General features: G+C 43.0%; 4 protein-coding genes and 1 long non-coding RNA gene across 5 annotated transcripts; 4 read left to right on the forward strand and 1 right to left on the reverse strand.

Moving 5' to 3' along the window:
* The first annotated feature begins 20,553 nt into the window (after positions 1–20,553).
* On the forward strand, positions 20,554–23,655 carry LOC123168562 (uncharacterized). The gene is made up of 13 exons (XM_044586452.1): positions 20,554–20,918; positions 21,036–21,194; positions 21,275–21,388; positions 21,474–21,554; positions 21,679–21,797; positions 22,047–22,148; positions 22,253–22,372; positions 22,478–22,531; positions 22,619–22,685; positions 22,763–22,816; positions 22,939–23,013; positions 23,133–23,165; positions 23,398–23,655. Exons 1-13 carry the CDS (start codon positions 20,823–20,825, stop codon positions 23,494–23,496), a joined length of 1,173 nt encoding a protein of 390 aa, XP_044442387.1. The 5' UTR covers positions 20,554–20,822; the 3' UTR covers positions 23,497–23,655.
* A 2,306-nt stretch (positions 23,656–25,961) lies between these two features.
* LOC123171476 (uncharacterized) lies at positions 25,962–26,623 on the forward strand. The gene is made up of 3 exons (XM_044588963.1): positions 25,962–26,176; positions 26,288–26,389; positions 26,485–26,623. The coding sequence occupies exons 1-3, from the start codon at positions 26,049–26,051 to the stop codon at positions 26,621–26,623; spliced, it is 369 nt and encodes a 122-aa protein (XP_044444898.1). The 5' UTR covers positions 25,962–26,048.
* A 418-nt stretch (positions 26,624–27,041) lies between these two features.
* Positions 27,042–27,811, forward strand: LOC123165876 (uncharacterized). Its single transcript, XR_006483219.1, has 3 exons — positions 27,042–27,276; positions 27,366–27,398; positions 27,641–27,811. It is a non-coding gene; the product is annotated as an uncharacterized lncRNA (long non-coding RNA).
* Positions 27,812–30,583: 2,772 nt separating this feature from the next.
* Positions 30,584–32,894, forward strand: LOC123166661 (transport and Golgi organization 2 homolog). The gene is made up of 5 exons (XM_044584464.1): positions 30,584–30,759; positions 31,001–31,190; positions 31,635–31,841; positions 32,168–32,362; positions 32,542–32,894. Exons 1-5 carry the CDS (start codon positions 30,677–30,679, stop codon positions 32,680–32,682), a joined length of 816 nt encoding a protein of 271 aa, XP_044440399.1. The 5' UTR covers positions 30,584–30,676; the 3' UTR covers positions 32,683–32,894.
* Positions 32,895–33,248: 354 nt separating this feature from the next.
* On the reverse strand, positions 33,249–35,103 carry LOC123166660 (probable tRNA-splicing endonuclease subunit Sen2). The gene is made up of 2 exons (XM_044584463.1): positions 34,768–35,103; positions 33,249–34,146 (listed from the first exon to the last, which is right to left on the reverse strand). The coding sequence occupies exon 2, from the start codon at positions 34,141–34,143 to the stop codon at positions 33,268–33,270; it is 876 nt and encodes a 291-aa protein (XP_044440398.1). The 5' UTR covers positions 34,144–34,146; positions 34,768–35,103; the 3' UTR covers positions 33,249–33,267.
* Positions 35,104–72,089: the final 36,986 nt, after the last annotated feature.

Raw genomic sequence — 72,089 nt, forward strand, 5'->3', positions numbered from 1 at the left:
ACAAAATTGTATAATATGCGTAGGACACTTTTTCAACATTGTCAACATTTTTTAAAATTTACAATGAGCATTTTAGTATTGGATATTTTTGTAAATACACACTGAACAATATCATACAACATATGATGAACAGTTATATATAAATATATACTGAACATTGTTTAACATACAATTGATCTTATTTAAATATACGATGAACTTTTGTATTATAAAAATGTTCACTGAACATTATCGTACAACATATGATGAACAGTTATATATGAATATATATATTGACCATTTTTTAATATACAAGTGATCTTATTTAAATATACGATGAACTTTTTTTGTATTATAAAAACGTTCACTGAAGATTATTGTACAACATATGATGAACAGTTATGTATAAATATATACTTAACATTTTTTAATATACAATTGATCTTATTTAAATATACGATGAACTTTTTTCATATTATAAAAATGGTCATCGTATATATATTGACCATTTTAATTTATACAAAGTGTATTTTTTTGTATTTTTTTTAAATATACGATATGCACACGGTGTGCAGCCCAAGAATACCCAAGGCTGAAAAAAGATAAAAGAAATCGGAAAAGAAACATATATAAACTAGGGGCTGGATGTTTCAACAAAGTGAAGTTGTGGTGCAGTGGTTAGCGCTCGTACAGTGCGAAGACCACGTCTCGGGTTCGAATCCCTGCCGGGCGCGAGCGCGTGTAATCTTTGTTATTTTTTCTTTCTGGCGGGATTTGTTTTCTTGGGCGACAAGGATATTTGTGTGATTAAATAAAACCTGAGGGTCTTTTCGCAAAAGAGGATGCCACGTCAGCACCTGCAGCTGGGGCCGCCGGGTCAGATACAACGTCAATACTGTGGGTCGGGCTCTCGTGCTGGGTTCCCAGCACGCACTATCGTGTAGTGCAGGGTCAACCAGCGTCCAGCACGTGTCCCCGATAGACCCATCAGTTAATTAAACGTTTTCTTTTTCCTAACTGATTGAAAATAGTTATTTTTCTTTGCCTTATCCGAACACACCACTGCTGCCACTCCCCGTTCCACAGCCACTGAATCCACTGCGAGAGAGGATTATGACAAGGTGAAATCCACCGTCCGGGCCGTGGCCGGCGGCAAGGCCGGAGATGTCGCTGCTAGCGCCCCCCGTCTCTGACACGCTTAGTGAACTGGAGCTGTCGCGGCTAGCGCGCTTCGCCGCCTGGAGTCATGGGGTTGGAAGGCGGTGAGGCGGGAGTCGTCGCCACTAGCTAGTGCCGCTCGCCTCCGACACGCTGCGCTGCCTGGGGCCGTGGTCTTGGGTGGAGGCGAGATGGGATCCGTCGTGGCTAGCTCTGCTCGCCTCAGGCGCGCTGCGGCACACCCGTCCGTGTCCTTGGCCGGCGGCAAGATGGGAGTCGTCGAGGCTAGCGCTGACCGTCTCCGGCGCACCAAAGGCCAGGCCAATGTTCTGGCCGGCCTGCTCCCTGGGAGATGGTGCCATGGTGGAACTGCTGCGCGGTCAGCCGGTGGCCGAGATGCGCGCAGTCGTACTAGAGGGTGCGAGCTCGATGCAGACTCAACAGGCAAAGGTGCGTCAAGATTCATTAAGTCATCTAGCTCTGTACTGGAGTAGTAGGTAACTAGCTATCATACTGAACTTGGAAGTATGAGAGCTATCCATTTTTCTCTGCTTCTCTGCTTTTCAATAGCACAGTACAGTGGAAATCACAAATTGGTGAAAGCGCCTTTTGAGTAAATGTAGTGCCCAAGACCACATTTAATTGGAAAACAAAAGCACAATTACACAGCTAACATATCAAAAGGAATAACCAGCAACTAATCCATATTCATGTATATAAATTTATTTGAGCATAAAACCATTGCGCATCTAACATCAAAAGGAATGGTACGATAAATTATTACATTGCAGGGTAACTGTTTTGTAGAGCAATCCTGAGATACACACTTTATATAGAGCTATTTAGAAGTGTTTATCTTGTATGTGACTTGATTGGCTACCCAAGACCTGGAAGAACAAAGAAATGATTTCTTGTTAGATATAAACTTGAATTGGTTGAATATGACATGTGAGTGAACAATACCTTAATTGGCAGCTGGTCATTTTTTAGATGTTGGCCATCCCGAGTCCGAGAACATTTGGGAACTCTAGATACAATGTTGATCCAAAAGTCAATACAAGTGAATGACATGTGCATGTTCATTTTAATTTCTAGCGAGTAACTAATAAAATTATACCTGACTTGGTTGAGTGCTAGTTGGTGGCTGGTGATTTTGAGACGTTGGCCATCCCGAGTATGATGACACCAGAGAAGTCTACATAGTGTTAATCAAAAAGTAAATGACACACGCATGCTCGTCTTAATTTTAACAATTAACTAAACAATTATACCTGGCTCGGTTGAGTGCTATGATAGAAATATGGTTCTTGTGGTCGCAAACCAAGCAACTGTTGAAAACTAGTAGTGTCTGCCTGCGATAGCGGAGGCAAGCCATGCCGTAAAACTTGCAAATTGTAGTTCTCAGGTTGTGGTACCGATGTCACATTACCCGGCAGTACATGCAAATTGTAATTATGTCCACGTGGTAATGGGGAAACAACTTGTGGTAACGGAGGCATAGCACGCGGCAATACTTGTAGATTGTAATTCGCAACATTTGGTACTGGAGGCATAGCATGTTGCAATACTTGCAAATTGTGATTAGCAACATTTGGTAGTGGATGCATAGCATGCTGCATTACTTGCAAATTATAGTTCTCATTTGATATGTTGAAGCTAGGATTTGCTGCAGATGATGCAGAAGCACAATCACCACTCTTATTCTTGCATGTTGCTCCTTGACCTATTCGCAAAAGAATTTGTCAGGTCTATTTAAATAACATGAACAAATATTTATGTTGCTACTTCTTGTGCAATACCATACCTTTCGTATTACGTTTATTCTTATTTGGTACGTTGAAGCTAGGATTTGCTTCAGATGATGCAGAAGCACAATCACCACTCTTGTTCTTGCATGTTGCTCCTTGACCTATTTGCAAAAGATTTTGTTAGATCTATCTCAATAACATGACCAGATATTTATGTAGCTATTTCTTGTGCAATACCATACCTTTCGTATTACGTTTATTCTTATTGTTCAATTCCAGTCCAGATTTAATCCTCTTGTTGCTACTTCCTGGTTCTTTTCTCTTTATTCCCTGTGCTTGGACTACATTCTCAATGTTGCATCCAACTGGTTGCTTCTTTGCTTGTTCATGATTTAGTGATTCATCTTTTGATTGATTTCCATGTAAAATTTGGTCCACCTTTTCCATTAGTTCAATTGACATACTTTGCAATAGTGCATATGCCTCTTTGTTTGCTGCTGCTTTGCTCAAAATGTTATTGTAAGTGCGGCATAGTGATCCATACTGTCTAGCTAGCACAACTCTTGCATCTTCATCATCAGAGCACTTTTGAATTGCTTCTGATGGCCCTGATTTTGCTCGCCTTGTCCATCTTTTCAAGATATATTCTGGTGCCAACTCCTTGATATTGTTGTGGTCCAACACCTTCAATGCATGACGACACAATACCCCAACAAATTCAAACTTTTTGCATGAGCATGAAACTTTTGATCCATTGGGATCAAATTTCACAGTATGACGATTTTGGCTAGCTGAATGGGTAACCTTGAATTCAGAAATAGAGCCAGTACGACCACTCTCGTACACACAATATCCCATTACCATGTCAAATTCTCCTTTAAATATCTCAAACATAGCAGGTGTATATACTTTCAAAGTTTGTATCAGCATCTGCACATATGGCACCTTCGGTGATGTTTGACTCGCATAGAAATCACTTTCCACTTCAGCATACCTTCTATCATCCACGGCCCTCTCATAGGGCTTGAAGAAATCTAATAAATCAAGGCGTACATGCAGGTATCGTTTCAATAGTGCATTCATACTCTCGCTTCTTTGTGTGGATTTCATATCTGCACAGAAGGTTTGTCGACCATAAACCAAAGCCCACTTCTCCTTGTTCTGGAATAATCTATGTAGCCATTCATTATCTTCCAAATTATATTTCACTAGCATATCATTCCAACCTGCTAAGAATTCATCAACTTCTTCAAAATCATAAACACACTTGCCAAAATCTTTCTTAAATGTCTTTGAACCTTGGAAAACATGACTCAAATGTTTTGCAGCATTCTGATACATGTGCCACACACATAGACGATGTATTGAATTAGTAAAAACCTTGCCAATGGCACTAATAATGGCAGCACATTGATCGGTCAATATTGTCTTTGGTTCTTTTCCTGACATGGCCCTTTTGAATGTTTCAAACAACCATTCAAAAGTCTCAGATGTTTCATCATACAATAATGCAGCTCCAAAAACCACTGTTTGTTTATGATGGTTGACACCAACAAAAGGGGCAAATGGTCTGCCATAACTATTTGTCTTAAAGGTTGTGTCAAAGCATACCACATCACCAAAGTAGTGATAATCTAGTATTGATCTTGCATCTGCCCAGAATATATTGGTTATCATCTCATCTTCATCTACTTGTATTGCATAAAAGAAGGAAGGATTTTCCATCTGCTTGTCCTGAAGGTATTGAAGAATGGCACCCGTGTCTCCTTCTTGGATGGATTGCATACGCTTTGATCGGAGATAATTTTTATAATCTTTTTGACCGAAGCTAAGACACTGTCGACCCCCCTGCTTGTCTACTCATCACTTCATGACCAGATTTTGGTCTAATTCCTGAATCATTCAATATGTCAATTTGGGCCTTTTGACCTTCTGTAATTTTTCTCTGGGATCGCAGTAGATGGGCTTTGCTTGGAGTTACGAGTTGATTATGAGCATCCTCAAAGCTGCTTACAACATATTTTCCGTTAGCACTTATTTTGATGGTCATCTCTGCCAGACAACCAACTCTTGTATCTGCTCTCTTTCTCTGACATTGTTCCTTGCTCTTGTCCTTGTAACCTGCCTTTGAGCATACAAATTTCTTTGTTCGAATAACATTAGTCGTCGAGGATTTATCATGCCAAGATTTCCTGACACTGAAACCTACATGTCCTGCATATGTATTGTAAAACTCATATGCTATATCATCATTCTCAAATTCCATTCCTATCTCTGGTTTTAACCTTTTGATGTAGTAATCATTTGTATTTCCACCTGCCTCTCCCACATTTGTGGTCTCATGATCTACACAACATAAAAATTATCATATACTAATTAGTTCATGGATGACACACAGAGTAAAAATCACACGATATTCAGAGCCCTGGTTTTAGTGAAACCTGAAAATCACACGATATTCACACAATGAGCATTAGCAAAATATTGATCCTTTTCTTTGCTAGAACATTCTCTATCATTAGAGTTAGCAAAAAGGAGAATATGTCAAAGGAGAAATCTCATGCAGTAAAGTTTATAATAAACTTAGGTGGTACTCTGATGCATAATGTGCGCAACATCGCAGGAGTGATCAGCACTAACATAATTATAATGCAATTCCGAAGGATTAATTTGCATGTGTTTGAAAGAAACGGGGCTACGGACCATGAAGTACGGGGAGCTATTTCTGAAGGAGTAATTTGCATGTCATAGATCAACTCTTTGTTTGTTTCTTTTAATCTTATCACCTTTGTATGATCAAGAGTGTTGATAATCTGTACATTGCAGGTGCAAGAACATTACCTCCGGACAATGAACTGTGAAGAGCTCCGTCCATGCTGAAGAACACTGTAGATGTTGATCCACGCAGAGGAATAAATTTCTATCAATCTTGATCTATTCTCCTGTGATCCAGGGGCAACAATGAACAATGGAATAGATCGGTAGGAGAAAGGATGAAGCCATGCAAGAGATTTTGGCGGCAATCTGTTGTAACGCGGGAGAGAAACATGTCGTTTTCCTGATTTTCTGGAACCTAACTGATATTAGAGAGATACGCTGGTTTTATTAAGTGGTGGGTCCATCGGGGACACATGCTGGGCACTGGTTGGCCCTGCACGATAGTGCGTGCTGGGAACCCAGCAGGAGAGCCCGACCCCAATACTGTGTTATACAGGGCTTAGACCGTTTTGCAACAATTAGCCACATAGATGGTACTGATACACAAAAAAATGACTAGTGGTACTGATTCGTTACGACGTGCTCAAGTGTGGTATTTCCATGCAATTAACTCCAAATAACAACACCTCGCAACCCGACGTGTTAAAGGGGTTGTCAATCCCTTTCGAGTAACGATGCTAGAAATTTGTAGTAGATCGAAATAATAGATCGTAAATAAAATAAAGTGTAGCAAAGTATTTTTGTATTTTTGGTTTAATAGATTTGAATAAAAATGCAAAGGAAAAGTAGAACGCAAGCAAATATATGAGGAAGAAGACCCGCGGGCCATAGGTTTCACTAGTGGCTTCTCTCGAGAAAGATAGCAAGCGGTGGGTAAACAAACTACTGTTGGGCAATTGATAGAATCTCAAATAATTATGACGGTATCTAGGCAATGATCATTACATAGGCATCACGTCTAAGATTAGTAGACCGACTCCTGCCTGGATCTACAATTATTACTCCACACATCGACCGCTATCCAGCATGCATCTTCTGTATTAAGTTCATGGGAAAACGGAGTAATGCAATAAGAATGATAACATGATGTAGACAAGATCCGTTTATCTATTGCGTAGATATAGATCCCATCTTTTTATCCTTAGTAGCAACGATACATACATGTTGTTTCCTTTTCTGTCACTGGGATCAAGCACCGTAAGATCGAACCCACTACCGGGCACCTCTTCCCATTGCAAGATAAATAGATCAAGTTGGCCAAACAAAACCCAAATACCGGAGAAGAAATACGAGGCTATAAGAGATCATGCATATAAGAGATCCAAGAATCTCAAATAACTTTCATGGATATAAAAAGATATGACTGATCATAAACTCAAAGTTCATCAGATCACAACAAACACACCGCAAAAAGAGTTACATCATATGGATCTCCAAGAGGCCATTGTATTGAGAATTCAGCGAGAGAGAGAAAACCATCTAGCTACTAACTACGGACCCGAAGGTCTACAAAGAACTACTCACGCATCATCGGAGAGGCACCAATGGAGGTGATGAACCCCATCCGAGATGGTGTCTAGATTTGATCTGGTGGTTCTGGACTCTGTGGTGGCTGGATGAATATTTCGTCGACTCGCCTAGGGTTCTGGTATTTTTGGGGTATTTGTAGAGCAAAGAGGCGGTCCGGGGGGCACCCGAGGTGGGCACAACCCACCAGGGCGCGCCTGGGCCTCCTGGCGCGCCTTGGTGGGTTGTCCCCTCCTCGGGACTCCCCTAGGTGCAACCAGGGCCCAACATCTTCCTTCTGGTCCATAAAAAATCTCCGTGAAGTTTCGTGGCATTTGGACTCCGTCCGATATTGATTTTCTGCGATGTAAAAAACATGAAAAAACAGCAACTGGCACTTGGCACTATGTCAATAGGTTATTACCAAAAATGATATAAAATGACTGTAAAATGATTATAAAACATCCAAGATTGATAACAAAATAGCATGGAACAATCAAAAATTATAGATACATTGGAGAGGTATCAACACCCTCCCCGCTCATTGCTATGCTTCTCCTAGATAGATCTTGAGTGATCGTAGGAATTTTTTTTGGAAATACTACGTTCCCAACAGTGGCATCCGAGCCAGGTCTATGCGTAGATGTTATATGCATGAGTAGAACACAAAGAGTTGTGGGCGATAATAGTCATACTGCTTACCAGCAACGTCTTACTTTGATTCGGCGGTATTGTTGGATGAAGCGGCCCGGACCGACATTACATGACCACGTTCATGAGATTGGTTCTACCGACGTGCTTTGCACAAAGGTGGCTGGCGGGTGTCTGTTTCTCCAACTTTAGTTGAATCCAGTTTGACTACGCCCGGTCCTTGTTGAAGGTTAAAACAGCACACTTGACGAAAAATTATTGTGGTTTTGATGCGTAGGTAAGAATGGTTCTTGCTAGAAGCCCGTAGCAGCCACGTAAAACTTGCAACAACAAAGTAGAGGACATCTAACTTGTTTTTGCAGGGCATGTTTTGATGTGATATGGTCAAGACGTGATGAGATATAAATTGTTGTATGAGATCAACATGTTTTGTTAAAGTTATCGGCAACTGGCAGGAGCCTTATGGTTGTCTCTTTATTGCATAAGATGCAAGCACCGTATAATTGCTTTACTTTATCGCTAGGCGATAGCAATAGTTGCAAAAGCAATAGTTGGCGAGACGACCATGACAACACGTTGGTAAGGATCAAGATGATGGAGATCATGGTGTCATGCCGGTGACGATGGAGATCATGACGGTACTTTGGAGATGGAGATCAAAGGCACAAGATGATGATGGCCATATCATATCACATATTTTGATTGCATGTGATGTTTATCTTTTATGCATCTTATTTTGCTTAGTACGACGGTAGCATTATGAGATGATCCCTTACTAAAATTTCAAGGTATAAGTGTTCTCCCTGAGTATGCACCGTTGCGACAGTTCTTCGTGCTGAGACACCACGTGATGATCGGGTGTGAAAAGCTCTATGTTCACATACAACGGATGCAAGCCAGTTTTGCACATGCAGAATACTCGGGTTAAACTTGACGAGCCTAGCATATGCAGATATGGCCTCGGAACACTGAGACCGAAAGGTCGAACGTGAATCATATATTAGAAATGGTCAACATAGTGATGTTCACCATTTAAAGCTACTCCATCTCACGTGATGATCGGACATGGTTTAGTTGATATGGATCACGTTATCATTTAGATGACTAGAGGGATGTCTATCTAAGTGGGAGTTCTTAAGTAATATGATTAATTGAACTTAAATTTATCATGAACTTAGTCCTGATAGTATTTGCATATCTATGTTGTAGATCAATTGCTCGCGTATAGCTTCCTCGTTTTATTTATGATATGTTCCTAGAGAAAACTAAGTTGAAAGTTGATAGTAGCAATGATGCGGACTAGGTCCGTGATCTGAGGATTATCCTCATTGCTGCACAGAAGAATTATGTCCTTGATACACCGCTAGGTGACAGAACTATTGCAGGAGCAAATGCAGACGTTATGAACGTTTGACAAGCTCTTTATGGTGACTACTTGATCGTTTAGTGCACCATGCTTTACGGCTTAGAACCGGGACTTCAAAAATGTTTTGAAACGCCATGGTGCATATGAGATGTTCCAAGAGCTGAAATTGGTATTTCAGACTCATGCCCGAATCGAGAGGTATGAGACCTCTGACAAGTACTTTCCCTACAAGATGGAGGAGAGTAGCTCAACCAGTGAGCATGTGCTCAGAATGTCTGAGTACTACAATCGCTTGAATCAACTGGGAGTTAATCTTCCAGATAAGATAGTGATTGATAGAGCTCTCTAGTCACTATCACCAAGTTACTGGAACTTCGTGATGAACTATAATATGCAAGGGATGATGAAAACGATTCCCGAGCTCTTGGCGATGATAAAATCGGCGAAAGGTAGAAATCAAGAAAGAGCATCAAGTGTTGATGGTTAACAAGACCACTAGTTTCAAGTAAAAGGGCAAGGGAAAGAAAGGGAACTTCAAGAAGAATGGCAAGCAAGTTGCCACTCCCATGAAGAAGCCCAAAGCTAGACCCAAGCCTGAAACTGAGTACTTCTACTGCAAAGGAAATGGTCACTGGAAGCGGAACTGCCCCAAATACTTGGCGGATAAGAAGGATGGCAAAGTGAAAGGTATATTTGATATACATGTTATTGATGTGTACTTTACTAGTGTTCATAGTAACCCCAGGGTATTTGATACCGATTCAGTTTCTATGATTAGTAACTCGAAACAGGAGTTGCAAAATGAACAAAGACTAGTTATGGGTGAAGTGGCGATGTGTGTTGGAAATGATTCCAAGGTTGATAAGATCACCATCGCACACTCCCTCTACCTTCGAGATTAGTGTTGGACCAAAATAAATGTTATTTGGTATTTGCGTTGAGCATGAATATGATTGGATCATGTTTATTGCAATACCGTTATTCATTTAAGTCAAAGAATAATTGTTGTTCTGTTTACATGAATAAAACCTTCTATGGTCATACACTTAACATAAATGGTTTATTGAATCTCGATCGTAATGATACACATATCATAATATTGATGCCAAAAGATACAAAGTTAATAATGATAGTGCAACTTATTTGTGGCACTGCCGTTTAGGTCATATTGGTGTAAAGTGCATGAAGAAACTCCATGCTGATGGGATTTTGGAATCACTTGATTATGAATCACTTGATGCTTGCGAACCATGCCTCATGGGCAAGATGACTAAGACTCCGTTCTCCGTAACAATGGAGCGAGCAACTGACTTGTTGGAAATAATACATACTGATGTATGCGGTCCGATAAGTGTTGAGGCTCGCGGCGGGTATCCTTATCTTCTGACCTTCACAGATGATTTGAGCAGATATGGGTATATCTACTTAATGAAACACAAGTCTAAAACATTTGAAAAGTTTAAAGAATTTCAGAGTGAAGTGGAAAATCACCGTAACAAGAAAATAAAGTTTCTACGATCTGATCGCGGAGCCAAACATTTGAGTTACGAGTTTGGCCTTCATTTAAAACAATGTGGAATAGTTTCACAACTCACGCCACCTGGAACACCACAGTGTAATGGTGTGTCTGAACGTCGTAACCGTGCTTTATTAGATATGGTGCGATCTATGATGTCTCTTACCGATTTACCACTATCGTTTTGGGGTTATGCATTAGAGACAGCTGCATTCACGTTAAATAGGGCACCATCTAAATCCGTTGAGACGACACCATATGAAGTATGGTTTGGCAAGAAACCTAAGTTGTCGTTTCTTAAAGTTTGGGGTTGCGATGCTTATGTGAAAAAGCTTCAACCTGATAAGCTCGAACCCAAATCAGAGAAATGTGTCTTCGTAGGATACCCAAAGGAGACTGTTGGGTACACCTTCTATCACAGATCCGAAGGCAAGATATTCGTTGCTAAGAATGGATTCTTTCTAGAGAAGGAGTTTCTCTCGAAAGAAGTGAGTGGGAGGAAAGTAGAACTTGATGAGGTAGTTGTACCTTCTCTCGAATTGGAAAATGGTTCATCACAGAAATCAGTTCAAGTGATGCCTACACCAATTAGTGAGGAAGTTAATGATGATGATCATAAAACTTCAGATCAAGTTACTACCGAACCTCGTAGGTCAACCAAAGTACGATCCGCACCAGAGTGGTACGGTAATCCTATTCTGGAAGTCATGTTACTAGACCATGATGAACCTACGAACTATGAGGAAGCGATGATGAGCCCAGATTCCGACAGATGGCTTGAGGCCATGAAATCTGAGATAGAATCCATGTATGAGAACAAAGTGTGGACTTTGGTGGACTTGCCTTATGATCGGCAAGCCATTGAGAATAAATAGATCTTCAAGAGGAAGACGGACGCTGATAGTAGTGTTACTATCTACAAAGCTCGACTTGTCGAAAAGGGTTTTTCACAAGTTCAAGGTGTTGACTACGATGAGATTTTCTCACTCTTATCGATGCTTAAAGTCTGTCCAAATCATGTTAGTAATTGCCACATTTTATGAAATCTGACAAATGGATGTCAAAACTGCATTCCTTAATAGATTTATTAAAGAAGAGTTGTATATGATACAACCAGAAGGTTTTGTCAATCCTAAAGGTGCTAACAAAATGTGCAAGCTCCAGCGATCCATCTATGGACTGGTGCAAGCATCTCGGAGTTGGAATATACGCTTTGATGAGTTGATCAAAGCATATAGTTTTATACAGACTTGCGGTGAAGCCTGTATTTACAAGAAAGTGAGTGGGAGCACTACAGCCTTTCTGATAAGTATATGTGAATGACATATTGTTGATCAGAAATGATGTAGAATTTTCTGAAAAGCATAAAGGAGTGTTTGAAAGGAGTTTTTCAAAGAAAGACCTCGGTGAAGCTGCTTACATATAGGGCATCAAGATCTATAGAGATAGATCAAGACGCTTGATAAGATTTTTCAATGACTACATACCTTGACAAGATTTTGAAGTAGTTCAAAATGGAACAGTCAAAGAAGGAGTTCTTGCCTGTATTGCAAGCGTAAAGTTGAGTAAGACTCAAAACACGACCACGGCAGAAAATAGAAAAAGAATGAAAGTCATTCCCTATGCCTCAGCCATAGGTTCTATAAAGTATGCTATGTTGTGTACCAAACCTATTGTGTACCTTGTCATGAATTTGGCAAGGGGGTACGATATTGATCCAGGAATGGATCACTGGACAGCGATCAAAATTATCCTTAGAAGACTAAGGAGATATTTCTCGGTTATGGAGGTGATAAAGAGTTTGTCGTAAAGAGTTGCGTCGATGCAAGCTTTTACACCGATCCGGATGACTCTGAGTCTCAATCTGGATACATATTGAAAGTGGGAGCAATTAGCTAGAGTAGCTCCATGCAGAGCATTGTAGACATAGAAAATTTGCAAAATACATACGGCTCTGAATGTGACAGACCCATTGACTAAGCTTCTCTAACAAGCAAAACATGATCACACCTTAGTACTCTTTGGGTGTTAATCACATAGCAATGTGAACTAGATTATTGACTCTAGTAAAACCCTTTGGGTATTAGTCACATGGCGATGTGAACTAATCACATAAAGATGTGAATTATTGGTATTGAATCACATGACGATGTGAACTAGATTATTGACTCTAGTGCAAGTGGGAGATTGAAGGAAATATGCCCTAGAGGCAATAATAAAGTTGTTATTTATATTTCCTTATATCATGATAAATTTTTATTATTCATGCTAGAATTGTATTAGCCAGAAACTTAGTACATGTGTGAATACATAGATAAACAGAGTGTCCCTAGTATGCCTCTACTAGACTAGCTCGTTAATCAAAGATGGTTAAGTTTCCTGACCATAGACATGTGTTGTCATTTGATCAACGGGATGACATCATTAGAGAATGATGTGATGGACAAGACCCATCTGTTAGCTTAGCATAATGATCGTTTAGTTTTATTGCTATTGCTTTCATCATGACTTATACATGTTCCTCTGACTATGAGATTATGCAACTCCCGAATACCGGAGGAACACCTTGTGTGCTATCAAACGTCACAATGTAACTGGGCGATTATAAAGATGATCTACATGTGCCTCCGATGGTGTTTGTTGAGTTGCCATAGATCGAGATTAGGATTTTTCACTCCATGTATCGGAGAGGTATCTCTGGGCCCTCTCGGTAATGCTCATCACTATAAGCCTTGCAAGCAATGTGACTAATGAGTTAGTTGCGGGATGATGGATTACGGAACGAGTAAAGAGACTTGCCGGTAACGAGATTGAACTAGGTATGATGATACCGACGATCGAATCTCGGGCAAGTAACATACCGATGACAAAGGGAATGACGTATGTTGTTACGTGGTTTGACCGATAAAGATCTTCATCGAATATGTAGGAGCCAATATGAGCATCCAGGTACCGCTATTGGTTATTGACCGCAGATGTGTCTCGGTCATGTCTACATAGTTCTCGAACCCGTGGGGTCCGCACGCTTAACGTTCGATGACGATTTGTATTATGAGTTATGTGATTTGATGACCGAAGTTTGTTCGGAGTCCCGGGTGAGATCACGGATATGACGAGGAGTCTCGAAATGGTCGAGAGGTAAAGATTCATATATAGGACGATGGTATTTGGACACTGGAAGTGTTCCGGGTGATACCGGGTCACCGGAAGGGGTTCCGGGCAACCCCCGGCTGGTGCGCCCCCTATAGGGCCAGCCACGTGAGGAGAAAGGGAAAGGAGAGGAGGAAAAGGAAAGTATGAAGTAGGACTCCTACTTCCTTCCCCTTCCCCCTACTTCCTTTTCCTCTTGTCCAAATATGGTAGGGGGTCGAGTTGGACTAGGGGCCCAAGTAGGATTCCTCCTACTTGAGCGCGCCCTAGGCTGCCTCCCTCCCTCTCCCTCCTTTATATACATGAGGAGGGCACCCCTAGAACACACATCGATTGTTCTTAGCCGTGTTCGGCACCCCCCCCCTCCATAGTTAACACCTCGGTCATATTGTCGTAGTGCTTAGGCGAAGCCCTGCGCTGGTAATTTCATCATCACCATCGCCAGGACATCGTGCTGACGGAACTCTCCCTAGTCCTCAACTGGATCAAGAGCTCGAGGGACGTCATCGTGCTGAACGTGTGCTGAACACGGAGGTGCCGTACGTTTGGTACTTGGATCGGTTGGATCGTGAAGATGTTCGACTACATCAATCGCGTTACCAAACGCTTCCGCTTTCGGTCTATGAGGGTACGTGGACACACTCTCCTCGCTCGTTGCTATGCTTCTCCTAGATAGATCTTGCGTGATCGTAGGATTTTTTTTTTAAATACTATGTTCCCAACAATGGCATCCACAAGTATCTCCCTTACAATGACTCATTTGTAACGTTCAAAGCATTCATCACATTTGAGGTTGTTACGTCAGCCCTTGCTAAAGAAAACAAAGGACTTGGACAAATTAACTCTCTGCCCTGAAGCATTGCAGTAACAATCCAATAATGAGGACAACTCATTTTCTCCATCAACACTGGCTTTAACAAATAGTAGGCTATCATCCGCAAAAAGTTATACTTTCATTTTGCATCATGTTTTCTACAGTTATTTATTATATTTTGGATTGTTATTTCACTTTATGATGCAATTCTTATGCATTTTCTCTCTTATTTTGCAAGTTTCACACGAAGAGGGAGATTGCCGACAGCTGAAATTCCGAACCGGAAAGGGCTACAATAGAGATAGCTATTCTGCACAACTCCAAATGACCTAAAAATTTATGAAGAATTATTTTGGAATATGTAAAAAATATTGGCGAAAGAATTACCAGAGGGGAACCCACCAGGAAGGCACAAGCCTGGGGGTGCACCCTACCCCCCGGACGTGCCCCCCGAGTTTGTGGGGCCCCTGGCAGGCCTCCGGGGCCAATCTTCTCCTAATTATGCCATTTTCCCTAGAAAAAATCAGAAGAAGACTTTCGGGAAGATGGAACATTTTGTACCCTCGTGTCAGTGTGTGGTTACTCCGACGACTGGCTGGTGGGAACTTCCTATTCCTTTCCTTCTGTTCCCTCTCTATTTCTTCGTGGGTCGGCGTGGCATGCATCGGATGGGGCTGAATTCGTCTGTTGTGAACATAGCCCAGCATCTCTGACCCATTCGTTAGTTGGTGAGGTCACCTTCCTCTAAGGCTAGCCATAGTGGGGGTAACATAACCGGTAACATGCACTTGGGACTAGCAAACATGTTTATGTGGCACACAATTAAATAAGAGAGAGAGGGTTATAGTAACATAGGTAGATACCGTATCATGTTAAATGCTATGCTATTTTGTGTCATACATGGCAATAAATATGATAATCTATGATACTACTTTATGATACTATGCACTATGAAGGTAGTATCATATACTAGTATCATATGCATGATACTAGTATATGTTACTCCCACTATGAATAGCCTAAAAAAAAAGTTGGTGTGGTCACCTGACCTGGTGTTCGTGCCTGACCACAGCCCTGACCTTTTTTTTACAAAGGACCCTGAGCTGTTAGGCTCTCATATGGCCACCAGATTAACCAAGTGAATGTTTAATCCCTTCTTCTTCACCGTCGCGGTCGGAGCCAGCGCACCGGCCATCTGCTATCCAATGACCATGTTATGTTGTTTTGCTCAATTTGGTGTGTCGTTTTCTCTTCTTTTGCTCAACTCATTGCATCACTTCTTTGAAAAAAAAACAACTCGATCCATCACTTCACACTCTGGCCTGGGTCCCGGGGCGAGTGGAACGCATTTTTTTCTATAAAAGGCGCTTTTATTGACAAAAAATGTAGCATTAAACGGATGCAAAGCATAATGAGTAACACCTGACCTCTATATAGTTAGGATGCACACAACCAAACATGGACCGTCTGATAAGAGACCAAATAAAATCCAACATGTTGGCACCAGTAAAGTTATAAAGGACCGACATTATGCCTATGTCGTCTAAGGAGATGGTGGACCGATCCGAAGATTATGCTGCCACCCATGTTGGGTGAAAACCTCCCTGGCCACTCCGCCTTGAATAGCGGTCGGCGCTCCGTTCAATGTAGTATAGACCGAGTAGGAATGCAGTGCGTAAAATGAAAAATCACCTGCAAAGGAGTAAAGTTTTTGCCGTTGAAAACCAAATGATTTCATGCCTTGTGTTGGTGCCCGCATGCTACTGCACTTTCGGATGAACTTGGTTCAGTTTACCGCTGCCATGTGTGCGTGAAATTCACGATACTGGAACTGAATGGTTGCTTTGCTACACTTAGTTGCAGACTTTCCAAATAATTTGGGACTGCACCTTCTCATGCTTCTTTGCAGAATTTGGTTTGTGCGCAACGAACTTGTCGACAACAAGCCTGCTCCACCTATAGATGTTTCAAATATTATGTTCAGTACATTCTATCACTCCATGATGATCCGGAAATTGATCCTACCAAAGGCAAATCAATTATTGGTGAATACCATGTGCCCCCTGCAAGTAGGAAGGCTGAATTTCAGGTTTCATCTTGGCAGGTTCCTGAAACCAGATGTGCTAAGTTTAATACAGATGGTTCCTTTGTCCGGGCTACGAGAGTTGCTGGGCGCGGTATTCTTCGGGACCATATGGGGGTGGTAGGGTTTTCTTCGTGCAGGTGCCTTCAACATTGTCTGTCTGCCTTGGATGCCGCTATTCGATCAAACAAGAGGCCTGCCTCTAGCCATGCAGTGGAGCCAATTCCCAATATATATCGAGAATGATTGTCTTGAAGCGGTTAACCTTTTGAGGGAACATGGTATGGATAAATCAAGCTTTAGATTCCTTGTGCATGATATCAAATTGCTCGTGATACAACGAAATACTCGTGCTGCTCAAGTTTGATGGAATTGTAATAATGTTGGTCATATTTTCACTAATCATGGTAGAAGTAGTGGCAGGACAGCTGCGTGGCTTCGTTCTGCACCTGAAAACATTGTCGAATTTTGCATGTTTGAAGTAGCCATGCTACATGAGTAATACAAGTAATTTCCCGCAAAAACAATTAGCCACGACGACCATAATAAGGCAGGTGCTCCCACCCTTGTTAGTGTGCTAAACCTATTTGGAATTCCATCCAACTAGTGACCACAAATATTGGCATGAATACAAATTGGATGCTATTCGGATGACTGGCCACGTAGAGTGTGCAAACTTGCACTAGATAAAGAGGTGCTTGATTGTCTCGTCATGAGTATCACTGTTCAAAAAATCTTCCGATTTAGCGATTTATCATCCAATTTATCGCTACTCTTGGGGTGTCAACATATGTGGCGGACTGGACCGACCCGGTGAATCTTCGGTCCAAGGACCCAGCTTGGCTTTCTAAGTGGTTGAACCAGTTGGTGCGACGCATAAGTTTTGCGAGGTGAAATGATACTCTGCTCCACAACGCAACTCAGAGACGGTTTGGCGTTGGGTTTGGGGACAATATCACTATAGGATACAACAACTCATTGTAGCTGATGCAGTGTACAAACGGAAAAAAAAATAGGATACAACAAGCACCGGACATGCACTGATTCTTTCTAAGAAATATTCTACATACATTGTTACGTTAGGAACTATAGGACAATGTCCCTTTCTTGTACAAAAGGTCGCTTTATTTTCGACATATATAGTATATTCTGATGATGGACATGTGCTTGCTTGACATGGTCTGGGCAATTGCATGTACTTTTTTGTCCAGCAGATTACTTGCGTGGGCAGTTTAACAGCTAATGGTCATAGGTTGCTTCACCAAGCAACTGTGCTGGCAGTATATCTTTTTCTTCACAGTAATATACCAACTGTGCCATGGTTGTCATTGCATCTTAGCACTTCTTACTCCTCCGTTCCAAAATAATTGAAGTTCTAGTTTTTCATATGTCAAACTTGCTTTAGTTTGACCAACTCAGCGAAAAACATGCTAAGATCTACAAAACCAAATACATATAGTACAAAAAATATATATATTCCATAAAGAATCTAATGAGACTAGTTTGGCATTCTAAATGTTAATATATTTTTATATAGTCTTGATCAAATTTAGACAAGTTTGACTTGAGGCAAATCCAGAACTTCAATTATTTTGAAACAGAGGTAGAAGTTGTGTGTGAGAAATTTAAGTGGTTAGATACATCCTTAATTTTCCTCTAAAGGACAACTCTTCAAAAATTCAAAATTCTTGTAAGATACCCCCCCCCCCTCCCCCCGCCACTCATCTCTCTTCAAGCTTGTTTTCTATTCAGTAGAATGCTACTGCTTCCCATTATTCCAAAAAAACATGATGCTTTCAACTAACCAATACACCCAAAAATATCCATAAAAAATCAATACGCCAAAAAACGCCTGAATTAAAGAAAAAAACTTATTTTAAGATGGCGATTCAAATGAGAGCCTTAAAGAGATCGACTGTCCCAAATTGTGCATATTGGTGTTTAACTAGAATTCAGAAAAAGAAGAAAATAGTTGTGATTTGGGCCCATTTGTAGCTTAAAAGGGCCGTCAAGGTGCGTTGGGGGAGCAAAAGAAAGTAGAAATTCCTATTCTTCGCCAATCGATGCGACAAATTGTTGTTGCAACGCATCAACACCTGCATAGCGGACGAGCCCATCTAGCCTAGTTGTTCGCCGTGCGAGCATAAGTTTCTACCACATTTTGTTTCCATTATTTTTATTTTATTTTATTTCTCTATGGTTTTCGATGGTTTACTTTTTTTATTTTTTCTGTATTTTATTTTTAATTTATTTTATTTTTAATTTATTTACTCCTTTAAATTTTACTTTTTCATGTATTTTCTATTAATGCATGGACATTTTTCTAATTAATGAAAATATTTTTTAAATCATGATTAATATTTTAAAATGAAATTTTACTTTTTAGAATCTTGAATATTTTTTGAACTTTTTAAATTGAACTAATTTATAATTTAGATCATGTTTTAATAAATTGTTCAATATTTTTTAAAAATTGTTAAAATTTTAAAACATATATTTTAAAAATGAACAATTTGAAAATTCGTTAACTCTTTTACAATAATACTTCTATCTATAAAAATGTTTATTTTGGAGCCAGGAACTATAGATTTTTCCCATGGGCAATGGCATTTTTGGCTTTGGACGACGTTAGGTTGGACGGTCCTGCCCTCTCCAGATATTACTCTAGCAGCGTATTGTTTTGGTTTCGGAGGTTGCATACAACCTTGGATGAAAGTGAGCCAAAAAAAACAAAGTTGCTCGTTTTGACGGTATGGAGAATCTTCATATTGAACACTTCTTGTATTTGAAGTCATTTTAGTTACGACGTTTTGTTTTTGGAGGATGTTAGGTGGGACAGTCCGGCCATCTCCAGAGTTTACTCCAACAACATATTATTTTGGTTCCAAGATTGCATATGACCTCAGATAAAAATGATCCAAAAACCAAAGTTGCATGGTACGGAGAACTTTCATTATTGAACGCTTCTTTTTGTTTGAGCTCATTTTAATTGTTTTTGTCATGCCAACAGAAGGGGGGGGGGGGTACTATGTTAGGGTCCCGTTGAAGATGCCCTAATCACCCCCATCTTTGACTAGAGAAAAAAAAGAATTGGTCGTTTAACCCATGCAACTAAACAAACATATTTGATGTCCTACCAAATGTTTGCAGACTCCAAATGATAAGTGCCACATGTCAGGCGCGTGGCACTCCGGCCCTGACGTTTTTCGATAGCAATTCCAGTCCTGCAAGGATGGCAATTTTCGGTGACACTCGACAAGTTTTTGTCAAAAGATAAACTGAAGAACGAAGTTGTCATGCTTGCTAACTAAAGTTGCCATCCTAGCGTAACTAAACTTGCCATAAAAAACGTCTCGAGTTGTGAAGTGCTCGTGCCTGACGTTCGGCACTTATCAGGGTCCTTGCAGATAACCTTTTCTTTATAAAGGGTGGTTTTACTTACTCAAAATATAGCATCGAGGGATACAATTATAATTAGCTACACCTGGCGATGCGCACAGCCAACACACAAAGAAACACGGTAGCAAATAGCCAAGTCATACAAGACCGAAGCCATGCCTAGCGAAGAATAGGAAAAGTTCTCAAGAGATAGAAAGAACGATTGATAATGTATAGCGACAATCATGGGCACCGTTCGCTTGCATCAATACTATATATGTTGCAGTCAAACCAAATGCATCATGCTTCGTTGATCGATCTCCGCCGGCAGACTCCTCGATTTGCTTCCATTCCATCCAATATAAAAGGTGTCGTCTAGACTGGGTGGGGAAGTTTTTGAGAGCCATGGGAGAGCGCGCCCACGTTCCCGTTACTTGAACGAAGCCAAGTGTGTCAGCATGCACTTGGGTCAGTGTACAAGTCAAACTCACGCCTCTCGAGTCTCGATGCATGCTTAGGTTCGATCGATGCTAATTTTGAAGTCTTCTTCTCCATTCCCCTGAACAAAGCTAGTCTTCTTCTCCATCCCACCCTAGCTACCTGCTCTGCTCTGCTCTGCTCCTCCTTCACATCACAACACAGCATTCAGGTTCTTCGTGTTATTTCTTGTGTCACCCAGCATCCATCCATCCATCTTCTCCGGTGGTTTTTCCGTGGTGAATATACATACACATATGTACATAGAGTGACCGGGGATGAACGTGAAAGCAAGCCCGGTCCTGACGGCGCTGTTCGCAGCGGCGATCGGGTTCTTGGTCGGCATTTCTTTTCCTGTGGACATCACACCAAAGGTAAACAATAACATTACTAGTTCCGTATTGACTCTGTACTGAGTCTGAGCTGATTTGATCTGAGAAAATGTACAGTATGTTGTCTTACTGGGACTATATATGGTGCTACATATGCAGCTTCAGTGTGGCATCCTGCCTTGGAGCAGCAGCGGTGGCGCTGTGAACTGCAGCTTATGGGGGGACTATGGGGGGCACAGCAGCACGCTTGGCAGACTATGGGGGGCGCCGTTCAGGAATAGCAACAATGGTTCCCCAAATGCCACCAGTTCAGCGCCGGTACATTGAGTTTCTGAATTGTCCAGTTGTACTTCGTCCCAGCTAAATTTAAATGGTCTATTGATCAATGTATGGTGTAGACTGTAGAGGTTGCAGCAGCAAAACCTCAAGGCTCGGAGACGCGGCTGCCTCCGGGGATCGTTGTCCCGGAGTCTGATCTTCACCTGCGCCGGCTCTGGGGGTCCCCGAGAGAGGTTTCCATCTCTGAACAACCTCCCCGAGAGAGTTCATTCTTCGCTCTGTCAGATTGGATTCATGGTTTCATCATGTGATGCGCAGGACAGCGCGACTGGCAAGTACCTCCTCGCGCTCGCGGTAGGGTATGCCGAGAGGGCCAACGTCAATGAAACTGTTCACAAGGTAAATAAGCACTAGACTTTCAGTGTAATTTGCAAAAGCAAAAAAAATTGACTTTCAGTGTTTCAGATGTACAGCTTCCATGGTCATCACTTGTCTGACAATGATAATCAAATGGCACTTGCAGTTTTCGGACAACTTCGACATCGTGCTGTTCCACTACGACGGCCGCACGACGGAGTGGGACGAAGACTTCGAGTGGTCCAAGGAGGTCGCTCATGTCAGTTCCAGGAAGCAAACCAAATGGTAACATGACTCAGGAGACTTTCTTTCAGTCAAGTGTTTTCTCATTTCCATTACTAAGTATGTACCAACATGTTCCCGGTGGCACATGATTTCGAGCCAAATTCAAATAGGATTCAGACCTTTGTCACACATTTGTCAAATTGTGCTCAAACTTAGGGGTTCCGTTTCAGCCAAGTTCAGTTGGAAACTTCAGTCCTCTGACAATCTTCAGACATATTTACCTGAATAACATAATGATGACTGATGAAGGTGGTTCGCCAAGAGGTTCCTGCACCCGAGCATCGTGGCGCCCTATGACTACGTGTTCGTGTGGGACGAGGACCTCGGCGTCGACAACTTCGCCGCGGAACCGTACGTCCCCCTCTAGCTGTATGCTTTCCTCTGAGCTCTGAATATATATTGTGGATGGTGATGATGATGAACATGTAGGTTGTGGATGCACTGGTTGGTTGCAGGTACCTGGACATCGTGAGGAGGCACGGGCTGGAGATCTCGCAGCCGGGGCTGGACACGACCGAGGGGTCGGCGCCGATGTACGACATCACCGCCAGGAAAAACGGCAGCGAGATGCACAAGTAAGCATGCCTTCCATGATGATGCATAGTAAGTACATTTCTAGGCAACATGCTAGCACAGTCTGAATTTGGGCTGTGTGCCACTGCCATGCCATGGACGAACAGGACAGATGCAGGGGGCGAGCACTGCTGGGACGTGCACAAGCGGCCCTGCAGCGGGTAACTGACTAACCGAATTCTTCACTCCAGTGTCATTTTTGTTTGCGATTTTCCATTTTGAAACTGAAGATTCAAGCACGGATGCAGGTTCGTGGAGATGATGGCGCCGGTCTTCTCGAGGGACGCGTGGAGATGCGTGTGGCACATGATCCAGGTGTGTATGATGGGTGTACATGATTGAGATTTTTGGCTTGTCTGATCTTAAAGGAAGGACAATGTGTTTGGCTGCAGAATGACCTTGTCCATGGATGGCCTATCGACTCCTATTTCTGGAGATGTGTCGATGTAAGCATATATAGTCCAATTAACAAGCAGCAGCATATGAGAATATATCATGAATACATATAGGAGTACCTAACAACATTTTGATGTACATATTGATTTTTTTTCTCATTTGAATCTGGCAGGATCCCGAAGAGCAGATAGGCGTCGTAGACGCGCAGTATGTTGTCCATCATGCAGTCCCGACGCTCCAGGGCGAGGTGGTTGTCTGGTGTTTCTTGTCAGTTTAAGCTTCAATGCCAAAAAAATTATTGCACTGTTTCTTATGCTCATTTTAATACTCTCGCAACTTAATTCTCTTCTTCTTCTTCTTCTTCAGGGCGACAAAGAAAAGACAGGAGGCCGTTTTGAGGTACCTATATCGTTTTTGCATCTCTATAAAATACGCAAACTATCAGTACTAGTCTTAGTTAAGATGCATATGATGTGTTAGTGAAGAGGGTTATTGTTATGTTTAATAATGTCGTATTTGTAGCTTTAGCTTGAGATTGAAGGTCTTCTCCTGCTTTTATACTAAATGACTAAACATATGCTGCTACTTTCAACTTTACCTTCAAAATAACTGTGTGTGCCGCTTATGATAGGTAAGAGCGCGTCAATTTGAGGAGCTGGAGGCCTTTAACTCTAGGTTTGCCAATGCAGACAAGGAACTCGCCAACAGATCGCCATCAACACTAAACTAGTTTACATAATTGATTTCAAGAGGATAAACCCTAGTTTTATCAGCCAAAATTTTGGAATGTAATTATTATTCTCATTAATCAATATAGTTTTTATAGGAAGGGAGCTGGCTCCCCTCGGGCACCTAAGGCCTGGTGGTTGGGTCCTTCTGGTTTTTTTTACTAGAAACCTATCCTCGTATTTTCTTGTTAGTACAAAATACTTATCTTGCCTGAAAACACAAAACACCAGAAAACGAGAACCGGCTTCGGGCACTTTATTCATATGTTAATCCAACTAAAAATCTTCCCCCACATGGCCCGAATGTGTCGAGCATGAAGAAGAGCCTGTGATGCCATCGTGTCCGGACGTCTTCAAACAAAAGATGAAATGGTTACATAATACTCAAAAGTATATATAAAACCTATAGAATTACTACCATGTATCTGTAAGATTCATAGAAAATTTTGACGAGACCTTTGCTAAAAAAGGGGACATATTGAGTGCTCGTAATTTGACGAAATGGAAATGAATCAACATTTTGCCAAATATTGGCAACTCTAAACATTCCCTGCAAAAAGAAACATATATAGCGTGAATTCGCTAGCAATACACAAAATTGCACTTTTCGGTAGGCAAAAGAATAATCATACAGCATTGCAATTTTTGCACACATTGTACAGTATCTGTGTGTATGTGTTCACACTCAAACCACAAAATAAAAATAAATAGAAAAGACTAAGAAAGAAAAATAAAAAATAGAAACGCATAAACAGAAAAAACAAAGGGAGAGAGGGAGGGCTAGGTCATCAGCTGGGCTACACAGAGCTTGTTGGGTCGCACGGGTTAATGGGCCAGCCTGTTAAGGAATTGACAGACCCAAGATAAAGAGGTCAGTCAAAAATTTCCAGCCCAAAACAAGACACATCACATGGCAGAAAAAAAGGAGCACGAATCTTGAAACATCAATCAACGGTCAAAAGATCGAGTGACCCAGATTTAATTTTCAGGGAACTTATTACATACATCTAGCGAAAGAGCAAAAATATTTGATGTCCTAACTTTGTTATTTTGTTACAGATGGCCAAAAAAAAAAACTTTGTTGTTGCAGATAGAGATAACCCAACCCCTATAATAAACCATTTCTTCCGTCAAACCAAATGCATCATGCTGCGTTGATGGATCTCCCCCGGCAAACTCCTCGATTTTCTTCCGTTCAATCCAATATAAAAGGTGGCGTCTGTACTGGGTGGAGAGGAGAGCGCCGCGCGCCCACGTCTAAACGAAGTGTATCAGTGTGCTGCACTTGGGTGAGTGCATGCGCAAGTCAAACTTACGCCTCTCAAGTCTCAATGCTAATCAAGTGTGCCCGTATGTTGCAATCATCCTGCAGGTTCGTTGGATGCTAATTTTAAAGTCTTCTTCTCCATTCCCCTGAACGAAGCTAGTCTTCTTCTCCACCGCACCCTAGCTAGCTAGCTACCTTCACATCACGGACACACAATTGAGGTTCTTTGTGTTCTTTCCTGTGTCTTTGTTTGCCACCCAGCATCCATCCATCGATCAATCCATCTTCTCCGGTGGTTTCCCCGTTGTGAATACACACATACACGTGTACATTGAGCAACCGAGGATGAAAATGAAAGCAAGGCCGGTCCTGACGGCGCTATTCCTCGTCGGCATTTCCTTTCCTGTGGACATCACACCAAAGGTAAGCATAAGCATTGCTAGTTCATTCTGTATCGACTCTGAGGCTCTGTGAGCTGGTATTTGATCTGAATAGATAATGAATGGCATGTTCCCTTCCTGGGGACTCTTACATGCAGCTTCAGTGTGGCATCCTGCCTTGGAGCACCACGAACTGCAGCTTCAGTCAAGGCAGCACGCTGGGCAGACTATGGGGGGCGCCGTTCAGGAACAGATGCCACCGGTTCAGCACCGGTACATTGAGTTTCTCAACTTTCTGAACGATCCAGCTTAACTTCGTCCCAGCTAAGTAACAAAATGGTCTGTTGATCAATGTATCTCGAGATTGTACAGGTCGCGGCGACAAAATTTGAAGGTGCAGACAGGCGGCTGCCGCTGCGAATCGTCGTCGCAGAGTCTGATCTTCACCTGCGCCGGCTCTGGGGATCCCCGAGAGAGCTACGTCTTCGTCTTGCCTTTCGTGTTTAGTTCCCATCTCCGAACAACCTGACAGAGTTCACCCTTTGCTCTGTCTGATCTTGTTGCATTTCATCTTTAATTCATCGTTTCATTTGATCATACGGTGCGCTGTGCGCAGGACAGCGCGACTGGCAAGTACCTCCTCGCGCTCGCGGTAGGGTACGGCGAGAGAGCCAACGTCAATGCAACTGTCCACAAGGTAAAGAAAGAAGCACTAGACAGTGTTCCGGATGTAGAACTTCGATCAAATGACCATCACTAGTCTGACTCTGAGCAATGACCATCGATCAAATGACCAATGATGCAGTTCTCCGACAAATGACCATCGATCAAATGACCAATGATGCAGTTCTCCGACAAATGACCAATGATGCAGTTCTCCGACAAATGACCATCGATCAAATGACCAATGATGCGGTTCTCCGATAGCTTCGATGTCGTGCTGTTCCACTATGATGGCCGCACGACGGAGTGGGACGAAGAGTTCGCGTGGTCGAAGAAGGTCGCCCATGTCAGCGCCAGGAAGCAGACCAAATGGTACGAACATTTAACTACTGTCTGTACTGTACACTCCCCACACTCTCTGAATTTCTAAGTTCACTGACAATCTTCCCACTTTTTGGCCTGAAAACAATACTAACAAGGAAGGTGGTTCGCCAAGAGGTTCCTGCACCCGAGCGTGGTGGCGCCCTACGACTACGTGTTCGTGTGGGACGAGGACCTCGGCGTCGACAACTTCGCTGCAGAACCGTATGTCTGCCTCTAGCTATATATGCTTTTCCCCAAGCTCTGAATATATGTGGTGGGTGATGATGAAGAGGTAGGTTGTGGATGCATGGTTTCAGGTACCTTGACCTCGTGAGGAGGCACGGGCTGGAGATCTCGCAGCCGGGGCTGGACGCAACCAAGGGGCCGGCGCCGATGTACGGCATCACCGCCAGGAGAAAACGGCAGCGAGATGCACAAGTAAGCGCGCCGCCATGATGATGCGTAGTACTCCCTCATATCGGATGTAATAAGATCTTATATTATGGGACGGAGGGGGTACGTGCCTAGGCAAACATGTTAGCATAGTCTGAATTTGGGTTGTCTGCAATGCCATGGATGAACAGGACAGATGCAGGGGGTGAGCATTGCTGGGACGTGCACAAGCGGCCCTGCAGCGGGTACGTAACCCCACTCCAGAACCACTCATTCTCGTTTGCGATTTTTCGTTTCGAAAGTGAAGATGCAAGCATGGATACAGGTTTGTGGAGGTGATGGCGCCGGTGTTCTCGAGGGATGCCTGGAGATGCGTGTGGCACATGATCCAGGTATGTATGCATGATTGGAGCACAGGACTGACATTTCTGGGCTTGTGTGATCTCAAGGAGGGACGATGTGTTTGCCTGCAGAATGACCTGGTCCATGAATGGCCTATCGACTCCTATTTCTGGAGATGCGTCGATGTAATAAGCATTATATCATTTTTGAGCAGCGACTCAAAATATATGTTTGTGTACATATGCCTAACAGCATTTGGTTTCACATATTGATTCATACCTCTCATTTGAAATTGGCAGGATCCTGAAGAGCAAATCGGCGTCGTAGACACGCAGTACGTGGTCCATCGTGCAGTTCCCACGCTCCAAGGCGAGGTATTATTTGTCCAGTTTTTCTCAGCAGTTAAATTCCATGTCTTGGTTCTCAATGCTCACCACTTATAAGCGCCCCTTCTTCTTTTCAGGGCAATAAAGAAAAACCAGGAGGCCGTTTTGAGGTATGTATATAATTTTGTGACTCCATAAAATATGTTAACAGCCAACACTAGTAATAGTCATAACATACATATGAGTGTGCTAATGAAGAGGGTAATTGTTATTTTTAGTAATGTCATGTGAGTAGCATGAGCTTGTTTTTCAGTGTCTCTTCATGTTTTATATTATTGACTAAACCGATGCTAGATTGCTAGTTGTTTCGGTTTATACCATCAAAATAAATTGTGAGTGGCCCTTTTGATAGGTAAGAGCTCGTCAATTTGAGGAGCTGGAGGCCTTTAACTCTAGGTTCGCCAATGCCGACAAGGAAGTCGCCAACAGATCGCCGTCGACACTGAATTAGTTTAGATAACTTAATACAAGAGGATAAACCATTGTTTGCAAAATTTTGAAGTATGTAATTACTATTTTCATCGCATCGCTACCTTCTTTTTGTCTCTTATCTTGGCATGTTTCCATGTGAAATTTAGTTTCAGATGCATCCTTACCTTTTTTCTAAAAAAGTTTGATCCCTTTAGGCTTTGTAGCCAAAGCCCATTTAGCCCTTGGCATCAGATGCATCCTTGGCTACAATGGGCTTTGGCTATCTGGACACCACTGTAGCCAAAGCCCATTTCGTTGGTCAATTATGGGCCAGATAGGCTAATGTTAACTGGGCCCAGCATGGCCTTTTCAACATTTTCAACACTCAGGAGCATTTAAAAAAAGGAATATATACTAAATTTACAGAAAAAAATCAGGAACACTGTAATCTATTTATTTCCAAACAGGAAATATATTGCAGCTTTAATTATACTTGCTCCATGTTCAGCTACAACTCACTGTAACTCTCTCATAAACGCAACTTTGACCTTTGACCTCAAGATTCTAGTGATTCCTCTACCGTAACAAATAGTAATTTTAACCACCAGAGTACCACACAATCAATCATAAAATAGTAACAACAAGAATCTCAAGCTGAAAATACAAGTACTCAAACCTGGGTACAAAAGCACATGCATAAGTAACAAGATGACAAGAAGCAGCAAAATCATCACTGCCTCTGCTTGCAGGAAGAGCAGGGCAGCGGTCTCACCAACTCATCATCATATAGTAAACACGAGAATCTCAAGCTGATAAAAAAGTACTCAAACCTGGGTACAAAAACAGAAGCATAAGTAACAAGATGACAAGCAGCAGCAAAATCATGGTGTTTCTGGTTGCAGGAAGAGCAGAGGTCTCACCAACTTTTTCCTCCATCCCCACCTTTGTTTCCATGGAATTGATTTGCACGGCGTTCATCATAGCCGCCCATATGCGTACGCCCGCACGTTAGAGCAGCGAGCATTATTGTTATGGTGGCAATAACTAAGGGCGCACGAGAGTTGGCAAGAAATGTAGCAGTTAGCAATTGGCAGCCAAGGGGCAGTAGTACCATACATATGCATAATGGCATAGGCATGGTGAGAGAGTAATTGGGCAGCCGACATTGTAGGTTGAGTGACCCCCCCAGCCTATGTGGGCACCTTGTGCGATTATCCTTCTAATTTTGCTGACCCATAATAAATGTTCCTTTTTTATTCAAGCAATTGCATGTCAAAAATGAGCAGGTGCATGCCTCCATTATTGTAGCATGTGTAGCACTGACAACTACCAAGTGTGCACCGAAAATGGGGCCAGACTACCTCCTAGGCTCTTGCAGCCTGTTACACGCTGATGATTCCATGAGCAACCACCACTGCATAAGAAGGCTCTGAAAGTGCCTCCCCACCAAACAGGATGAAGTTGTCTGCTTAGACTGAATTAGTGAGAGTCAGCAACTTACCTGATTCGACCGTCCTTACCAAATGCTGGGTATCATCGTCCTAACACCAACAAAAATACACATTAGTCATACTACAAAGCTAAATGAAGCTAAGCATCAAGGACAACTACACTTAATTAAAGGTGCAGCAGCCAAATATCTCGTTACTACTTGTGGTAAAACTGGGAGGGCGCAGATAAGCAGTGAAGTTCAGTGCATAATAGTGGCCAACAATCTTCCGAGACTTTGTTTGGTATGACATCCAATTCATGTCAGCTCTAGAAGGCAGTGATGTAATGGATAATTAAGAGTATGATGACCTGAATGTAATCATAAGGAGATATAAACCACCTACCTATACCGTGACCAGAAAGTTACTGGTTTTCCTTCCCCTTTCAACAGTAGAAAATTAGACAACTTGTCATACCAGGTGGACATAACATATGACCCCTCTGCAAATCCTAAACCACAGCGTATGTGCTATCTTGGTATTCTGGGTGCTACGAATCAGCAATTTTTTACCCTTTTTAATTACTCCACTTGACATGTCTATCTCACGACATGATAAGCATGACTGCATGAGCAAGGCAAAGAAGAAAAGTATGTTGCTGCACAGGAAGACAAAATTGACTTGCCTGGAAGCAGATAGGACAGATGATGTATACCTGAAAGGCGTGTTGTTTTCCTGGAGTGACACGTGTGGAACCATCAAAGCCAACTACCCACAGGATACAGGTAGGCGGGTTTCAATACGCAACGGCGCAGAGTCATGTGCTTGGAAAGACCAGGCCGTTGTTTACCACTTGTGTATATCCGATTCCAGTCCAGTACAGGAGAGTGATCCAGTCAAGATCTCACCTGCATTAAGATATGGATCAGCAAGATCATTCTCCAGAATCTACAGATTTTTTTTTTTGCAGATCTGCCTGCTGATCACTCATTGTATGAATCTCTACCCTAATAGCGATTCACGTGCCTTTTGCTTCTGTCCCCAGAAATAATAGAACAGCAACCTACAGGAAAAGAGCATCAAACTTGCATCTCCAAGCAAGCACTAAAAGTGATAGAGTTGGCGTTAATCGTGGTAGATGCTGTCCCCATTCTGAGCCAAGAGGATGGGCCAAACTGGGAGTTATCCCGAAAGAAAATACTAAATATTTCCCCACTATCACACAAGTCAAGGGTACCTGTAGGGAAGAAGTTAGTGGTAAGTAGGGGACCCTCAGGACCAGAGATGCCAGGTAATAGCTTGGTAAGTGAGCAGGATGGAACTCTCTGACAGAAGAATAACAGACTGCAGAGCACCTGGTTTGTTGCAGGCAAATAATGTAAGGCTCTCTGTGGGCTCCGCTCCTCTTCTCTCTCCCCTTCAGCCTTCTTCCTATAAATACAAAGGCGTGTACGGGGAGAAGTATCAGGTAAACATACACAAACACACAAGGCGCACGGTTGCGAAACAAGTGGATTATTTAGAAGCAAGAAGGAACACCTGAAGCCATGTGTATCGCTGCATGGATTTGGCAGGCTCACCCACAGCATCAGCTCCTGCTTCTGCTCAACAGAGATGAGTTCCATAGCAGGTACAGGATTGTTCATTTGGTACCACTGATCCTTACGGTATTTCGGATTCGTTTTGGAGTTTGGCCCTTCCCTCCTGAATTACATGCTCCCAGATGACAGCCCCATGAATCACAAACCGTATTTCATGCAAACATTCAGATCCTAATGCTACTGCTCACTTCCTTCACTCGGCCACATCGGAAATTCTAGTTGCAGAATAACAATGTTATATGTTCATCAGCTGTTCTTCATGAATTGCAGGCCTACAAAGGCAGTAGGATGGTGGGGGGAGGGCTCAATGAAGATTCTTGGTGGCAGGGATGTACTTGGTGGAGGAACATGGATGGGGAGCACCAAAGATGGCAGACTTGCCTTCCTGACCAATGTGCTCGAGCCTGATGCGATGCCTGGCGCACGCACTAGGGGAGACCTGCCCCTCAGGTTCCTGCAGGTAAATCAAAACTCAAGTTGGTGGTTATCAATGTAGGTGTGATAAGAAAGATATGTTTCATTTGTACAAACAGAGTTGGTGTTTTGTACTATGCTTTCCTGTCAGAATCTTTTTTATGTGCTGAAAGTCGCTATCTGTCTAGTGTTTATTCCATTCTTCTGAGTACTGATGGTGATTGGTACAGAGATTGCTTACATCAAGACAAAGACATAAAATCCCATTTTTAGAAACTAAAACTTTACCTTTTAAAATATTTTTAGTTGCTACTATTACAATTGTTAAACTGCTGTCGTCCGTCAAAAAATAAGCATTCATAGGATAATTCATGAATTCATGGTTTTACAGTTTAAAACATGCATATGATTGCACTAAGGGTGAGCACAATCAGCGTCGAATTATCTTGCTCCAAACATAAGCATGAACCGCAGAATCTGTATTGTGCAGGGCAACAAGAGCCCGCTGGAGGTTGCAACTGAAGTGGCAAAAGAAGCTGATGAGTACAATGGCTTCAACCTTATACTAGCTGATCTAACCAGGAATGTCATGGTTTATGTGTCAAACCGGCCAAAGGGGCAGCCTGCGACGATTCAGCTCGTCTCACCAGGACTCCATGTGTTGTCCAATGCAAGGCTAGACAGCCCTTGGCAGAAGGTAACAGAACTACTCCATGTCCAATAGCTAGAATGTCCAATGAGGAGTCCTTTGTTGATTTTACTTGTACTGCACTAAGAATCCTAAAGGAGACTTTTGAGCTGGAAAAGATGTGAGAAAGCAACATGAAAGCCTTTCAAGTACTTCCGTAGTTATAGAGGGCAGTGCATTTAACTCGATTAATAGCACTGCATGTACAAGCAGCAAGACAGGAGTAGATAGCACATGATTGCAAGCCACTCTGTCTCAGGGACCATTCAGTATACTATAATGTGCCAAGGAACGCAGTGCAGATAATTTTTCATCATTGCATATATTGCTTGTAGGCAATTCGCCTTGGTAAAAACTTCAGGGAGTTTATAAGGAAGCATGGTGATGATGAAGTTGAAGCGAAGGATATAGCTGACAGACTAATGACTGACACGACGAGGGCCGATAAAGATAGGCTGCCAAACACCGGTTGTGATCCCAACTGGGAGCACGGTCTGAGCTCCATCTTCATCGAGGTGCAAACTGACGAAGTGAGCATAAAATCTTTGACTTGATTGCAGTTTACAAGTACATTCAGAGTTGAATTATCTGAAAAATTATAGCTCTTAACCACTAAAGTAACACGTAGTTGTTCTAGTACAGAAGCCTATATCGATACTGCAATGCTAGATTTATTTACATTTTTTCACATGTTTCTGTTTTTGCAAAGGGGCTCTATGGGACAAGGAGCACAGCAGTTCTTTCAGTGAACTATGATGGAGAAGCTAGCTTATATGAGAAGTACCTCGAGAGTGGTATATGGAAGAACCACACAGTGAATTACCAGATAGAATTGCCAATGCGCACCTAAAGGCGGGAGCCTCAAATAGGAAGAAAGAATGAATAGCTACCATTGTGCATGCTGTTATTTCCACAGTTGTGCTTTAAGATCACATAATGATCTCTAATTATGGCGATTAAATTATTTACTGTATGCGGATCTATCAATTCAGAGACAGATCAAGTCAAATTGTTGAATATATATACATAATAATAATATGATATAATATGTGTATTTACAGACTTCATGTTGCCACCTCTGTCTATGATCATACATCCTTTACAGACATTGTACCTTCAGTTCTTCAATACAGTAGATATCGACTCTGATGTTTATTAAATGTATACTTAAGGCCTGAATGTGTTCAAGTACTAAACACTGAAAGTATATAAGGAAAAAAGTCTGCAAATAAGAAAATGTATCTGGTGTACCTCTTTTCTTCAATACACTGGAGTGCGATGGTCATTCAGAGGTTTCTAAAGGCACAGAAAATGCCAGTCCAGAGCTCTGCAGTCAGATACAGTTGTATGGATATATGTATGTGGCTATGTATGCACCATTTGTAGAAATCTTTCGAAAATGCACACCAATAGGAGTACAGAGAAATATTTAGCTTTATTGTCGGAATCTCAGCTTGTATACAAGTAAGCTAGAAAGAACTGTGAAGCCTAGTATTACACCCCAATAATTGAAAACTACTGTTTCTCTTGTGTGATCCTGTTCTTCGTTATTTGCTTCTTCTCTGGACGGTTCACATCGCTGCTCACGGCACTGCTGGGCTATCCACCTAGTAATTGTTCTCTCATGAACAACCAGTTGTTCTAAACAGTCTGGGGAGCTCAGTTCACAAATACTGCTGGAGACTGTCAGAACCAGCAATGTCTTGGCCACACTGCCAGAGGCTCGGAGTGCGCACAGAAGGTCAGACCACACCTTGAGGCGGCCACACCTACCGCCGAACTCCACTCCTTCTGGAACTACAACCACAGCAAACTCTGAGTGGACGAGCGCTGGATGATGACGGTAAGCTACAAAATCTGCGCCATACTGCAAACCTGACCGCACCACCCAGTTCTTCGATCTGAGATGCGAGTATGCCTTGTACATCTCGGGAAATGACTCTGATGCAGAGCATAAGTGATCCCACAGCTCCCCTTCACTCAACAGCTTCTTGCTCTCTGACACTGAGATGCACTTCAAACCATGGTAAAGATAGAAGACCTCCTCAGCCCCCAGCTGGAACCACTGTTTCCCTGCTTCGGCATTATCCAGCACCCGGCCAAAGGCAGCACGGTTAAGTAGTGTAGCTTGCTGCAGATTCACACCGAGGGTCGCATCCCTGCCCTGATTAGATAAAGTTGCCACAAGTTTCGAGCCTTTCAGCGAGGACTGGAGCTCAGCAACAATGCTTGACATGGGGTGAGCTGCTGCCAGAGCTGCAAAGTCCTTGCCGTCTTTGCCCTTCTTCCATCTTGGACCCGCCTTGTCCATAAGCTGAGAAACAGAAACAATACAGTGTCAGCTATAGTAGCCAAGAAAAGACAGATGAAGCAGAAGCACGTCGAATTGTTAACTTGTACTCTATCTGGTTTACGAGTGGTCAAATTTCTTGCCATTGATTTGGGATCATAGTTCGTGCTCCATAAGCGGCGGCCGGCTCTCAGGGGATGGATTCCCGTGCAGGGTAACATTGCGGTAGCCAGTACACAGCTCAACTTGCAGTGAGTAAAACATATCTGGATATAGATGATGTAACCGAGTCTGAAAAGTGAGCTTTGTTTGACATCCGAACTTTCATTTTTAGGTTACTGGGAGGGCGAAATCAGCCGGTGATTATCAGATTATTGGCATTGACACTGGAGCAATGAGTTTGATGTTGCTATGATTGTAGTTCCTGTAGTTCTCTTCATTGCACATTCCAACTTCCAAGCCTAGAAACTAGTAGTATGTTGTATTTTTTTTCCCGGTTTAAGCCGCATGATTTCTTTTGTACAAAAGCTGAAAGAAAGCAACCCCACATTGGTGTTCATGGCCTGACCACTTCTGCAGACTGCAGCCATGTGAGTGCGACTAGGTAAGGAGACAGCAGGAAAGAAAGGAGAGTGAGGAACAGACCCAGCAAGAGACGCTGTCGAGGTCGCGGGGGGCCGAGCCAGGGAGGGCGCCAGAGCAAGGGCGGTCGAGGTCGAGGTCGCGGTCGCCGCGCCTTCGTCGTCGGGGGCGTGGTCGAGCGGGTGGCGGCGAGCCAACTTGCAGGCGATAGGCGGCGCGGGGGCGAGCAGAAGATTGGGGCGGGGGCCGTGCGGGGAGAGCAGCGGAGATGAGAGCGGGAGTACAGGCGGAGGTCAATGGGAAGCGGCGGCGGCGGGGCGGCGCGCCGCCGCCGGCCGGCTCGGGAAGCGGAAGGAGAGGAAGGAGAGATGCGTGCGTGGTGATAGGGTTGGAAAAAAAATTACGTACAAGGGTATATTTGTTTTCTTTGGAAGAAGGGTAATTCAGTAATAACTGAAAGTTGAGTGCTATGTTGGCACTTTGTCTTTTATTTTGGCATGAGAAAGAGTGAAGTTGAATCCTATATTGTTTTTGTTTTCTACTAGAGGTATTTTCACAGACAATATAGAATGGAGTATATTAGATTGATGCAGGTTTGGAAAAGGAAATACAACAAACTTGTACTATGTGCAGGTCCGACCACGCCATCATGTGCGAACGCGGGCACGACCAAAACCACCGTATAACGGTGGCCCAGCGGGTCGCCTAGGTGCGCGTCATTCGGGTAGATCACACAACGCAAAGAGCACCTGAGAGACCTCGACAACACGCCACCAACAAACGGACTGCATGGAGGGCACTCGCGCCTTCAAAGAGCCCAGGAGACAGCTACTCTAGTATCCTTTATAGGAGTAACTAGCACATATGCCCGTGCGTTGCAACGGCAGAAATAACAGAACTGTATTCAAATTTTGTGATGATTGTATCAGCAAAACACGTTCAGTTCATGCAAACTTTGATCTTAACCAAGATCCATGGAAACATCACTAAAACATTTTTAGTGTGGTACTAATGATACACAACTAATTAATTGTTCATGTCTTGTCAACCATCTCATCAAAATGTTTAAAAAAATCTTATCCTCGCAAAAAAATCTTTTATACTTTGTAATCATTTATTAACAAAAAACATAATATTTTCTTTACCACATCACAACGACTATTTTTCCAACCTTAGTCCTTGTTGTGTGCCTCAACTTACCTGGACAAAAAGCTATTTATTAACAATAAACATAATATTTTTTACCACATCACAACGGCTATTTTCTCCAACCTCAGTCCTTGTTGTGTGCCTCAACTTACCTGGACAAAAAATGACATACAGAATTCAGCACATACGTACATTAGGCGCGTACAAGCAAAACACATACAGTACATATGCATCTCTGCTTCTCCAATTCAGCACGCTTCACACAACGTAACACCAATAATGCATAGGCACATCACATATGCAACTCCGGTTCAGTATTCAGTTATTCACCGTTGTGTGGATCTGTAGCAAGCTAGACGGGATGGGGAGTGCTGTTTGAAGGCAGCCCCATGTATCTACGGAGGTAATTTATATTTGGGGAAACAACGCTAAGTAGTCGATGCAGCCGTCGGGCGCCAAAGCCATGGAGAGGAGCAGGACATGGGTGATGTTGGGGAACGTAGCAGAAATTTAAAATTTTCTACGTATCACCAAGATCAATCTATGGAGTCATCTAGCAACGAGAGAGGGGGGAGTGCATCTACATACCCTTGTAGATCGCGCGCGGAAGCGTTCAAGAGAACGGGGTTGATGGAGTCGTACTCGTCGTGATCCAAATCACCGATGATCCTAGCGCCGAACGGACGGCACCTCCGCATTCAACACACGTACGGAGCGGGGACGTCTCCTCCTTCTTGATCCAGCAAGAGGGGAGGAGAAGTTTATGGAGATCCAGCAGCACGATGGTGTGGTGGTGGAAGTAGCGGGATCCCGGCAGGGCTTCGCCAAGCGCAAACGGGGAGGAAGAGGTGTCACGGGAGGGAGGGAGGCGCCAGGGCTTGGGGTGCTGCTCCCATGCGCCTCCCCACTATATATAGGGGTGGAGGGGGCTGGTTTCTTGCCCTCCAAGTCCATTGGGGCGTTGGCAAAGGTGGGGGAAAGAAATCCCATCATTTCCCTTCCCCACCGATTGTTATCCCCCTTTTTTAGGGATCTTGATCTTATCCCTTCGGGATATGATCTTATTCCTTCTAAGGTGGGATCTTGGTGCGCCTTGACCAGGGGTGTGGGGCCTTGCCCCCACTACCCACGTTCATGTGGGTCCCCCCATGCAGGTGGGCCCCACTTCGGAACCTTCTAGAACCTTCCCGGTACAATACCGAAAAATCCCGAACATTTTCCGGTGGCCAAAATAGGACTTCCCATATATAAATCTTTACCTCCGGACCATTTCGGAACTCCTCATGACGTCCGGGATCTCATCCGGGACTCCGAACAACTTTCGGTTAACCGCATACTAATATCTCTACAACTCTAGCGTCACCGAACCTTAAGTGTGTAGACCCTACGGGTTCGGGAGACATGCAGACATGACCGAGACGACTCTCCGGTCAATAACCAACAACGGGATCTGGATACCCATGTTGGCTCCCACATGTTCCACGATGATCTCATCGGATGAACCACGATGTCGAGGATTCAATCAATCTCGTATACAATTCCTTTGTCAATCGGTATGTTACTTGCCCGAGATTCGATCGTCGGTATCCCAATACCTTGTTCAATCTCGTTACCGGCAAGTCACTTTACTCGTACCATAACGCATGATCCCGTGGCTAACTCCTTAGTCACATTGAGCTCATTATGATGATGCATTACGGAGTGGGCCCAGAGATACCTCTCCGTCATACGAAGTGACAAATCCCAGTCTCGATTCGTGCCAACCCAACAGACACTTTCGGAGATACCTGTAGTGCACCTTTATAGCCACCCAGTTACGTTGTGACGTTTGGTACACCCAAAGCATTCCTACGGTATCCGGGAGTTGCACAATCTCATGGTCTAAGGAAATGATACTTGACAATAGAAAAGCTCTAGCAAACGAACTACACGATCTTGTGCTATGCTTAGGATTGGGTCTTGTCCATCACATCATTCTCCTAATGATGTGATCCCGTTATCAATGACATCCAATGTCCATGTCAGGAAACCATAACCATCTATTGATCAACGAGCTAGTCAACTAGAGGCTTACTAGGGACATGTTGTGGTCTATGTATTCACACATGTATTACGGTTTCCAGTTAATACAATTATAGCATGAACAACAGACAATTATCATGAACAAGGAAATACAATAATAACCATTTTATTATTGCCTCTAGGGCATATTTCCAACAGTCTCCCACTTGCACTAGAGTCAATAATCTAGTTCACATCACCATGTGATTAACACTCAAAGTTCACATCGCCATGTGACTAATACCCAAGAGTTCACTAGAGTCAATAATCTAGTTCACATCACCATGTGATTAACACTCAATGAGTTCTAGGGTTTGATCATGTTATGCTTACGAGAGAGGTTTTAGTCAACGGGTCTGCAACATTCAGATCTGTGTGTGCTTTACAAATCTCTATGTCATCTTGTAGTGCAGCTACCACGTGCTACTTGGAGCTATTCCAAATAACTGCTCTACTATACGAATCCGGTTCACTACTCAGAGTCATCCGGATTAGTGTCAAAATTTGCATCGACGTAACCCTTTACGACGAACCCCCTTTCCACCTCCATAATCGAGAAAATTCCTTAGTCCACTAGATACTAAGGATAAGTTCGACCGCTGTCATGTGATCCCTTCCTGGATCACTATTGTACCCCTTGACTAACTCATGGCAAGGCACACTTCAGGTGCGGTACACAGCATAGCATATTGTAGAGCCTACGTCTAAAGCATAGGGGACGACCTTCGTCCTTTCTCTTTCTTCTGCCGTGGTCAGGTCTTGAGTCTTACTCAATACTCACACCTTGTAACACAGCCAAGAACTCCTTCTTTGCTGATCTATTTTGAACTCCTTCAAAATCTTGTCACGATATGTATTCATTTGAAAGTACTATTAAGCGTTTTTTATCTATCCTTATAGATCTTGATGCTCAATGTTCAAGTAGCTTAATCCAGGTTTTTCATTAAAAACACTTTCCAAATAACCCTGGATGCTTTCCAGAAATTCTACATCATTTCTGATCAACAATATGTTAACAACATATACTCATCAAAAATTCTATAGTGCTCCTACTCACTTCTTTGGAAATATAAGTTTCTCATGAACTTTGTATAAGCCCAAAATCTTTGATCATCTCATCAAAGCGTTCATTCCAACTCCGAGATGCTTACTCCAATCCTTAGAAGGATTGCTGGAGCTTTGCATACTTGTTAGCATCTTTCAGGATTGACAAAACCTTCTGGTTGTATCACATACAACCTTTCCTCAAGAAAATCGTCGAGGAAACAATGTTTTGACATCCTATCTGCAAGATTTCATAAATAATGCAGTAACTGCTAATATAATTCTAACAGACTCTTAGCATCGCTACGAGTGAGAAAATCTCATCGCAGTCAACTCCTTGAACTTGCCGGAAAACATCTTAACGACAAGTCGAGCTTTCTTAATGGTGACACTTACCATCATTGTCTGTCTTCCCTTTAAAATCCATCTGTACCCAACAGCCTTACGACCATCAAGTAGTTCTTTCAAAGTCTATACTTTGTTTTCATACATGGATCCTCTCGGATTTTATGGCCTCGAGCCATTCGTCGGAATCCGGGCCCACCGTCGCTTCTCCATAACTCGTAGGTTCATTGTTGTCTAGCAACATGACTTCCAAGACAGGATTACGTACCACTCTGAAGTAGTACGCATCCTTGTCGTCCTATGAGGTTTGGTAGTGACTTGATCTGAAGTTTCATGATCACTATCATAAGCTTCCACTTCAATTGGTGTAGGTGCCACAGGAACAACTTCGTGTGCCCTGCTACACATTAGTTGAAGTGACGGTTCAATGACCTCATCAAGTCTCCACCATCCTCCCACTCAATTCTTTCGAGAGAAACTTTTCCTCGAGAAAGGACCCGTTTCTAGAAACAATCACTTTTGCTTCCAGATCTGAAATAGGAGGTATACCCAACTGTTTTGGGTATTCTATGAAGATGCATTTATCCGCTTTGGGTTCGAGCTTATCAGCCTGAAACTTTTTCACATAAGCGTCGCAGCCCCAAACTTTTAAGAAACGACAGCTTAGGTTTCTCTAAACCATAGTTCATACGGTGTCGTCTCAACGAAATTGCGTGGTGCCCTATTTAAAGTGAATGCGGTTGTCGCTAATGTCTAACCCATAAACGATAGTTGTAATTCGATAAGAGACATCATGGTATGCACCATATCCAATAGGGTGCAGTTATGATGTTCGGACACACCATCACAATATGGTGTTCCAGGCGGTATTAGTCGTGAAATAATTTCCACAATTTCTTAATTGTGTGCCAAACTCGTAACTCAGATATTCATCTCTATGATCATATCACAGACATTTTATCCTCTTGTCACGACGATCTTCAACTTTACTCTGAAATTACTTGAACCTTTCAATAATTCAGACTTGTGTTTCATCAAGTAAATATTCTCAGCATCTACTCAAATCATCTATGAAGTAAGAACATAACGATATCCACTGCGTGCCTCAGCACTCATTGGACTGCACACATCAAATGTATTACTTCCAACAAGTTGCTCTCTTGTTCCATCTTACTGAAAACGAGGCCTTTCAGTCATCTTGCCCATGTGGTATGATTTGCATGTCTCAAGTGATTCAAAATCAAGTGAGTCCAAATGATCCATCTGTATGGACTTTCTTCATGCATATATACTAATATGACTCAAGTGGCAGTGCCACAAGTATGTGGTACTATCATTACTATCTTATATCTTTTGGCATGAACATGTGTATCACTACGATCGAGATTCAATAAACCATTCATTTTAGGTGCAAGACCATTGAAGGTATTATTCAAATAGACAGAGTAACCATTATTCTCCTTTAATGAATAACCGTATTGCGATAAACATAATCCAATCATGTCTATGCTCAACGCAAACACCAAATAATAATTATTCAGGTTTAACCCCAATCTCGATGGTAGAGGGAGCATGTGATGCTTGATCACATCAACCTTGGAAACACTTCCAACACATATCGTCATCTCACCTTTAGCTAGTCTCCGTTTATTCCGCAGCTTTTATTTTGAGTTACTAACACTTAACAACCGAACCGGTATCTAATACCCTGGTGCTAGTAGGAGTACTAGTAAAGTACACATTAATATAATGTATATCCAATATACTTCTGTCGACCTTGCCAGCCTTCTCATCTATGAAGTATCTAGGGTAGTTCTGCTTCAGTGATCGTTCCCCTCATTTCAGAAGCACTTAGTCTCGGGTTTGGGTTCAACCTTGGGTTTCTTCACTAGAGCAGCAACTGATTTGCCGTTTCATGAAGTATCCCTTCTTGCCCTTGCCCTTCTAGAAACTAGTGGTTTTACAAACCATCAACAATTGATGCTCCTTCTTGATTTCTACTTTCGCGGTGTCAAACATCGCGAGGTGCTCAAGGATCATCATGTCTATCCCTGATATGTTATAGTTCATCACGAAGCTCTAATAGCTTGGTGGCAGTGACTATGGAGAATCATCACTATCTCATCTGGAAGATTAACTCCCACTCGATTCAAGTGATTGTAGTACTCAGACAATCTGAGCACATGCTCAACGATTGAGCTTTTCTCCCTTAGTTTGCAGGCTTAAGAAACTTGTCAGAGGTCTCATACCTCTTGACGTGGGCATTAGTCTGAAATCCCAATTTCAGTCTTTGGAACATCTCATATGTTCTGTGACGTTTCAAAATCGTCTTTGGTGCCACAATTTTAAACCGTTAGCACTACACACTGAACTATCACGTAGTCATCAAAACGTGTATGTCAGATGTTTCGTAACATCTACAGACGACGCTCGAGGTTCAGCACACCGAGCGGTGCATTAAGGACATAAGCCTTCTGTGCAGCAATGAGGACAATCCTCAGTTTACGGACCCAGTCCGCATAATTGCTACTATCAACTTTCAACTAAATTTTCTCTAGGAACATATCTTAGTAGAACTAAAGCGTAAGCTACGACATTATTTGCAAAGACCTTTTGACTATGTTCATGATAATTAAGTTCATCTGATTATTTAATGAACTCCCACTTAGATAGACATCCCTCTAGTCATCTAAGTGATACATGATCCGAATCGACTAGGCCGTGTCCGATCATCACGTGAGACGGACTAGTCATCATCGGTGAACATCTCCATGTTGATCGTATCTACTATACGACTCATGTTCGACCTTTCGGTCTCTTGTGTTTTCCGAGGCCATGTCTGTACATGCTAGGCTCGTCAAGTCAACCTAAGTGTTTTGCTTGTGTTCCGAGGCCATGTCTGTACATGCTAGGCTCGTCAACACCCTTGTATGCGAACGTTATAATCTATCACACCCGATCATCACGTGGTGCTTCAAAACAACGAACCTTCGCAACGGTGCACAGTTAGGGGGAACACATCTCTTGAAATTTTAGTGAGGGATCATCTTATTTATGCTACCGTTGTTCTAAGCAAATAAGATGTAACCATGACAAACATCACATGCAAATCATAAAGTGACATGATATGGCCAATATCATCTTGCGCCTTTTGATCTCCATCTTCGAGGTGTGGCATGATCGCCTTCGTCACCGGCATGACACCATGATCTCCATCATCATGATCTCCATCATCGTGTCTTCATGAAGTTGTCTCGCCAACTATTACTTCTACTACTATGGCTAACGGTTAGCAATAAAGTAAAGTAATTACATGGCGTTTTTCATTGACACGCAGGTCATACAATAAATTAAGACAACTCCTATGGCTCCTGCCGGTTGTCATACTCATCGACATGCAAGTCGTGATTCCTATTACAAGAACATGATCAATCTCATACATCACATATATCATTCATCACATACTTTTGGCCATATCACATCATATAGCATACCCTGCAAAAACAAGTTAGACGTCCTTTAATTGTTGTTGCATGTGTTTACGTGGCTGCTATGGGTTTCTAGCAAGAACGTTTCTTACCTACGCAAAAGGCCACAACGGTGATATGCCAATTGCTATTTACCCTTCATAAGGACCCTCTTCATCGAATCCGATCCGACTAAAGTGGGAGAGACAGACACCCGCTAGCCACCTTATGCATCAAGTGCATGCCAGTCGGTGGAACCTGTCTCACGTAAGAGTACGTGTAAGGTCGGTCCGGGCCGCTTCATCCCACAATGCCGCCGAATCAAGATAAGACTAGTAACGGCAAGAAAATTGAACAAATCATCGCCCACACTAATTTGTGTTCTACTCGTGCATAGAATCTACGCATAAACCTGGCTCATGATGCCACTGTTGGGGAACGTAGCAGAAATTTAAAATTTTCTACGTATCACCAAGATCAATCTATGGAGTCATCTAGCAACGAGAGAGGGGGGAGTGCATCTACATACCCTTGTAGATCACGCTCGGAAGCGTTCAAGAGAACGGGGTTGATGGAGTCGTACTCGTCGTGATCCAAATCACCGATGATCCTAGCGCCGAACGGACGGCACCTCCGCGTTCAACACACGTACGGAGCGGGGACGTCTCCTCCTTCTTGATCCAGCAAGGGGGGAGGAGAAGGTGATGGAGATCCAGCAGCACGACGGTGTGGTGGTGGAAGTAGCGGGATCTCGGCAGGGCTTCGCCAAGCGCAAACGGGGAGGAAGAGGTGTCACGGGAGGGAGGGAGGCGCCAGGGCTTCGGGTGCTGCTCCCATGCGCCTCCCCACTATATATAGGGGTGGAGGGGGCTGGTTTCTTGCCCTCCAAGTACATTGGGGCGTTGGCAAAGGTGGGGGAAAGAAATCCCATCATTTCCCTTCCCCACCGATTGTTATCCCCCTTTTTTAGGGATCTTGATCTTATCCCTTCGGGATATGATCTTATTCCTTCTAAGGTGGGATCTTGGTGCGCCTTGACCAGGGGTGTGGGGCCTTGCCCCCACTACCCACGTTCATGTGGGTCCCCCCATGCAGGTGGGCCCCACTTCGGAACCTTCTAGAACCTTCCCGGTACAATACCGAAAAATCCCGAATATTTTCCGGTGGCCAAACTAGGACTTCCCATATATAAATCTTTACCTCCGGACCATTTCGGAACTCCTCGTGACGTCCGGGATCTCATCCGGGACTCCGAACAACTTTCGGTTAACCGCATACTAATGTCTCTACAACTCTAGCGTCACCGAACCTTAAGTGTGTAGACCCTACGGGTTCGGGAGACATGCAGACATGACCGAGACGACTCTCCGGTCAATAACCAACAGTGGGATCTGGATACCCATGTTGGCTCCCACATGTTCCACGATGATCTCATCGGATGAACCACGATGTCGAGGATTCAATCAATCCCGTATACAATTCCCTTTGTCAATCGGTATGTTACTTGCCCGAGATTCGATCGTCGGTATCCCAATACCTTGTTCAATCTCGTTACCGGCAAGTCACTTTACTCGTACCATAACACATGATCCCGTGGCTAACTCCTTAGTCACATTGAGCTCATTATGATGATGCATTACGGAGTGGGCCCAGAGATACCTCTCCGTCATACGGAGTGACAAATCCTAGTCTCGATTCATGCCAACCCAACAGACACTTTCGGAGATACCTGTAGTGCACCTTTATAGCCACCCAGTTACGTTGTGACGTTTGGTACACCCAAAGCATTCCTACGGTATCCGGGAGTTGCACAATCTCATGGTCTAAGGAAATGATACTTGACAATAGAAAAGCTCTAGCAAACGAACTACACGATCTTGTGCTATGCTTAGGATTGGGTCTTGTCCATCACATCATTCTCCTAATGATGTGATCCCGTTATCAATGACATCCAATGTCCATGTCAGGAAACCATAACCATCTATTGATCAACGAGCTAGTCAACTAGAGGCTTACTAGGGACATGTTGTGGTCTATGTATTCACACATGTATTACGGTTTCCAGTTAATACAATTATAGCATGAACAACAGACAATTATCATGAACAAGGAAATACAATAATAACCATTTTATTATTGCCTTTAGGGCATATTTCCAACAGGTGACAGCAACTCCGTTTCAATATTCAGTTATTCACCACTGTGTGGATTCTGTAGCAAGCTAGATGGGATGGGGAGTGTTGTTTGGAGGCAGCCCCATATATCTACGGAGGTAATTTATATTTTGGGAGACAACACTAAGTATTGACGTAGCCGTCGGGGTGGACGCCGAAGCCATGGAGAGGAGCAGGACATGGGCGACAGCTTAAGAGACGGCCCGATGGACAAGCTAGCTTCACCCGCCCACCCAACCAGTCATCGACCTCCCTGCTGATTCTAGTTGTCGCTTGCAAGATAAGGATGAGCTCACGCCACCCCGTCGCCTCACCCTGCACCACTCCCTCCGTCGTTCCGCTTGTTGTGCAGCTCGGCCACCTGACCGACCAGTCGCGGAGGTCTCCAACTCATGCGGGAGTAACCCAGTAGGGCTCTCGCTTGCCTCTCGTCGGTGTCGCCCAAAACGCCGTTGGGATGAGCAGACAGTGAGCTCCCGTCACCCAGCCGCTAGGATGCGCTGGAGGAGAGCGTGATCCCGTCTCCTAGCCGGTACACATTGTTGCGGGGCCGCCTAGGACCAGGGGCATAGGAACGACCACCGAGCGTGCAGGATATCAATGGGACCTCGAGGGGATTAGCTGATTATTTTCCTTTATTTATAGCTTCTGGTACTCATTTAAGTTGTTTCAGATATGTATATGACACTTATGGACAAACAGATTGGGAGGCTACTTATACAAATCATAAACCAGTTGCGCAACGTGAAAACCAAGCTCAACACGGCCCAATATGAGACGTACAATTGTATCAAAAAAAAGAAAGAACCAACGACGTACGAAGGCAACATAGTACGAAGGCAACATAATAACGGATTAAAACGGACTAAAATCAGGGACCAAACTAAGAATACATATTCCCTTTAATAGTAGGTATAGATATAGATATAGATATGTTGCATTTTTTTCCTTATTATTTTTCCCACAGGGTATAAAGAAGTTCAGTAACATATTTACACTATTCTGCTCATATTTTTCCCACGGAGTTTTTGAAGAAGACTTTAAAGACTATACAAGGTTTTCTCAAGATGAATGGCAAATATATAAGGAAACTTTAATGGTAGATTATTCAAGAAGCAGTGATGTACAAGGAGGAGTGTTAGGATTAGTTTAGTACATGTCGAATTGTTATCACATACTCCCTCCGTCCCAAAATAAGTGACTCAAGTTTATTCTAACTTTATACTAAAGATAGTACAAAATTAAGTCACTTATTTTGAAACGGAGGGAGTACTAATTAGTGAACCGTCATTAGGAACAGCTGTGTCCATGACCGCACCTTTTGCAAGCACTACTTTTTTTCTCTATTTTTTTATAATCGATGCCTGCCTTTATCATGTATTTTATCGGTGTCAAAATATAAGACGTTTTCTAGAGAAAAATGTCATATATTTTGGTTGGAAAGTTGTACTACCTTCGTTTCAAAATAAGTGAATCAATCTTAATATAATTTTATACTAAAATTAGTAAAATCAAGATACTTATTTTGGAACGGATGAGATAAGGATTTAACCAGTAGCCCACTCAACACGTAGCTGGCCCACTCGGTCAAGCCCGCACCCTGATTATTTTTGTTAGGATTGTAGGCAGCGGAGAAGAGACGCGTTGCCCACCCGCTGTTCACGCAGACGATTAGTCCCACCTCGCTAAACGAGCAGCACCCGGACCAGCTTATAAACCCAGCGCTCGCCCCCGTTCTCGCTGAGCGTGGTAGCGCGCGCCTGTCACTCCAGCTTCGGAGGGCAAAGAGTTGGTGTGTGGGGTTTGTGGGCTCGAGCCCGTGGCAAAGGTCGTCCTGCTGGTACGACAAAGTACAGCAGGTTGCTGATGCGCGCGCTGGTGGGCGCGTGCTCGCTAATGGATCTTGTTGGGCCTGCGTGTGGCGCAGGCCAGATCCCACCTCCTATGTGAAAGGAGGGAATGGCCCGTCAGTGAGACGTCACTGACGTGGTGTGGAGTTTGGCCCAAGAAGCTGCCCTACGGGCAGTCGGGCATGTGCGCTGCGGGAAATGTTCCCCAGCCGTAGCCCAGATGTGTGCTTGGGTTTCCATAGAGAGATGGCCACTGGGCCTGCTTTCATGGTCCACGGGTTCGCTCACTTCAACCCCATACACCAACTCTTTTTGTAAAAAATCTAGAATCTTCAATATCATGCACTGAAATTGATTTTTATTTTTTCAAAATTTATGTACAAAAATTCTGCAAAATAATTCTTTGGAAGAAGCACTTCCATCTCCATCCTATGTATCCACTCTTTTGCAAAAGAAAACTTATAAATATTCAATGTCATGTTCTAAAATTGATATTTATTTTTGAAAATTTGATCTAAAGAAATTCTGCAAAATAAGTCTTTCAAAGAAGAACTTTCATCTCTATCTTATGTATCCACTCTTTTGCATAAGAAAACTAAAATCTTCCATACCATGTTTTGAAATTGATTTTTATTTTTTTCCTACATAGTACTCCCTGTGTTCCATAACATAATGCAGTTTCAATTCCATCTTATATTTTAAGTTCTGCAAAAAATGTATTGAAAAGTGATTTTGCCGTCCGCCATGACAACGGTGAATTTTCGCCCTACATAGTTCTTCCTCTGTTGACATAATACACATTCAAACTGCATCTTATATATTCATCCTTTTGCAAAAAAAAAACAATTCCATACCATATTCTAAAAAGTGATTTTGCCTTCTGCCATCACATCGGGTAGCGGCATGTTGATGAAGCTGGCAGAGCGGGCCAACAGGGACTTCGGGGATGTGCGTGTGTGCATGGAAGCAGCCGGCGCGTAGATGTCATCGGTAGCGGCTTGGGTGATAGGTGAACCACCACCGTCCGCTTCAGATGCTCGAAGAAGAGGGTGTTTCCCTCGTGGTGGATTGGGCCGTGCGCGGTGATACGGTAGCGCTCGGTGGCATCGAGGAAGGTGAGTACCGTGGCACTACGACTTGATGACGAGATGGCGAACGTCGGAGAGTCACGGTGGGTGTCGATGGCGTCCCGGATGAAACATGACAGTGTCGACAATTGGGTGGCACTAATGGCAACATTGGAGACCAAGCCCATGCCGAAGGAAATATTGATCATACAACAAGAAAAAACTATGCTTTCTGTACATGTGCCTTGGAGGAAACAAGCAAGATTTCACACTTGAGCGAAACAGACTGAGGTGGTCCTTCAGTCTGATAAACAACAGTGCACATACAAGAAAACCTATAAAAATCACTTTGAAAATTTGATCTAAAGAAATTCTGCAAAATAAGTCTTTGAAAGAAGCACTTTCATCTCCATCAATTGAATTTATGTACAAAAATTCTGCAAAATAATTCTTTGGAAGAAGCACTTCCATCTCCATCCTATGTATCCACTCTTTTGCAAAAGAAAACTTATAAATATTCAATGTCATGTTCTAAAATTGATATTTATTTTTGAAAATTTGATCTAAAGAAATTCTGCAAAATAAGTCTTTGAAAGAAGCACTTTCATCTCCATCTTATGTATCCACTCTTTTGCATAAGAAAACTAAAATCTTCCATACCATGTTTTGAAATTGATTTTTATTTTTTTCCTACATAGTACTCCCTGTGTTCCATAACATAATGCAGTTTCAATTCCATCTTATATTTTAAGTTCTGCAAAAATGTATTGAAAAGTGATTTTGCCGTCCGCCATGACAACGGTGAATTTTCGCCCTACATAGTTCTTCCTCTGTTGACATAATACACATTCAAACTGCATCTTATATATTCATCCTTTTGCAAAAAAAAAAACAATTCCATACCATATTCTAAAAAGTGATTTTGCCTTCTGCCATCACATCGGGTAGCGGCATGTTGATGAAGCTGGCAGAGCGGGCCAACAGGGACTTCGGGGATGTGCGTGTGTGCATGGAAGCAGCCGGCGCGTAGATGTCATCGGTAGCGGCTTGGGTGATAGGTGAACCACCACCGTCCGCTTCAGATGCTCGAAGAAGAGGGTGTTTCCCTCGTGGTGGATTGGGCCGTGCGCGGTGATACGGTAGCGCTCGGTGGCATCGAGGAAGGTGAGTACCGTGGCACTACGACTTGATGACGAGATGGCGAACGTCGGAGAGTCACGGTGGGTGTCGATGGCGTCCCGGATGAAACATGACAGTGTCGACAATTGGGTGGCACTAATGGCAGCATTGGAGACCGAGCCCATGCCGAAGGAAATATTGATCATACAACAAGAAAAAACTATGCTTTCTGTACATGTGCCTTGGAGGAAACAAGCAAGATTTCACACTTGAGCGAAACAGACTGAGGTGGTCCTTCAGTCTGATAAACAACAGTGCACATACAAGAAAACCTATAAAAATCACTTTGAAAATTTGATCTAAAGAAATTCTGCAAAATAAGTCTTTGAAAGAAGCACTTTCATCTCCATCAATTGAATTTATGTACAAAAATTCTGCAAAATAATTCTTTGGAAGAAGCACTTCCATCTCCATCCTATGTATCCACTCTTTTGCAAAAGAAAACTTATAAATATTCAATGTCATGTTCTAAAATTGATATTTATTTTTGAAAATTTGATCTAAAGAAATTCTGCAAAATAAGTCTTTGAAAGAAGCACTTTCATCTCCATCTTATGTATCCACTCTTTTGCATAAGAAAACTAAAATCTTCCATACCATGTTTTGAAATTGATTTTTATTTTTTTCCTACATAGTACTCCCTGTGTTCCATAACATAATGCAGTTTCAATTCCATCTTATATTTTAAGTTCTGCAAAAAATGTATTGAAAAGTGATTTTGCCGTCCGCCATGACAACGGTGAATTTTCGCCCTACATAGTTCTTCCTCTGTTGACATAATACACATTCAAACTGCATCTTATATATTCATCCTTTTGCAAAAAAAAAACAATTCCATACCATATTCTAAAAAGTGATTTTGCCTTCTGCCATCACATCGGGTAGCGGCATGTTGATGAAGCTGGCAGAGCGGGCCAACAGGGACTTCGGGGATGTGCGTGTGTGCATGGAAGCAGCCGGCGCGTAGATGTCATCGGTAGCGGCTTGGGTGATAGGTGAACCACCACCGTCCGCTTCAGATGCTCGAAGAAGAGGGTGTTTCCCTCGTGGTGGATTGGGCCGTGCGCGGTGATACGGTAGCGCTCGGTGGCATCGAGGAAGGTGAGTACCGTGGCACTACGACTTGATGACGAGATGGCGAACGTCGGAGAGTCACGGTGGGTGTCGATGGCGTCCCGGATGAAACATGACAGTGTCGACAATTGGGTGGCACTAATGGCAACATTGGAGACCAAGCCCATGCCGAAGGAAATATTGATCATACAACAAGAAAAAACTATGCTTTCTGTACATGTGCCTTGGAGGAAACAAGCAAGATTTCACACTTGAGCGAAACAGACTGAGGTGGTCCTTCAGTCTGATAAACAACAGTGCACATACAAGAAAACCTATAAAAATCACTTTGAAAATTTGATCTAAAGAAATTCTGCAAAATAAGTCTTTGAAAGAAGCACTTTCATCTCCATCAATTGAATTTATGTACAAAAATTCTGCAAAATAATTCTTTGGAAGAAGCACTTCCATCTCCATCCTATGTATCCACTCTTTTGCAAAAGAAAACTTATAAATATTCAATGTCATGTTCTAAAATTGATATTTATTTTTGAAAATTTGATCTAAAGAAATTCTGCAAAATAAGTCTTTGAAAGAAGCACTTTCATCTCCATCTTATGTATCCACTCTTTTGCATAAGAAAACTAAAATCTTCCATACCATGTTTTGAAATTGATTTTTATTTTTTTCCTACATAGTACTCCCTGTGTTCCATAACATAATGCAGTTTCAATTCCATCTTATATTTTAAGTTCTGCAAAAAATGTATTGAAAAGTGATTTTGCCGTCCGCCATGACAACGGTGAATTTTCGCCCTACATAGTTCTTCCTCTGTTGACATAATACACATTCAAACTGCATCTTATATATTCATCCTTTTGCAAAAAAAAAAACAATTCCATACCATATTCTAAAAAGTGATTTTGCCTTCTGCCATCACATCGGGTAGCGGCATGTTGATGAAGCTGGCAGAGCGGGCCAACAGGGACTTCGGGGATGTGCGTGTGTGCATGGAAGCAGCCGGCGCGTAGATGTCATCGGTAGCGGCTTGGGTGATAGGTGAACCACCACCGTCCGCTTCAGATGCTCGAAGAAGAGGGTGTTTCCCTCGTGGTGGATTGGGCCGTGCGCGGTGATACGGTAGCGCTCGGTGGCATCGAGGAAGGTGAGTACCGTGGCACTACGACTTGATGACGAGATGGCGAACGTCGGAGAGTCACGGTGGGTGTCGATGGCGTCCCGGATGAAACATGACAGTGTCGACAATTGGGTGGCACTAATGGCAACATTGGAGACCAAGCCCATGCCGAAGGAAATATTGATCATACAACAAGAAAAAACTATGCTTTCTGTACATGTGCCTTGGAGGAAACAAGCAAGATTTCACACTTGAGCGAAACAGACTGAGGTGGTCCTTCAGTCTGATAAACAACAGTGCACATACAAGAAAACCTATAAAAATCACTTTGAAAATTTGATCTAAAGAAATTCTGCAAAATAAGTCTTTGAAAGAAGCACTTTCATCTCCATCAATTGAATTTATGTACAAAAATTCTGCAAAATAATTCTTTGGAAGAAGCACTTCCATCTCCATCCTATGTATCCACTCTTTTGCAAAAGAAAACTTATAAATATTCAATGTCATGTTCTAAAATTGATATTTATTTTTGAAAATTTGATCTAAAGAAATTCTGCAAAATAAGTCTTTGAAAGAAGCACTTTCATCTCCATCTTATGTATCCACTCTTTTGCATAAGAAAACTAAAATCTTCCATACCATGTTTTGAAATTGATTTTTATTTTTTTCCTACATAGTACTCCCTGTGTTCCATAACATAATGCAGTTTCAATTCCATCTTATATTTTAAGTTCTGCAAAAAATGTATTGAAAAGTGATTTTGCCGTCCGCCATGACAACGGTGAATTTTCGCCCTACATAGTTCTTCCTCTGTTGACATAATACACATTCAAACTGCATCTTATATATTCATCCTTTTGCAAAAAAAAAACAATTCCATACCATATTCTAAAAAGTGATTTTGCCTTCTGCCATCACATCGGGTAGCGGCATGTTGATGAAGCTGGCAGAGCGGGCCAACAGGGACTTCGGGGATGTGCGTGTGTGCATGGAAGCAGCCGGCGCGTAGATGTCATCGGTAGCGGCTTGGGTGATAGGTGAACCACCACCGTCCGCTTCAGATGCTCGAAGAAGAGGGTGTTTCCCTCGTGGTGGATTGGGCCGTGCGCGGTGATACGGTAGCGCTCGGTGGCATCGAGGAAGGTGAGTACCGTGGCACTACGACTTGATGACGAGATGGCGAACGTCGGAGAGTCACGGTGGGTGTCGATGGCGTCCCGGATGAAACATGACAGTGTCGACAATTGGGTGGCACTAATGGCAACATTGGAGACCAAGCCCATGCCGAAGGAAATATTGATCATACAACAAGAAAAAACTATGCTTTCTGTACATGTGCCTTGGAGGAAACAAGCAAGATTTCACACTTGAGCGAAACAGACTGAGGTGGTCCTTCAGTCTGATAAACAACAGTGCACATACAAGAAAACCTATAAAAATCACTTTGAAAATTTGATCTAAAGAAATTCTGCAAAATAAGTCTTTGAAAGAAGCACTTTCATCTCCATCAATTGAATTTATGTACAAAAATTCTGCAAAATAATTCTTTGGAAGAAGCACTTCCATCTCCATCCTATGTATCCACTCTTTTGCAAAAGAAAACTTATAAATATTCAATGTCATGTTCTAAAATTGATATTTATTTTTGAAAATTTGATCTAAAGAAATTCTGCAAAATAAGTCTTTGAAAGAAGCACTTTCATCTCCATCTTATGTATCCACTCTTTTGCATAAGAAAACTAAAATCTTCCATACCATGTTTTGAAATTGATTTTTATTTTTTTCCTACATAGTACTCCCTGTGTTCCATAACATAATGCAGTTTCAATTCCATCTTATATTTTAAGTTCTGCAAAAAATGTATTGAAAAGTGATTTTGCCGTCCGCCATGACAACGGTGAATTTTCGCCCTACATAGTTCTTCCTCTGTTGACATAATACACATTCAAACTGCATCTTATATATTCATCCTTTTGCAAAAAAAAAAACAATTCCATACCATATTCTAAAAAGTGATTTTGCCTTCTGCCATCACATCGGGTAGCGGCATGTTGATGAAGCTGGCAGAGCGGGCCAACAGGGACTTCGGGGATGTGCGTGTGTGCATGGAAGCAGCCGGCGCGTAGATGTCATCGGTAGCGGCTTGGGTGATAGGTGAACCACCACCGTCCGCTTCAGATGCTCGAAGAAGAGGGTGTTTCCCTCGTGGTGGATTGGGCCGTGCGCGGTGATACGGTAGCGCTCGGTGGCATCGAGGAAGGTGAGTACCGTGGCACTACGACTTGATGACGAGATGGCGAACGTCGGAGAGTCACGGTGGGTGTCGATGGCGTCCCGGATGAAACATGACAGTGTCGACAATTGGGTGGCACTAATGGCAACATTGGAGACCAAGCCCATGCCGAAGGAAATATTGATCATACAACAAGAAAAAACTATGCTTTCTGTACATGTGCCTTGGAGGAAACAAGCAAGATTTCACACTTGAGCGAAACAGACTGAGGTGGTCCTTCAGTCTGATAAACAACAGTGCACATACAAGAAAACCTATAAAAATCACTTTGAAAATTTGATCTAAAGAAATTCTGCAAAATAAGTCTTTGAAAGAAGCACTTTCATCTCCATCAATTGAATTTATGTACAAAAATTCTGCAAAATAATTCTTTGGAAGAAGCACTTCCATCTCCATCCTATGTATCCACTCTTTTGCAAAAGAAAACTTATAAATATTCAATGTCATGTTCTAAAATTGATATTTATTTTTGAAAATTTGATCTAAAGAAATTCTGCAAAATAAGTCTTTGAAAGAAGCACTTTCATCTCCATCTTATGTATCCACTCTTTTGCATAAGAAAACTAAAATCTTCCATACCATGTTTTGAAATTGATTTTTATTTTTTTCCTACATAGTACTCCCTGTGTTCCATAACATAATGCAGTTTCAATTCCATCTTATATTTTAAGTTCTGCAAAAAATGTATTGAAAAGTGATTTTGCCGTCCGCCATGACAACGGTGAATTTTCGCCCTACATAGTTCTTCCTCTGTTGACATAATACACATTCAAACTGCATCTTATATATTCATCCTTTTGCAAAAAAAAAACAATTCCATACCATATTCTAAAAAGTGATTTTGCCTTCTGCCATCACATCGGGTAGCGGCATGTTGATGAAGCTGGCAGAGCGGGCCAACAGGGACTTCGGGGATGTGCGTGTGTGCATGGAAGCAGCCGGCGCGTAGATGTCATCGGTAGCGGCTTGGGTGATAGGTGAACCACCACCGTCCGCTTCAGATGCTCGAAGAAGAGGGTGTTTCCCTCGTGGTGGATTGGGCCGTGCGCGGTGATACGGTAGCGCTCGGTGGCATCGAGGAAGGTGAGTACCGTGGCACTACGACTTGATGACGAGATGGCGAACGTCGGAGAGTCACGGTGGGTGTCGATGGCGTCCCGGATGAAACATGACAGTGTCGACAATTGGGTGGCACTAATGGCAACATTGGAGACCAAGCCCATGCCGAAGGAAATATTGATCATACAACAAGAAAAACTATGCTTTCTGTACATGTGCCTTGGAGGAAACAAGCAAGATTTCACACTTGAGCGAAACAGACTGAGGTGGTCCTTCAGTCTGATAAACAACAGTGCACATACAAGAAAACCTATAAAAATCACTTTGAAAATTTGATCTAAAGAAATTCTGCAAAATAAGTCTTTGAAAGAAGCACTTTCATCTCCATCAATTGAATTTATGTACAAAAATTCTGCAAAATAATTCTTTGGAAGAAGCACTTCCATCTCCATCCTATGTATCCACTCTTTTGCAAAAGAAAACTTATAAATATTCAATGTCATGTTCTAAAATTGATATTTATTTTTGAAAATTTGATCTAAAGAAATTCTGCAAAATAAGTCTTTGAAAGAAGCACTTTCATCTCCATCTTATGTATCCACTCTTTTGCATAAGAAAACTAAAATCTTCCATACCATGTTTTGAAATTGATTTTTATTTTTTTCCTACATAGTACTCCCTGTGTTCCATAACATAATGCAGTTTCAATTCCATCTTATATTTTAAGTTCTGCAAAAAATGTATTGAAAAGTGATTTTGCCGTCCGCCATGACAACGGTGAATTTTCGCCCTACATAGTTCTTCCTCTGTTGACATAATACACATTCAAACTGCATCTTATATATTCATCCTTTTGCAAAAAAAAAAACAATTCCATACCATATTCTAAAAAGTGATTTTGCCTTCTGCCATCACATCGGGTAGCGGCATGTTGATGAAGCTGGCAGAGCGGGCCAACAGGGACTTCGGGGATGTGCGTGTGTGCATGGAAGCAGCCGGCGCGTAGATGTCATCGGTAGCGGCTTGGGTGATAGGTGAACCACCACCGTCCGCTTCAGATGCTCGAAGAAGAGGGTGTTTCCCTCGTGGTGGATTGGGCCGTGCGCGGTGATACGGTAGCGCTCGGTGGCATCGAGGAAGGTGAGTACCGTGGCACTACGACTTGATGACGAGATGGCGAACGTCGGAGAGTCACGGTGGGTGTCGATGGCGTCCCGGATGAAACATGACAGTGTCGACAATTGGGTGGCACTAATGGCAACATTGGAGACCAAGCCCATGCCGAAGGAAATATTGATCATACAACAAGAAAAAACTATGCTTTCTGTACATGTGCCTTGGAGGAAACAAGCAAGATTTCACACTTGAGCGAAACAGACTGAGGTGGTCCTTCAGTCTGATAAACAACAGTGCACATACAAGAAAACCTATAAAAATCACTTTGAAAATTTGATCTAAAGAAATTCTGCAAAATAAGTCTTTGAAAGAAGCACTTTCATCTCCATCAATTGAATTTATGTACAAAAATTCTGCAAAATAATTCTTTGGAAGAAGCACTTCCATCTCCATCCTATGTATCCACTCTTTTGCAAAAGAAAACTTATAAATATTCAATGTCATGTTCTAAAATTGATATTTATTTTTGAAAATTTGATCTAAAGAAATTCTGCAAAATAAGTCTTTGAAAGAAGCACTTTCATCTCCATCTTATGTATCCACTCTTTTGCATAAGAAAACTAAAATCTTCCATACCATGTTTTGAAATTGATTTTTATTTTTTTCCTACATAGTACTCCCTGTGTTCCATAACATAATGCAGTTTCAATTCCATCTTATATTTTAAGTTCTGCAAAAAATGTATTGAAAAGTGATTTTGCCGTCCGCCATGACAACGGTGAATTTTCGCCCTACATAGTTCTTCCTCTGTTGACATAATACACATTCAAACTGCATCTTATATATTCATCCTTTTGCAAAAAAAAAACAATTCCATACCATATTCTAAAAAGTGATTTTGCCTTCTGCCATCACATCGGGTAGCGGCATGTTGATGAAGCTGGCAGAGCGGGCCAACAGGGACTTCGGGGATGTGCGTGTGTGCATGGAAGCAGCCGGCGCGTAGATGTCATCGGTAGCGGCTTGGGTGATAGGTGAACCACCACCGTCCGCTTCAGATGCTCGAAGAAGAGGGTGTTTCCCTCGTGGTGGATTGGGCCGTGCGCGGTGATACGGTAGCGCTCGGTGGCATCGAGGAAGGTGAGTACCGTGGCACTACGACTTGATGACGAGATGGCGAACGTCGGAGAGTCACGGTGGGTGTCGATGGCGTCCCGGATGAAACATGACAGTGTCGACAATTGGGTGGCACTAATGGCAACATTGGAGACCAAGCCCATGCCGAAGGAAATATTGATCATACAACAAGAAAAAACTATGCTTTCTGTACATGTGCCTTGGAGGAAACAAGCAAGATTTCACACTTGAGCGAAACAGACTGAGGTGGTCCTTCAGTCTGATAAACAACAGTGCACATACAAGAAAACCTATAAAAATCACTTTGAAAATTTGATCTAAAGAAATTCTGCAAAATAAGTCTTTGAAAGAAGCACTTTCATCTCCATCAATTGAATTTATGTACAAAAATTCTGCAAAATAATTCTTTGGAAGAAGCACTTCCATCTCCATCCTATGTATCCACTCTTTTGCAAAAGAAAACTTATAAATATTCAATGTCATGTTCTAAAATTGATATTTATTTTTGAAAATTTGATCTAAAGAAATTCTGCAAAATAAGTCTTTGAAAGAAGCACTTTCATCTCCATCTTATGTATCCACTCTTTTGCATAAGAAAACTAAAATCTTCCATACCATGTTTTGAAATTGATTTTTATTTTTTCCTACATAGTACTCCCTGTGTTCCATAACATAATGCAGTTTCAATTCCATCTTATATTTTAAGTTCTGCAAAAAATGTATTGAAAAGTGATTTTGCCGTCCGCCATGACAACGGTGAATTTTCGCCCTACATAGTTCTTCCTCTGTTGACATAATACACATTCAAACTGCATCTTATATATTCATCCTTTTGCAAAAAAAAAAACAATTCCATACCATATTCTAAAAAGTGATTTTGCCTTCTGCCATCACATCGGGTAGCGGCATGTTGATGAAGCTGGCAGAGCGGGCCAACAGGGACTTCGGGGATGTGCGTGTGTGCATGGAAGCAGCCGGCGCGTAGATGTCATCGGTAGCGGCTTGGGTGATAGGTGAACCACCACCGTCCGCTTCAGATGCTCGAAGAAGAGGGTGTTTCCCTCGTGGTGGATTGGGCCGTGCGCGGTGATACGGTAGCGCTCGGTGGCATCGAGGAAGGTGAGTACCGTGGCACTACGACTTGATGACGAGATGGCGAACGTCGGAGAGTCACGGTGGGTGTCGATGGCGTCCCGGATGAAACATGACAGTGTCGACAATTGGGTGGCACTAATGGCAGCATTGGAGACCGAGCCCATGCCGAAGGAAATATTGATCATACAACAAGAAAAAACTATGCTTTCTGTACATGTGCCTTGGAGGAAACAAGCAAGATTTCACACTTGAGCGAAACAGACTGAGGTGGTCCTTCAGTCTGATAAACAACAGTGCACATACAAGAAAACCTATAAAAATCACTTTGAAAATTTGATCTAAAGAAATTCTGCAAAATAAGTCTTTGAAAGAAGCACTTTCATCTCCATCAATTGAATTTATGTACAAAAATTCTGCAAAATAATTCTTTGGAAGAAGCACTTCCATCTCCATCCTATGTATCCACTCTTTTGCAAAAGAAAACTTATAAATATTCAATGTCATGTTCTAAAATTGATATTTATTTTTGAAAATTTGATCTAAAGAAATTCTGCAAAATAAGTCTTTGAAAGAAGCACTTTCATCTCCATCTTATGTATCCACTCTTTTGCATAAGAAAACTAAAATCTTCCATACCATGTTTTGAAATTGATTTTTATTTTTTTCCTACATAGTACTCCCTGTGTTCCATAACATAATGCAGTTTCAATTCCATCTTATATTTTAAGTTCTGCAAAAAATGTATTGAAAAGTGATTTTGCCGTCCGCCATGACAACGGTGAATTTTCGCCCTACATAGTTCTTCCTCTGTTGACATAATACACATTCAAACTGCATCTTATATATTCATTCTTTTGCAAAAAAAATATTCCATACCATATTCTAAAAAGTGATTTTGCCTTCTGCCATCACATCGGGTAGCGGCATGTTGATGAAGCTGGCAGAGCGGGCCAACAGGGACTTCGGGGATGTGCGTGTGTGCATGGAAGCAGCCGGCGCGTAGATGTCATCGGTAGCGGCTTGGGTGATAGGTGAACCACCACCGTCCGCTTCAGATGCTCGAAGAAGAGGGTGTTTCCCTCGTGGTGGATTGGGCCGTGCGCGGTGATACGGTAGCGCTCGGTGGCATCGAGGAAGGTGAGTACCGTGGCACTACGACTTGATGACGAGACAGCGAACGTCAGAGAGTCACGGTGGGTGTCGATGGCGTCCCGGATGAAACCTGACAGTGTCGACAATTGGGTGGCACTAATGGCAGCATTGGAGACCGAGCCCATGCCGAAGGAAATATTGATCATACAAGAAGAAAAAACTATGCTTTCTGTACATGTGCCTTGGAGGAAACAAGCAAGATTTCACACTTGAGCGAAACAGACTGAGGTGGTCCTTCAGTCTGATAAACAACAGTGTACATATAAGAAAACCTATAAAAATCATTTAATAAAATAATGATCCCAAGGATATAATGGATATATCATACTTAATTTTGAATGCATCAGATTCTTATGGTAAAAAAAATCAATAATGCAAAGGAGATTTTGAACAAATGGTCGTTTTTGCAATCCAGGGAAACTTCCAAGCAAAGTATGTATGAATTAAAGACCCATGTGAAAACAAAACCTGGATGCATATGCTAATCAAAATTATTATTGTTGCTGGTAATTTGTGTCTTTTCTGCCAACATTTTGCTTTCCGGCAAATAAAAGAAGATATAGATTTTGTACTTCACCCAATCATCCCAGACCAAATTAAGATCGTGCATTGTCCGCACAAAATATAACCAAAACTGATGGGAAAAACGAAATTCCTCAATTATCTGGGGAGGGTGACGTGCAGACAGCGGCCAACAGCTCCGGTACTGGTCAGTTTTCACGCAATGACATGATACTCACCACGGGCATGGCACCGCGAGCCTGCCATCGATACGACCAAATTCAGTCGTGCAGTGGGGGCGTCGTACCTAATTGGAATGGGAACACCAGTATCAAGTTGAACACAGTTCTAAGTTCGAACCGCAGAAAAAAAAGTTGAGCACAGTTCTAACCGCACATGCACGCAGTTTTTTACATTTTTTTTAATATTACACGGGCGACTTAAACATAAGTTAACTCAGATTAGCGTGGTGCCCCAAGATCATGCATGAAGCAGGCCACGCGGAGCAGCAAGGACATGCATGCAAGTAAAGCTCTTTGAGGCTTTGAGTGGTACATCGGTGCTCGTTTACGCACCTTCAGAACGTCAAAAAAAAAAAGAAGAACATGCAGCAGGATAGTCTAAATTCTTATTTTGATGGCCAAGGGTCTAAACTTGATCCTTGGTCTTTTTATCCATTGGGAATAGCTCCTTTGTAATTTTACCAATTCGATAACGGCATAAACATTTAGTCAACAAATAGTCGTTTTTTTTTAATTCACTGAAACATTTCTTTTACCTTTTCTTAAGTCTCCTTCCTGAGTAGAAGCTTGTTTACGCTCGTTGCTTCCGGCTGTATTGGTTAGTGCCTTGTGAAAGCATGTGAATTTTTATATTAAAAAACAAATAAACATGTATTAAATTTCTAAGTGCTCACTTACGTGGATAGAAAGCGCTGGAATCATCGCTCGTTCATCGTAATAGTAGTTCTGTCCCCCACGCCGAAGGTAAACAGTAGCCCAGCCACCGTACCGTCAGCGTTGCGCAAACTCTCGTATGGACGAACATGAGCTTTTCCTTCCATGCAAGTTGCAGCAAACCACGTCGACCGAGCACGTAGTCTCGAGGCCATCCATCAACGCAATAAGAAAACGAACGTGCAAGTGCAACCCGTGATGATACTCGTCGCACAATGATGTCGGAGTCTGCACGCTCAAGGCATGCATGGTCGGCCTTCGCCGTGGACGGGTATTCAGAGCCCTTGCACGCGGAGGCTACCCTAGCCGCACGGTTCCTCATGCTCACCATCGTGTCCGGCCCGTTCGAGCAAGCGCTAAGAAATCTAATTGCGCCCTAGCAGAGAGTCGCGGAGCTGCGGGCAGGGGTGCGCGGTTGGGGACGGCACGATAGTCGCTGCGTCGCTTCAGGCACGCAGTCACTCAGAGAAGGTCAGAAGGAGCAACGCGGCCCCGCTGTGACGATGCGGCAGCCCCGAGACACGCCATGCTGGCGCCTAGAGGAGGCTGGCGCGCACGGCCGCCGCTGCAGGCTGTACCCGGCCTCGCTCCCACGGTGTGTATGGGCACCTCGCTCGCTGAAAGGATATGCGGCCGCAAGCCGCTGGCTGGAGATGCCGGTCCCGATCAGAGAACCTTCCTATTTATATAGGAGGCTAGGAACGCTAGAAACATCAGTTAAAGCGGCGGAAGACGAACCGACTGATCAAAACTTAAGCGGCATCGGGCCTAAACACTACACGCGGCAGCACACGTGGCCATGCGACACGAAGTGAATTCCAGAATATGCACCGGTGTTGCATGCAGGTACGTAAACATATCAACCACGCAAAGCAGGCATGCACATCCAAGCGGAAGGCGCCAAACATGACGTGGTCAAATCAACAGGCTCATCCATCGCACACATGCAGCCCAATGGAAACAACCGATCGAACACGCATGCAGACCAATGAAAACTCTGTCACAAATCCTGCGGAAAACCTGCTAGAAACACCCCGAAAAAGTTCACACAGCCATATCCCCCAGTAAATAACGTGTCGTCTCCCGACTGGCCTATTTTCACCGTGGAAAAAAAATCAAAAACCCTGTGAAAAGAAACCTAGCTAGGTTTAGTGTATTTAGAATAGAATTAACGTGGCAGTCACTCATTGGCCTGATTTAGGCTGTGAAAAGAAAATCAAAAACATCTCAAAAATTGCAACGCACACCCATAATTGTACAAGCCGATGGGGAGGATGTTGAGAAAATTTGCATCTAAACGCTATGTCCACACACCAGATCCTACCCCGCCACGTCCCGAACAAATACACTTGTCGCCCAAATATAGGTCCTTAAGTCATTTTTACCCAAGTGGTGAAACATGGTGAAGAATTCTTCCCCTGATATAGGGGTTTGGGTATACATAGATTCTGATACACTACAGAATCATCAGACGTTGCGTCACAGTATGTGAAGAAAAACATATGGTGTGGACAATTTACTGATCAGGATTCCAATTCTATCATAGGATCACGAAAATTTCCAAATGAAAACACCATACTAGTACTGAGTGACAAAGTGTACTGACCGGAGATGGATTTGGCGTGCAGGGGAGGTGTCATCTTCAGAAGAGTAGGATGAAACCTGAACTTGCAAGATTCAGGTTGTCCCTTCAGAAGCAGCATCAAGGGCTGCAACCTTCTGTGTCCCTAAAAAGTTCTGAAATTTTATTCGTCTACACTAGAAAATCACCATCTGTGCGATATATACGTACTCTGATATACTCTACTACAGAACCATCAGATAACGAGTTCTGGAAGAAAAACGAACACAGAGCACACAGACAAACACAATATGTTTCCATCCTGATGAATCTCACTAATTCTACTAGTACAAATTAGGATTAACAAAATTCTATTACAGGCTCATGATTTTTATTTGCCAGTTCCACCATTAATAGCAAAGTATTTCTAGGCATGCAGAAGAACAGCATAACGTAGTGAGTAGTGACCGACGGATGGCTCAGAAAACGCGACCCAGGACTCAAGATGGCGACGGGGACAAAACCCATCGGGTTTTGCTTGCCCAAATCCATCCCCACGAGAAATCACAAACTCATCCCCGTCCCCATCAACGTGCGCGGGGTTAAATTTTTGCCCGTCCCCTGAACCCGTCGGGTTTTCAAAACCCACGGGGAACCCTGTTAGCCCAGATAAGCTCAAGTCCATGCGGCTAGACTAGGAAGTTTTTCTTTTCAGTTTTGAATAGTTGGCAGCAGGGTCGGATGTGACCCATGCATGCACGTAGATCGTGGAGGCCCGCCTAGAGCGCACTCCCGTTTCCTTTTCTGTTACTCCTCCTGGTCGTTGGGCTCTAGCTATGGACGTGATCGCGGGGCAGCGCGATCTGCGCGGATCATGGCGGCCAGACCGGGAGGGTAGCGTAGCTTACTTGGTAATCGAATAAAAGGAATGAAAAAAACGGAAAAGGCTGCGACAGTTAGGCAGCACAAACTCGTCTCTCTCGCGTTCGTCTACCTCGTTCGATCTCTCTCTCTCTCTCTCTCTCTCTCTGGTCCGGCAACGACAAACCTGTCCCCACGAGCAGTCAATAAAAACAACAACATTTGAAACAAAAAGGAGCATATTACAGCAGCAGACAACGGCTGGGGACCTAGGTTTAGGTTTATGTATTTTGTTGTGCGGGAGAGAGAGGCCTGAAGAGCGAGCGACACTATAGCGACCGAGCGAGGGGTTGGTTTGTACTCCAGGGCCTCGACACTGTGGGGCTCGGCTGCTCGGCCACTATGGCTTTTGGCCACTTGAGTCAAGATGGATCGGTGTGCGCTAAATAACATATTTTGACGGGTTTTGTCAGGTTTCGGGTTCGGTTAGTACTCAAACGGGTTTGAACCCGCGAAACACGCCGGGTTTTATAATGTACCCACGAGCAGCCCCACGGGGACAGAAAGTCGCCTATCCCCATCCCCTAATAGGGTAAAAACCCGCGGGGACGCGGGTTTCGGGGCCCATTGCCATCTTGACCCAGGACAGCTCTTACGTCTCACATGTACTCCTAGTCCTAGACACGTAGAGGAGATATGGCTAGTTCGGTCCTCAACACGTAGCTATAGTCCTTAACCCGGATAATATTACCACCTTGCTAGACGACCAGCTGCAGTAGCAGCTTATATACCCAGCAGTCGTCCCTCTCAACGCCGAGCGTGGCAGCGCGCGCTTGTGACTCCAGCTACGGAGGGCTAAAGAGTTGGCAGTGTGGGGTTGTGGGCTAGGAGCCCGTGGCAAATTAAGGTCGGGGCCTGCCTGCTGCGTGCTCGCTGCCCGGTCTTAATGGGGTTTTGATCCTTATTCCTTCGCCCCTCCTCTCCTTCCTATCGAGGAGAGAACAAAACAGCCTAGGCCTAGATAGTCGGCTCCTGGGACCTAGGCATTCAGGCCTGTGGGAAATCTTCCCCAGCCGTAGCCTAGCTAGCGGTTTTCACATTTAGTGCACGGGTTCGCTCACTCAACTCCATATACCAACTCTTTTTTCTTTTTATAAATTTCTTGAAAGTTTATATATCCACCTTTTTAAATCAAATGGTTTTTTATGTCAACTGATATTGATGCGAGGATGGCAATTTTAGTCTGCAAGGACGGTAATTTTGTTGGCCAATAAGCCACGGCAGGACGCCCCGGGTCTGTGGCCGTGCGTGTGTGTGAGTGCGTGTGTGTAGCACGGGGTGCATGTGTGGGTGTGCACCGTACGTGCGCGTGAGTATAGTAGCAGGCTGTTGGCGAGCGGAGGAGGCGCGATGAACGGGTCAGCAGCGGGCTCGCCACGCACGGGACATGTACGTGCATGTCGCGGGCACGGAAGGAGCGGGCTGGACCAAGTGCTCCGAGTGGGGCAGGTCGTGGGTTCGTGCCCTACTGGTGCCCAGGGATAAAAACCCCTCTGTGTGCGTTGTAACAGCTGCGCTGGTTGAGTTCGAGCTCAAGGGAAAAAGGCCGTCTGTGCGGCTTGGCGTCGTGCGCCGGAAGCTCCCGCTGTGTCCTGTGTCAGCTTCTTCTCCCTTCCTTCTTCTGGTTCGAGCTAGAGAAAGGCCACAGAGAGAGAAAGGTAGAGCTAGGGCGAGCTTGGCGTCGGACTGCGCCAACAAATTTTTCTGGCAAAAGATGGATCCGGATCAAAAAAATAATTAAAAAAATCCCAATCCGCAGCCTAGCTGCGTTATTGAATTTCCACGAGGATATGGACCAAGTCGCGTTAGTGGATCATAATCGAGGTGCATGATCAGCCACCGTAGGGGCCGAGGATATTGTTGGAGTTGATTCCGACAAATGTCAGGTAGGGGTCCCGAGCTAGTTGCCTGGATGTGATGGTAACAAGGACCTGATATTTAACCTAGGTTCGGGCTATCCTAGGAGAGAAAACCCTATATTCTACTTGTGTTGTATCGATTGGGATGGAGTGCAGAATACAGATTGATCTACCACGAGATCGTTGTGCCGTCCATGAGCCCTAACCCATCGGTTTATATATGTACCAAGGGGTCTAGGGTTACAATTAGGCCAGCTTTTACGGAAGAAAAATTAGGCCGGCTACATAGAGGGTAGAACATGTTGTCGACAAAACTGGTCACATAATGGACAACTTCTGGAGTAAACTACATAAGCAGTGAGCAGTTCATATAAATATAGCAAATTTCTTTACACAGTTTTCACTGAACCAGTCTGAGAGATCAAGTGCAATCTACGTACCGGTGCATGATGTTGATTGCGACAAAATCGACACTCTATAGTCTGCAAAATTCTTCCAAGATTGCATTGGGAACCCCGCGTTGGACTGTGTCCAACCACTGAGCAGCAGGCCCTTGAAACAAGAGTTAAATACACTAGGGGTGCCTCAACTTGTTCGGCGCGGTTAGTTTGGTGCCTAAAGTTGTAAAATACATGAAACTGGTGCTCAAACTTGTTTGGTTGTGCAAATATGGTGCCTCCTTCCGTATCTGGGCGTACGCTATGCCGGAATGGTGTGACAGCGTGGCGGTGGCCCACATGCAAGTGGCTGAGAGCAGGGGAGGAGCTGGGTAGCCTGTGCGTGAAGAATCGCCTCATATTTTATTTGATCACGTATGAAAGCCAACAGTAAAAATAAATTGCACGATTTAGATTCCATGCTGAGATCTCACGGTCGCTGAGATCTCACGATCCATGCTGTGCAAAGGTAACTTTGGAGCACGGGCATATTGTGCCTGTTTCTCTTAAGTTCAGAGAATTGGATTTTTACAACTAAAAAAATCCAAAATCTTTTATACGTGCACACATAGAAGTGTAATATATTGTGCAAATTTTCATCAAAATCCGCGTTTGTATGTCAGAGATACAAAAAAGATATATACATGCAAATTTTTGCTTGTTATTTGGCTGGAATTTTGCCTTTATTGCAGGGTATAATATAACATAATTCCGTACGAAATTTGACAGTCAGAGCACATGCATACGTTTCTGGTGTGAAAAAAAGCTGAACTTTTAAGTGACAGTTTTTAACCTTAAAAAAAACATTCCCAGTGGCCACCGTGCTCCGAAAATCCGCTTTGGATGCTATGTACCTCTTCAAGCTATTCTTTTATACATGGCACTCGTTTGGGCCCACACAAGTTTTATTTTTATTTTTCAAGTTTGTGTTTATTTTTTGTCTTTGATATTGTTTTACCTTTTGAAAGAAGAAATGGAAGAAAAAGTTACAACTGCCGTAAACTTAAAAGAAAGCGCTAGTGCATTTCATGTATTTGGAAAATGTTTCACATGTATTCAAAAGTTATAAAGTGTTTTCGAAATTCGTCAGGTTCAACATGTTTTAGAATATGTTCATCGAGTATTAAAAAATTGTTGTGTAAAATTATCCTTACAATTCTACAAACACGGCTGACATGTTTTGATACATTTCTAGAATTTAATATTATTACACAGTAATTTTCATATATGTTGAATGATTTCAAAAAAATACAATGCTGTCAATTTTTTAATAATTTTGTATTTCAGAAATACAATGAAGATACACCATAATCATGTATCCTTCTGGTCCGGAATGAAGATATATAAATTTACACAGTAATCTTAAATATTTCTTGAAAACTTTAAATCCACATAAATTTTTGAAAAGGTTAATTTTACCTCTTTAAAGTACACAATGAAAAGATAAAAAATAAATAAAAGTACACAGTAACTGCATATCAACAATTATTGTATTTTTGTATGGGAAAATTTGCGTGTCATAAAACTAAACAGGAACTTGGAAAAAAATAAAAAATAGAACAGATGGATTACGCATCAGTAAAATTGCAAAGCAACACGTGGAATTGGTCTACAAAATTTTCTTGCTATTACTTGTACATACCAGTTTGCCACGTTTGGTAACCTGGAGGTGCAGGTTCTAAACACTGTCATGGAGATTTTTTTCATGTTATTTCTCTCTAGCATAAACTGTATTTGAGGGCTTTCCTACATGACTAAATGAAATACAACGGATGTTTCTGCAAAATAATTCCTTCCCGCACGTATCCACTTACATGTGGGCCACTGCCATGCTGGCACTTCACGAGGGAGGGCGTATGTTTGAATACGGAAGGAGGCACCGTATTTGCACGACTGGACAAGTTCGGGCACTAGTTTTATGTATTTTGCAACTTTAGGCACCAAACTGGCCGTGTAGGACAAGTTTAGGCACCTCCGATGTATTTAACTCTTGAAACAACATAGTAGCAAATAGAATCCACAGAGCACACTGAGTACCCCACAATTTGAACTAACCCTTGCACCTTGTTTGCCATAGGCGTGGGTTGGAACCATCGAATCGAGGCAAATTGTATGCGTGAACCATGACCAAAAGGATCAGTAGGTTCCCGTTGGAATTTAGCGAACCAAGAAATGGATGTAGAGCTCTGGTCGGGTCGCATACCTCGTGTCGGGGGAGGAATGTAAGAGCAACTCTAGCAGACCCCGCATCCTCTCGGCCCGCAAAACGTGTTTGCAGTTCGCGCAAAAACGCCTTTGCGGGCCGGCGGGACGGCCACAGTTGCAAACCCCGCATAATGGACCCGTAAAAAAGCATATTCCAAGAATATCCTTTTTTACGGAGGCCGAGACTGCCGGGGAGGGGGTTGCTACTCCACACGCCGAAGTGGCCGTCATGCGGTGGCCGACGATGGAAGGACGGACACTGACAAGGACTCTTTGGCTAAGGCTATGCGGCGTAAAGCGGCGCAGAACCTCGACAACCAAGGTACTTTGTCATCACTCAAATCATTTTTATCTTTTTCTAATACATCCATCATTTCTAAGTTGAATAATGTGTGTGTTAGTCTAGGAAATAATGAGAATGATATTTCTGTTTTGACAAATCCTTTGAAACATTTGGAATATGACCGATTGAAGGTTACTCCACGAGTTTCTAGCAAATCTTTTATCTCACATCTAGATGAGGTGGAGCTGCATGCCACATCGCCAGCTACTCGCTCATGTAGTAGGGGAGGTTTCGGACGTGGGCTTGGAGGAACCCGGGCTTAGCTCATTGCTTGAGCTTACAGCTTCCGGTCGTAAATCCAAATCGGACCGTTCGAAAAAATGTCGTAAGTCCTCTAAGAGGGCGAAATTTTCTAAATCTCCTATTGTTTCCTCATGAATGGCATGTTCTTTAATAGCAGAGGTCTTGGTGACTTGGCTAAACATCTATTCATTGCGGAATGTAATAGGGAACACAATTTAGAGTTTTTGGCTTTATCTGAAACGGGGAGACGTGATTTCTCAGTAAGTCTTCTTAACCGTCTTTCTGGCGGGATAGACTATACTTGGATTTCTCGGCCACCTCGAGGTTGTTCTGGGGGCATTTTACTTGGCGTAAACACAAGGACTATGGATGTGTTGGCTAGTTCGGATGGTGAGTTTCACAATAAACTCCATATCCGAAACAAAGCTGACAACTTCACATGGACCCTCGTCGCTGTGTATGGAGCAGCCCAGGATGAGTTCAAGGCCGATTTTCTCCGTGAATTGGTTAATTTGGTGAAGGATAATCCCTACCCCATTCTTATCAGTGGGGATTTTAATTTGCTACGATTTCCAAATGAGAAAAGCTGAGGTAGGTTTGATAATCATTGGCCTTTCCTTTTCAATGCTGTCATAGACAGTCTAGATTTGCGAGAGGTTTCCATGATTGGAAGACAGTTCACTTGGCCGAACAGTCTTCCGGAACCGACATATGGGAAACTAGATCGCGTATTCATGGATACCAACTGGGAATCCAGATTCCCTATGGTTTCTGTACGCGCTCTACCTCGTATAGAGGCTATCTCAGACCACACACCCATCCTTTTAACTACTGGATTGCCACGACCAAAGCACAGAGGCAAGTTCAAGTTCGAATTGGGTTGGTTGCATCGGGATGGATTCCATGACATGGTCAAGAAGGTGTGGGATAAACCGGTTGGCGGGCTTACCCCAATACACAAATGGAACAACAAACTGCGTGCATTACGTAAGTTCCTTAGTGGTTGGGCTAGGCACACTGCGGGTATCCTCAAAAAGGAGAAGCTTCGTCTTTCGTCTATCATTGATGAATTAGAAGCTTTGGCAGAGGTTAGACCTCTATCTGAGCATGAAATCGAGATCAAGAGTCATTCGAAAGCACAGATAGCTAGCATGCTACGTCAGGAGGAACTCAAATGGTACCAACATAGTAACTCTCAGTTTATCCTGAAAGGTGATTCGAATACTAGATTTTTCCATGGAGTCACCAATGGCAGACACCAGAAGAAAGGTATTCATTCCCTACAACAGGATGAGGGCACGATTGAGGGGCATGAGCAACTTAAATCTTATATCACTAATTATTATGAAAATTTGTTCAGCGCCCCAGAGGAAGGAAACTTCTCAATGGATGAGTCCCGAACGGATGACATCCCCGGATAACCCACAAGTATAGGGGATCGCAACAGTTTTCGAGGGTAGAGTATTCAACCCAAATTTATTGATTCGACACAAGGGGAGCCAAAGAATATTCTCAAGTATTAGCAGCTGAGTTGTCAATTCAACCACACCTGAAAGACTTAATATCTGCAGCAGAGTATTATGGAAGCAAAGTAGTATGAAAGTAATGGTAACGGTGGCAAAAGTAACAGTAGCAGTTTTGTAGTAATCATAACAGTGGCAGCGGAAAAGTAACTAAGCAAAGATCAATATGTGAAAAGCACGTATGCAATGGATCAATGATGGATAATTATGTCGGATGCGATTCCTCATGCAACAGTTATAACATAGGGTGACACAGAACTAGCTCCAGTTCATCAATGTAATGTAGGCATGTATTCCGAATATAGTCATACGTGCTTATGAAAAAGAACTTGCACGACATCTTTTGTCCTACCCTCCCGTGGCAGTGGGGTCCTATTGGAAACTAAGGGATATTAAGGCCTCCTTTTAATAGAGTACCGGGCCAAAGCATTAACACTTAGTGAATACATGAACTCCTCAAACTATGGTCATCACCGGGAGTGGTCCCGATTATTATCACTTCGGGTTGCCGGATCATAACACATAGTAGGTGATTATTGACTTGCAAGATAGGGTCAAGAACTCACATATATTCATGAAAACATAATAGGTTCAGATCTGAAATCATGGCACTCGGGCCCTAGTGACAAGCATTAAGCATAGCAAAGTCATAGTAACATCAATCTCAGAACATAATGGATACTAAGGATCAAACCCTAACAAAACTAACTCGATTACATGATAAATCTCATCCAACCCATCACCGTCCAACAAGCCTACGATGGAATTACTCACGCACGGCGGTGAGCATCAAGAAATTGGTGATGGAGGAATGTTGATGATGACGACGGCGATGGATTCCCCTCTCCGAAGCCCCGAACGGACTCCAGATCAGCCCTCCTGAGATAGATTAGGGCTTGGCGGCGGATCCGTATCGTAAAACGCGATGAATCCTTCTCTCTGTTTTTTCTCCCCGAACGTGAATATATGGAGTTGGAGTTGACGTCGGTGGAGCCTCAGGGGGCCCACGAGGCAGGGGGACGCGCCCCAGGGGGGTGGGCGCGCCCTCCACCCTCGTGGGTGGGCCCCCTGGTGTTGATTCTTTCGCCAGTATTTTTTATTAATTCCAAAAATATTCTCCGTGAAGTTTCAGGTCATTCTGAGAACTTCTATTTCTGCACAAAAATAACACCATAGCAATTCTGCTGAAAACATCGTCTGTCCGGGTTAGTTCCATTCAAATTATGCAAGTTAGAGTCCAAAACAAGGGCAAAAGTGTTTGGAAAAGTAGATACGTTGTAGACGTATCAACTCCCCCAAGCTTAAACCTTTGCTTGTCCTCAAGCAATTCAGTTGACAAACTGAAAGTGATAAAGAAAAACCTTTACAAACTCTGTTTGCTCTTGTTGTTGTAAATATGTAAAGCCAGCATTCAAGTTTTCAGCAAAGATTATGAACTAACCATATTCACAATAACATTTAGGTCTCATGTTTACTCATATCAATGACATAATCAACTAGCGAGCAACAATAATAAATCTCGGACGACAACACTTTCTCAAAACAATCATAATATGATATAACAAGATGGTATCTCGCTAGCCCTGTCTGAGACCGCAAAACATAAATGCAGAGCACCCCTGAAGATCAAGGACTGACTAGACATTATAATTCATGGTAAAAGAGATACAGTCACAGTCATACTCAATGTAAATTAATAGCAATGCATGCAAATGACAGTGGTGCTCTCCAACTGGTGCTTTTTAATAAAAGGATGATGACTCAACATAAAAGTAAATATATAGGCCCTTCGTAGAGGGAAGCAGGGATTTGTAGAGGTGCCACAGCTCAAGTTTTGAAATAGAGATAAATAATATTTTGGGGGGCATACTTTAATTGTTAGCATAACAACCAACAGATCTCGATATCTTCCATGCTACACACATTATAGGCGGTTCCCAGACAGAATGGTAAAGTTTATACTCCCCCACCACCAACAAGCATCAATCCATGGCTTGCCCGAAACAACGGGCGCCTCCAACTAACAACAGTCCTGGGGGAGTTTTGTTTGCAATTATTTTGATTTGAGCATGGGACTGGGCATCCCGGTTACCGGCCATTTTCTCGTGAGTGATGAGCGGAGTCCACCATGAACATAAATATCGTGGAGGCTATGTTGATTTTGTTTCAACTACATGCGTGAACATGTGCCAAGTCAAGCCACTCGAATCGTTCAAAGGAGGATACCACCCTGTCATACCACATCACAACCATTTTAATAGCATGTTGGCACGCAAGGTAAACCATTATGAACTCCTAGCAAATTAAGCATGGCATGAGCAACTATAATATCTAATTGACATTGCAAACATGTTTCATTCATAATAGGCTAAATCAGGAACAATGAACTAATCATATTTAAAAAAACAAGATAGGTCGAGTTCATACCAGCTTCTCTCATCTCAATCAGTCCATCAT

Source organism: Triticum aestivum, chromosome 7D (assembly GCF_018294505.1).
Source record: "Triticum aestivum cultivar Chinese Spring chromosome 7D, IWGSC CS RefSeq v2.1, whole genome shotgun sequence".
Classification (NCBI taxonomy): Eukaryota; Viridiplantae; Streptophyta; class Magnoliopsida; order Poales; family Poaceae; genus Triticum; species Triticum aestivum.

Coding starts and splice junctions, on each gene's coding strand:
- LOC123168562 (XM_044586452.1), top strand. CDS start 20,823: ATGAACGTGAAAGCAAGCCCGGTCCTGACGGCGCTGTTCGCAGCGGCG. Junction 21,555..21,678: donor TCAATGAAACTGTTCACAAG/GTAAATAAGCAC, acceptor TGGCACTTGCAG/TTTTCGGACAACTTCGACAT. Junction 21,798..22,046: donor TCCAGGAAGCAAACCAAATG/GTAACATGACTC, acceptor TGACTGATGAAG/GTGGTTCGCCAAGAGGTTCC.
- LOC123171476 (XM_044588963.1), top strand. CDS start 26,049: ATGATGCGGTTCTCCGATAGCTTCGATGTCGTGCTGTTCCACTATGAT. Junction 26,177..26,287: donor GCCAGGAAGCAGACCAAATG/GTACGAACATTT, acceptor CTAACAAGGAAG/GTGGTTCGCCAAGAGGTTCC. Junction 26,390..26,484: donor GACAACTTCGCTGCAGAACC/GTATGTCTGCCT, acceptor GCATGGTTTCAG/GTACCTTGACCTCGTGAGGA.
- LOC123166661 (XM_044584464.1), top strand. CDS start 30,677: ATGTGTATCGCTGCATGGATTTGGCAGGCTCACCCACAGCATCAGCTC. Junction 30,760..31,000: donor AGAGATGAGTTCCATAGCAG/GTACAGGATTGT, acceptor CATGAATTGCAG/GCCTACAAAGGCAGTAGGAT. Junction 31,191..31,634: donor TGCCCCTCAGGTTCCTGCAG/GTAAATCAAAAC, acceptor TGTATTGTGCAG/GGCAACAAGAGCCCGCTGGA.
- LOC123166660 (XM_044584463.1), bottom strand. CDS start 34,143: ATGGACAAGGCGGGTCCAAGATGGAAGAAGGGCAAAGACGGCAAGGAC.